General features: G+C 36.8%; 4 protein-coding genes and 1 long non-coding RNA gene across 6 annotated transcripts; 4 read left to right on the top strand and 1 right to left on the bottom strand.

Annotated features, from left to right (window-relative positions):
* The first annotated feature begins 13,043 nt into the window (after window positions 1–13,043).
* LOC107807927 (SEC1 family transport protein SLY1) lies at window positions 13,044–15,984 on the top strand. Of its 2 annotated transcripts, none has more exons than XM_016632383.2 (3): window positions 13,044–13,190; window positions 13,295–13,633; window positions 14,235–15,984. In XM_016632383.2, exons 1-3 carry the CDS (start codon window positions 13,160–13,162, stop codon window positions 15,725–15,727), a joined length of 1,863 nt encoding a protein of 620 aa, XP_016487869.1. In that variant the 5' UTR covers window positions 13,044–13,159; the 3' UTR covers window positions 15,728–15,984. The 2 variants fall into 2 exon arrangements, with proteins under 2 accessions (XP_016487869.1, XP_016487870.1); XM_016632384.2 differs by having other exon boundaries at window positions 13,088–13,190; window positions 14,097–15,984.
* Window positions 15,985–17,542: 1,558 nt separating this feature from the next.
* On the top strand, window positions 17,543–31,173 carry LOC107782843 (isocitrate dehydrogenase [NAD] regulatory subunit 1, mitochondrial). The gene is given in 4 exon segments (NM_001325345.1): window positions 17,543–18,133; window positions 29,436–29,675; window positions 30,336–30,414; window positions 30,636–31,173. Coding segments are annotated over 4 exon segments (1,116 nt in total). The 5' UTR covers window positions 17,543–17,611; the 3' UTR covers window positions 30,911–31,173.
* A 7,823-nt stretch (window positions 31,174–38,996) lies between these two features.
* Window positions 38,997–43,471, top strand: LOC107782839 (O-fucosyltransferase 6-like). The gene is made up of 10 exons (XM_016603778.2): window positions 38,997–39,452; window positions 39,571–39,630; window positions 39,729–39,819; window positions 40,002–40,078; window positions 40,920–41,008; window positions 41,111–41,294; window positions 41,624–41,805; window positions 41,930–42,032; window positions 42,126–42,457; window positions 42,544–43,471. The coding sequence occupies exons 1-10, from the start codon at window positions 39,246–39,248 to the stop codon at window positions 43,025–43,027; spliced, it is 1,809 nt and encodes a 602-aa protein (XP_016459264.2). The 5' UTR covers window positions 38,997–39,245; the 3' UTR covers window positions 43,028–43,471.
* A 16,770-nt stretch (window positions 43,472–60,241) lies between these two features.
* LOC107782842 (uncharacterized) lies at window positions 60,242–60,955 on the top strand. The gene is made up of 2 exons (XR_001647332.2): window positions 60,242–60,575; window positions 60,693–60,955. It is a non-coding gene; the product is annotated as an uncharacterized LOC107782842 (long non-coding RNA).
* Window positions 60,956–64,352: 3,397 nt separating this feature from the next.
* Window positions 64,353–64,844, bottom strand: LOC142178240 (secreted RxLR effector protein 78-like). The gene has a single exon (XM_075247565.1). The coding sequence runs from the start codon at window positions 64,842–64,844 to the stop codon at window positions 64,353–64,355; it is 492 nt and encodes a 163-aa protein (XP_075103666.1).
* Window positions 64,845–72,089: the final 7,245 nt, after the last annotated feature.

The raw sequence follows: 72,089 nt of genomic DNA, 5'->3' as shown, positions 1-72,089 counted from the left end.
CTTTGACGACGGTCGCATCTCCTTATAAATACTTCATCCCATTTGATTTCTTGAAACCTTCTTCCCTCTTCTATGTATCCATCATCTTAACCTTCCTTCGTAGTTCTGTACCTTTCCTCTGTATTTTCTTTGTTAAACATGTCTTCCTCAACCGTGGCTGGTACACCCGTTTTGTTGATGCCCCCACTAGTGGATTAGTGGGTGAAGAAAATATGTCTTTTCCAGAAAAATGGAACTTTGCATGTAAGTTTTTTTTCTTTTTCTTTCTTTGATGTCTTGAGTTCATTTATGTTATTAGATATTCATTTTTTCAGCAACCATGGAAGTTTTCGAAGAAATTCCTGACTTCCGTACTTGGGTAGAAAAAATATTGAATGCTGCTCCCATGGACAAACGATCTTGAAAATTTCTTTCACAGAAATTTGGTTGGAAAGTGAAAACTCACGGTACTCTATATCCTCGCAGTTTCTTTCCTTATTTACTTGTTCATATATAAATATTTATCATCCCTTTTTTTATTAGGGTTTGCTATTCGTGGCATCAGTCCCGCATCTGTTCCATCAACCAGGCTTTCTGTAAGTCTTGCTCAAGAACGGATTTTGAGTGCTTCTTCCTCCAAGAGAAAAATTGTTGAAGCCCGCAGATCTGATGATGAAGAGGATGCAGAAGAAGGTTCTTTGGTGAGAAAACCGCATGGTTTCAGATGACTAAACCCATGTCTCTCATGATCCCCCATCAAGTTCGATTCCCTTCAGACTCATCGATGAGCCAGAGAATGCTCCTTTAGAAATTTCTGATGAAGATGCTAATAACTCATCCAAGATTGAAGAAGCACATGGCTTTGAGGGTGAAGAAGGCCTCATGCCTATTTCTAAAGAATTGCCACTTACTTCCCTCCCATATTTACCTACTGTTAACCCTCATTTGTTTGTACATGGTGTTACCCCAATGGTTGCTACCGCTACTGCTCCTCATGTAGAAGCTGAGCCTTCTAGCAGCATGCGGGATATGAAAAAAGTTATTATTGAAGTCCTCGAGGGTGGGAATTTGTTGAGAAAATCTAGACAAGCTGAAGTATGGTTAAAACCGATGTTAGGACCCGTGGAACAGAAGAAGTTGGAGGGTTATGGTTCCTTGACTTTAATGAATGAAATTATTCATTCTTCTCTTAAGGTATAACTTTACTTATATCTCCTTCCTTCCTTTTCCTCATTTGTAACTCGTCTTTTTTGCCTCTTTTTTTTGTAGATTAATTTGATAGGCACTGAGCTTATGAAAAGGATCTCTTGGACTAACCAACAACTAATTCAGTTGTGCACCAAGGTTGATAACTGGAGAGAATAATTTGAAGGTCTTCAGTTGGAGAAAGACGTTCTTGAAGAGGAAAAAGGAGCTTTGGAGCAGCAAATGAGAATGGTATCCGCCGAGTTAGCGGTTCTAAAAGCTTCTTCTAGTCAAGTTGATAAGGATAAGGATACACTGGAATCCTCTTTTGCTGAACAACTTTCTAAGGACACTTTAGAGATAAGGAGTTTGAAAGAGCTCCTTAATCAAAAATAGGTTTATGCGGGTGAACTAGTTCAGACGCTTACCCAAGCTCGATAATATCTCCGCGCCTCTAAAGGTAAAATTCAGTTCCTAGAAAGTTCTCTTGCTCCTTTGAAGACAACTTATGAAGCCTCGGAGGCAGAAAAAGAAGAATTAAAAGCTGAAATTAAACATCGGGAGAAGGATTGTGAAGCCCTCGAGGATAAGTCATTACTAGATGTTAGTTGGGCTTTTTTGAACTCTCGCCTCGAGACTTTAACTGAAGCCAGCTAGGAAGGTTTTTACCTTAACGCTGAGACTGCTAAGGCTAAAGAAACAATTGAACAGACTCAGCAACGTCAAAGCTTTTCCACACCCGAAGACGAAGGCTCTAAGGGTGATGGAGATGGACTTGCTCCCGGTGAAGCTGATGTTTAACTCTCTTCTCCCCAAGTCGATCCTTCTTCTCCCGTTGATGATGTTCCTTAGCTTCTCCCATTTCTATACTTTTTCTATTGAAAATGTTTGTTTGTTGGTTTTTGTTTGGAACTCCCTTGTGTTTTTTGGACAACTTTTGGAAGGTTTTTCCGCCCCTATCTTTTTTGGGGTTATAATATAAATACTGCCCCTGTTCGTGGAGGTTATTTTTATTGCTTTTGTCGCATATTATGCTTTTTTCCCTTTTAATATTTGATCTTACACTTGCACTTAAAATGCTTTAACAGACCGTGACTTCAATATACACAGGTTTTTATAAAAGAGGGCCCTTTTATATTAATGACACTGATGAAGATGACTCTCATCTTCATATTGATGCAAATATATGAAACGTGAAGTAGATATGAAAAGAGAAATAATTTGAGGAAGTTTTATTTTTTGAACTCTCAAATGAATAAATTATGTACATCATTTTCATAACTGTTCATATAACAATTTCATAACTACTTTCATTGTAGCAGGTTTACAAATTAGGGTCTATTTTCTCGCGACTAAATTTATGGCCTTAACTTAGAATCTCGTGGGAATATCTTGCATTTTTTTGCGGGTTTGAACTCCTTTGAAAACTTTTCAAGGGTTTCTTCAAGGTTTTGATTCAGGCTGAACTATGCCCTTGGTATACATTTTTCTTCATTGTGTAACCTTCCGTATGCATAGTCCCCCAGTGTTGGAGCATTGATGTATGAAATCTCGAACACTAGATCAACTCCTTTCTTTGGGTCCTTTCCCTGAAAAGAAAAATACAAACGGGACTCGTAGATAATTTTTTAGATGATGACTGCATAACCTTTTTTCCATCAGAAAAGTTGTAACCTAGATCGGGAATAATTAAGTATTCCTCATGTCTTTCGAATCTAATATTATCATTTGGTACGGGTCAGCTTTTTGTTGTCATCTAAAATAGTTAGTAAAATTCAAAAGAACAAAACAAAATTGAACTCGCGTGATACTTGTCCGTGTGTATTATCCTCATTTAGAAGTAGTACTTCTTCAAATGGACTGCATTCCAGTTCGACGATAATACCTTGCCATCTATGGTTTCCAACTCGTATGCTCCTTTTCCAGCGATACCTCTAACCCAATATGGCCCTTCCCAATTTAGACTCAATTTTCCTGTATTTGCCACTTTTGTTGACCAGAACACCTTTTTGAGGATGAAGTCCCCAATCTTGAAATACCTAAAATTGGCTTTCCTATTATAATATCGTTCAATCATTTGCTTTTGAGCCGCCATTCGAATTAATGCTACTTCTCTCTTTTCTTCTAACAAATCCAAATTTACTTGTAACTCTTCCTCATTTGCCGCTTCAGTGGCATGCGTGTACCTCGTACTTGATTCACCTATCTCAACCGGAATCAAAGCTTCTGCTCTATATATAAGTGAAAATGGAGTCTCACCCGTACTAGTTATTGTTGTTGTTCGGTAAGCCCATAACACCCTTGGTAATACCTCTGGCCATTTGTCTTTTGATTCTTCCAATCTCTTCTTTAAGTTATTGATGATGACCTTATTTGTCGATTCATCTTGTCCGTTGGCCGTAGGGTGATAAGGTGCAGGAGTAATTTGTTTAATCTGCCAACTTTGGAAGAATTCTGTGACTTTCGCGCTTATGAATTGTGGACCATTGTCACATATAATCTCCTTTGGAACTCTAAATCAGAATATAATATTTCTCCAAATGAAATCCATAACTTATTTTTCTCGCACATGTTTCTACCCTATTTGAGAAATAATCTGTTAAAACTAACAGAAACCATACCTTTCCTATAGCTTGAGAAAACGGCCCTACGATGTCCATGCCCCATTTCATGAAAGGTCATGGTGAAATAACTGAATGCAACAGCTCTGCTGGTCGGTGCATGTTATTGCCATATCGTTTACATTTATCGCACCTGGCTACAAAGGTTTTTGCTTCTTCTTCCACTTTTCGCCAATAATATCCTGCCCTTATTAATGTTTTTACCAATGATCTTCCCCCGGCGTGATTACCGCAAAGTCCCTCATGTAATTCTCTCATTACATACTCCATTTGTGACGGTCCGAGGCACCGTGCTAAAGGTCCACCAAATATTTTACGATATAAATTTTCACGAATTAAGCAGTACCAGGCAGCTTTCAGCCGTAGAAATTGTGATTTCTTCTTATCTTCAGGCAAGACGCCATACTGCAAAAACTTCACAAATTCATTTCTCCAATCCCAAGTTAAATTATTGAAATACCTTACTCTTGGTTTGATCGAGTGCTGAATGAAACAAATGTATCATAATGGCATTTTCTGCATTTGTTGCATCTGCGACAGATGCGAGATTTGCCAACGCTCTGCTTCTGTATTTTTTTCCCTGGGTATTTGCACGGCTTTCCATGTTTGAAATTGTCTAAGAAATTCTCGTACCTTTTTAAGGTATTACTCCATTTGCATCTCTCTTGCCATGTAAGTCCCCTACATTTGAATAACCACCAACTGCGTGTCACTTTTGATAACAATTTGTTCGATACCAAGTTCTTGTGCCAGTTCCAAGCCTGCAATCACAGCTTCATACTCTGCCTCATAGTTGGTGATCGGATAATATTTTATTGCTTGTCTTATGACTTCACCTTGTGGTGGAATTAAAACAATTCCTAAACCTGCTCCTATAACATTTGCAGCACCGTCAGTAAATAGGGTCCAAGTCCCCGAAAAACACTTGTTGTTCCTTCTCTGCTTCAGAAACTAAATTCGTGATAAAATCCGCTACAAAATATGCTAACACCTGCGATTTTATTGCAGTTCTAGGCTGATATATGATATCATACTCACTGAGTTATATCGCCCATTTAACTAATCTACCTGATAATTCCTGTTTATGCAGTATGTTTCTTAGGGGGGAAAAGAGTTATAACAAAAATAGAATGACATTGAAAAGCTTTTCTAGGTGTGGATATTGTGTCTCAACATCTAGTAAAGACTTACTAACATAATAAATTGGGGATTGTTTATCTTTATCTTCTCGTACCAAAACCGCACTTACTGTTACTTCTGACACAACGAGGTAAATGAGTAATCTTTCACCGTCTTTAGATTTGGCTAACAGAGGCGGATTTGATAGATACGACTTTAGGTCCTTGAGAGCTTGTCGGCACTCGTCAGTCCATTCAAACTAATTTTGCTTTTTCAGCACTGAAAGGAATTTAAAACATTTTTCTGATGACTTTGATATAAATCTTCGCAGAGCTGCTATCCTGCCTGTTAATCTATGCACTTCTTTCTTGCTCGTGAGTATATTTGGTATTTCCTCAATAACTTTGTTCTGTGTGGGATTCACTTCAATACATCTGTTAGAAACAAGAAAATCTAAAAACTTACCTGAAGCCACGCCAAAAGCACATTTTTCGATTTAACTTCATATTGTACTTGCGGAGAATCTCAAAGGTGTCTGATAAGTGTTGAAAATGATCCCCTCCTGTGTTGACTTGCCAACATATTGTCTATATAGACTTTCATAGTTTTTCCCAGGTGTTCTTGAAATATTTTAGTCACCAATCTTTGATATGTGGCTCCAGCATTTTTCAAGCCAAATGGCATAACTTTGTAACAATAAATCCCCCCGTATGTGATAAACGAAGTTTTTTCTTCATCTAGAGGGTCCATTTTTATTTGGTTATATCCTGAATATGCATCTAAAAACTTAAAAGTTCATGACCTGCAGTAGAATCGATTAACTGATCTATATGCGGTAAAGGAAATGAATCTTTAGGACAAACCTTATTTAAATCAGTATAGTCTACGCAAACTTGCCATTTTCCATTCTTTTTTGGAACCACAACGGTATTAGCTAACCAGTCAGGGTACTTTACCTCTCGTATTGAACCAATTTTCAAAAGTTTTTGTACCTCATCTTAGATAACTTGATTTTTGAAGGACCCTTGCTTCCTTTTCTTCTGCTTGACAGGTGGGTGTAATGGATCCTCATTCAGCTTATAAGTCATTACCTCCGTTGGTATACCTGTCATATCTGAGTGCGACCAAGCAAAGAAATTTGCGTTAGCACGTAAAAATTTAATTAACTTATCTTTTATTTCTGGGCTCAAATTTGCTCCGATGTAAACTTTTCTGTCTAGCCAGTGGACAAATAATATTATAGCTTCAAGCTCCCCGATAGTCGTTTTAATGTTCTTACTTTCCTCTGGCTCTTAAATCATATCGGGTCTCGAGTCGACATCAATCTGACCTTGCATGTCTTCAATTGAGGTTTTAACAGAAATGTCCTCAACTAAATTCTGTAATTGTTATTTCGCATCTGCATCATTAGCTATTGTGCTTGCAATCACTACTGAGTTGATACTTCATGAAGCTTGTTGATCTCCGCGGATTCGACGAATTCCCCACTGTAAAGGAAATTTGATAACTTTATGCAATGTGGATGGGACAACGTCCATATCATGAATCCATGGTCTTCCCAGAATTATTTCATAGGCCATGTCCGCGTCTATCACCTAGAAATTCGTATCCTTGACGGCCCCTTCTGCAAATGTGGTAAGTACAACTTCCCCTTTCGTAACAACGCTTGAATTATCAAACCCATACAAGGACCGTGCTTTTGGTATGACCTTATCATTATCTTGCATTTCATTTACCACCCTTAGTAAAATGATATTCACCGAGTTACCTGGATCAATCAAAACTCATTTTACATTAGTATCATGTACAAGTAAAGATATTACTAGTGCATCATTGTGAGGAATCATCAAGTCGTCCACGTCTTCATCGTTGAATGTTATACTGTCGCCATCCAAGACTTGGCGAACTAGCTTTCCATGAGTGACAGTGACTTTTGATGTCTTTTTCGCGGCTAGGGGTGTTCATGGTTCGGTTTTTCCCTAAAAATAAACCAAACCAACTAAGTCGGTTCTTCAAATATTGAAACCAAACCAAACCAATTATTTTTTATCGATTCGGTTTTGGTCAGTTTTTCGGTTATTTATCGATTTTTTTCTTAAATATGAGACATACACTACCAAACACATATTTCGGAGACTACATTTTCAACATAACACTATCAAACCAATTGCTCTTTGAGAAATCTATCATTTACCAAAATATATTGATGATAATTGAATCAACTAGCGATGAATAATTTAAGTACTCAATTAAAAATCGATTATTTTTAACATGAAATAAATTCTTGTACTTAGCAAAAGAAAATTACAATCAAACTAGAATGTAAAGGCAAAGAATTAGATTATTATAATAGCAAAAAACTAGACTAAAAATATAAATGCAAACGATTAACATTCACCATAAAATTTTTGAAACTTTGTATAAAAATATACATATATATAGGTGTAATAATAAATTTTAAATACTCCTATAGTCGGTTTGGTTCGGGTTTTTTTCGGTTATTTTTTTATTAAAACCAAACCCAAACCAAATTTGATCGATTTTTAAAATTCAAAACCAAAACCAAAACCAAACCTAAAAAGTATCAGTTTTTTTGGTCGGTTTTCTATTTGGTTCGGTTTTTCGGGTTTTTATGAACACCCCTATTCGCGACTATATATGTTACTCCATTGACCTCATCTCGTCCAGTTACAACGCTGACTGTTCTTTTTGGTGATGGAAGTTTTGGAGGTTCCTGTCTATTCTTCATGTATGGTTGTCTCTCTTTTTTCACCGAACAGATCAGTAAGATAACCCTGCTTCAATAAATGTTTGACCTCTCCTTGCAAAAGCATACAATCTACTCTTCTATGGCCATGATCATTATGAAACTTGCACTAGAAATCTGGATTTCTTTTGATCGGATCTGATCTTATTTTTTTTTGCCATCGCACCTTATCCCTCGTACCTCTTAAAACAACCACTAATTCAGAGGTGCTGATGTTAAAGTAGTAATCCCCTATCCTTGATTGCGTACTGGAATCATTGCTTAGGGCATCCCACTCCTTTTTGAACCTGGATGAAGAACTCACATCTTTTTACCTTGATCTTGAATCAAATCATGCATTCTCCTGTTTAGATCGAGAGTCTCGCCCTGCTGGTCCCATGTATGGCTTGTACATATTTTTATCGGACCTCCTTTCTGATTCTTAAGGTCTCGAACCTGGTCTTTCATCGGCCCTTGGCTGTGCGACCGTATCTTCTTCTATCAGTAGCTTTCGTACTGTACCTATTGTACACATCATTCCAAGTTGTTGTAGGAAATTCTCTCAAACTTTCTTTCAACCTTCTCGTAGCTTCTGAACTTTTCTCGTTCAAGTTGCTCGCGAATTCCATAGGTGCCCAGTTATTAGGTACCCAAGACAACATCATCCCCCCCCGCTAGAATCTATCTACGAATTCCCTATGCAATTATGTACTCCCTTGTTTAACCTTAAAGATGTCTTTCATCCTTTTTTCAACATTTTGAGCTTCTGAATGTGCTTTTATAAATGAATCTGCAAGTTCAGCAAAAGAATCAATAGAATTTTCAAGTAAAAGAGAATACCATGTTAACACTCTTTTTGTGAGTGTTTCACTAAACTTTTTATTCAAAACTGATTCGATTTCCTGCTTGGTTAAATCATTGCCTTTCACGTCGGTAGTGAACGCAATTACCTGATCTCGAGGGTCAATTGTTCCATCATATTTGGGAATATCATACATTTTTAATTTTTTGGAAATTGGTAAAAGGTGCTGCACTTGGCTTCTAGGGTTGTTGTGAATACTTGTCAATATCCACACCTTTGATCACGGGACGCACGCCAGGTATTTGCTCTATACGATCGTTTTGCTCCTTTAATTGTTTCTGTAAAGTTAGCACTAAACTTTGTAAATTAGAATTATTTGGTGTACATGACCCTCCATCACGAAATTCATTAGGAATTTCTCCACTTTTAAAATTATCAAGCCCTGAACGCGGGTTCTCCAAAGTTGTTGTATTAACTGGTGGAGGAGTTTGTGCCACATTGGATAGTCCTGTGGTAAAAGCCTGTAATGCACTGTTCACATGTCCTGCTATCAATTGCTCTAGAGCGTCCTGATCCATGGTTTGGTCGTCTCCCTGTTGTTCATCAGCGCGCGAAGTAGGCATTTAGGTGAACTTCCACGGGATTGCTGAAGGGATCCCGTAGGTGTGTGGTGTGGTGGAGTTCCACCTTGTTGGTTCAATTGGTTGTTCTCGTTAACGGTTGACATACTTGGTTGTTAAAAAATGGAGTTTGGAAAATGAACAGATTATCATATTTCTGGTAACATAATCAATTTGTTTAACCCAATAATAGATTTTTCGGTCAAAGTCAATATCTAGAAGAAATCGGGTTACTGATAACCAATATTTACTTTACTTTTCCTACAATTTGAAGAATAAATCAATGAATGGAAATAATTGACAAAGAAAATATGAAATAGATTGGTAATCACTTCCAAAATTATGGGTTAAAACTTTGAGAATAAAGTAAAGAATGATTGCATAAATTTAAATAATTATCCGATAATGTTACAAATGAGGTCCAGTCCTTATATAGGATCATACAATTATAACGGTAACCTTATTTCATTCGGGCTCACTAATAGTATTAATTGCCTTGATTGCCCGTTACCATATACAATTATAACGGAAATATTTATGTCTAAAGATTTCTTGTAACCGTATCGGTTTCCCTTCCTTAGTTATGACAGGTTCGTGCATCTTTCTTTTTTAACAACCTTTATTTATTCCGTTCATGTTTTTCCTTTTACAGCTGTCAGATCCGGCTCTTTTCTCAGTATAATCCGTGAGTGTTTCTCCCGTGCCTTTTCCGCATTCTTTAACTCTTTTAATTAAGGACGCCACTTGTCGCTATATCGATCGTCCATGTACCATGCCCTGTCACCTTGTTGATAGTCTGTGTGTCATGCCTTTTTTCCACTAATACATAACCCAGATCATAATTTGATATTTGTCCATGCATCGCGCGGGTACTAATACTAGTTTCCTTATATTTGTTTGGAAATTAAGAAAGTCCACCCCAATATCTATAATACTAAAATTGTATGTAAGCAAAATTAATTACAACATTCTACTGCAATTTCATAATATTAAATTTAGCTTGCTTATTTATTGATGGCAGAATAGCCTCACACATACTTGTACTTATTTGGTTTTGACATCCCGGTCCTTTTACTTCACAAAGTTTTATCCAAACACTTGTAGTTGTTCAAAAGTGATGTTTTAAACCCTTTTGACCTCATGTGTTCTTCAAACGCTTGACATAGATGACACGTCAATGCCGACGTCAGATTTTCTATAACACATCATTAATAATTTATTTTTTTATATTATTTAAAAAATTAATATGTCTTTTTTCCATTTCACCATCCTCTCCACCTTCCCCCTCTATTATTCTCCACCATTCACCAGACCTTTACCACCACTTCAAAACAGCCTACAAGGAATAATGTTTTGATAATGAATTTATCAAATTCTTTGCACTTAGCCACATTATTATGTACCTGCAATTTAAGATTTTAATCAAATAATCTTCATGAAAATTCTACTATTCAGAATCCAAAATGGCAGCCTCAATAATATCAAAATGGTCCCCTCGATGACCACTCTTCCACTCCTTCTTTATTTTTAGAATGCAACTCTTAAAATTTGCCTTACCCCTGATGGGTGTAATCCCTCTACGACCACCCTTTATCTAAAAAGCTTTTTCACAATCGCATTCCATCATATCACTAACAATTACCCATAAAAATTATCAACTAGAAATGACTCGCCAAAAAAATCATCACCGCAAACTCCACCCAAAATTATTTAAGATTCCTCTAGCGAAAACTTACCATAAAAGAATTCTGCCGGTAATCTTCTTTCACTTTTTCTATTTCTTTTCCTTGCAAAAGATCGTCTTCGGTAGTGGGGGAAGAAACATGAGGGAGGTGGGAAGGAAATTTCTCATTAAAAGTTGCTCAATCTGGGGTGTCTTCAGATTTGGGGCGACCACGGTGCTACTGGTGGAGAATAGCTGTGTTGCAGTGGATTTTGGATTGGGGGAGGGGGGCAGGGAGGGAGTGGAGGAACTGAGGGGAGAGAGGAGAACGTGAAAGAGAAACCCTCTTTGACCTTTTTCTTAAATTTAATTTTTGTCTTTTCTTTTTCTTTTTATCTTTTCTTATTTTAATTATTTCTTGGTTTAAATATTTACTTTCACGCTCCTTCTACGCGTGAAATACATGCATTTTGTCCAACTCAGCTGTCAAGTTGCCACATAGACATGGTCAACGGTTAGAGAGGTTTAAAATATTACTTTCGAACAACTATAAGTGTTTGGATGAAACTTTGTGAAGTAGAAGAACCAGGATGTCAAAACCGAACAAGTACAAGTGTCTATGAGGCTATTCTGCCTTTATTGATTTTATAATAATAGTATCAAAGTATATATTTTTAGAGAATATTATCCGATATTAAACTTAAGAAAATATAAAGAAGAAATAACGTCTTTATTCAAAAAAAAAATAGAAAAAAATAAAGATTACCCCAAATTGAATACAGGGAGTACAATACCCTATGCATAGGGAACAAGCAACCGAAACTCTTTGTTCAAACTATGGGTGTTTAACGGGCGGGCTGGGATGGGCTGGACAAAAAAAACCAGCCCGTCCGTTTAACGTTGTGGCCTGTTAGCGGGCTGTACTTTTTCAATTTTTTTTTTGTCCGTTCGGGTTCAGGATTAGCGGGTTGGACCGGGCCGTGCAATTTTATTTTTTTAAAGTAAATTTTATTTTTCTTATTCAATGTTATTGATACTTAAGTGTTTGCAAACTTTTAAGGCTTAGAATTAAACTTTGAAGTTTAAAGTTTTAAATTTTAAATTTGAATTTTACAATTTTAAAATTAAAATTTGAAAGTAAGTAGCTACAAAAAATTATTTAATAAGACCAATAGGCAATATGTAAGGATCAAGCTCTGAAGACTTTCATTTGATATTTTTATTGAATAATATATAATACTTCAAATTAAGTTGCAAGTTCTTTTTTGATTTTGTTATTTTTGAACTTGCAAATTAAAAGTTTACAACAATTATAAAAAAAAAAGTACATCACATGCTTTGTATTATTTTTTTAAGTTCATCCATGTCAACATGAAGTTCTTGGTTTCCGGCATTGGTTGAATCAGAACCATAAACCAATATGTAAGGTTCTTTTTTTATGCGACTGTTGAAATCGGCACATTTAGCACGTCTCGAGCTATGGCCGAAAGAACATGAAATTGATTAAAGTTGCTCCTCCACCAACCCAGTGGTAGAAATTTCTTTGTGCGGGGCTCTGCTGACTTTTGCAAGTAGAATTGAAGTTCATCAATATTCCTGCTACTGGTTTGTTGATGCTCCCCTAGTGTAGACCAAATCAAATAATTTTCAACACCATCATTATCATCCAAAGCACTGGTCCCAGATGTTGAAACTGAACTTGAAGGAATATTTGTATCTACAGCAGAAGAAGCATCAACAATGTTAACATAATAATTATATAATATTTCTAAATATTTGTGTAGATCAGAAATACAAGTGTCAATATCAGGAGTTTCAGTTGGTCCAATATCCATATAAGAATATAAAATAGTGATTAATTGGCGACAAGTGATCATCTTGATACAAGGGTTTAAAATAACACCAATTAGGTAAATAGGGGGAATTGAGTAGAAATATTTTTTAAACTTATCTAGCATAGATTCAACAACATAAGTATATCCTTCTTTATTCTTCAAATTATGTACTAAAAGGAAAATTTCAGCAATATGAACTAAACCGTTTACAATAGTAGGATAATTTGCAATATTTGAATTTGACCGTTGGCAAAGGTCCAAAAAAAAAAAACCATTAAAAAACGGGCTGAACCGAGCTGTAGCGCGTTAAAAACCTGTTAACGGGTTAACGGACTTAGCGGGTTCCGATGAACCGGTATCAAAAAACTGTTTATTTGAAACCCGTTCCCGTCCAACCCGACCCACCACGCCCCACGCTACAGTATCGGACTGACCGGGTTCAAAGAGTTGTAAACGTCTCAGCCCGCCCGATCAACACTTATAGTTCAAACCCCCAAAACACCATCGTCCCACTCTCACTCAGAAAAAAGAGAAGAAAACTGCTTAGGAGTTCGGAGTTTGTAGTTACACACGGATCCAATAGAGATTAATGGCGCTCAATCTTCGTCAAAAACATACAGGTAACTGACCTAAATTTTTTCATCAATTTCAGAAATACGAAATGAACTTACTTGATTTTCAATTGATGTTTAATTGATCGATTAATTTCTGGAATTTTGTTCAGAATGCATTACACGGATGTTGAATCTGAACCAGCCGGTGAATGCCGGCGGCACAGCTAACGAGGAGGTTTACAAGATCCTCATTTACGATCGGTTTTGCCAGGACATACTATCGCCGCTGATTCACGTGAAGGATCTCCGTAAGCACGGCGTTACTCTCTATTTCCTCATTGACAAGGATCGGAAGCCTGTTCACGATGTTCCTGCTGTGTATTTCGTCCGACCTACTCACCTCAACGTCCAGCGTATCGTTTCCGACGCCTCTAATTCACTTTATGATTCGTTCCATTTGAATTTCTCCTCTTCCATTCCTAGACCCTTGCTCGAGGATCTCGCTTCAGGTTCCAATTCAATTTCGTCTCTATTTACTTTTTCTTAGCATTTATGTCACACACAACTCACAAGTGATATTGTCCATTTTGGATTAGACATGCACAATTTTAACACATAGTGTCTAAGACTTGCTTCCCTATATACCCATCATATCTCCATGTTTTGCCCATGTAGGATTTGGGTAGGTGTACAATTTACCATTCTACTTATAGCTTGTTTGGCCGAGCTTCATAAAAGCCAAAAATATTTATTTGGAAAAAATATTTAGTTTGGAGAGTTGAGGTGTTTGGTCAAGCTTTTAGGAGAAAAATAAGTGCTTTTGAGTAGTGGCAGAAACTATTTTTTAGAAGCTAAAAAAAAAGGAGAAGCACTTTTTGAAACCTTGGCCAAACACAAATTGTTGTTCTACATTGGCAAAGATGCTACTTTTTCGAAAAGCACTTCTGACAAAATGACTTTTTAAATAAACAGATTTGGGAAGCTTGCCCAAACAGACTGTAAAGCCCATGTTTTATCCGACGAATTTTTGGGATTTTTTTTGGAGAGACGTTGGGTGTAAGACTTTAAATCATGCAACTTGCTGAATAATGAGACATGTTTTTGGTTTAGGGATGATTAATTCAGAGTCGATTGAGAGGATTGTGAAAGTGCATGATCAGTACTTGGAGTTTATCACGCTTGATGATAATTTGTTCTCCCTTGCCAACAAGAACTGTTATGTTCAGTTAAATGATCCCTCAGCTGGGGATAACGAAATTGATGAGATCATTGAAAATATTGTGAGTGGGTTGTTTTGTGTGTTGGCTACTCTTGCTGTTGTCCCTGTCATCAGGTGTCCTCGTGGTGGGCCTGCTGAGATGGTGGCATCCCTGTTGGATCAGAGACTGCGGGACCATTTGCTGGCGAAGAACAATTTGTTTTCAGAGGGTGGGAATTTGACTAGCTCATTTCAGAGGCCAGTTTTGTGTTTATTTGATCGGAACTTTGAATTGGCAGTGGCGATACAGCATGATTTTAGGTATAGGCCACTTGTTCATGATGTGCTTGGGTTGAGATTGAACAGATTAAGCGTGCCGGGAGACAAGGGTGGGATGAAATCCTATGAGTTAGATAGGTCTGATCCATTTTGGATGGCCAACGGGTCATTGGAATTTCCAGAGGTTGCAGTGGAGATAGAGTCTCAATTGAATAAATACAAGAAGGATGTTGAGGAGGTAAATCAACGAACAGGTGGGAGTGGAGGGGCCGAGTTTGATGGAACAGATTTGGTAGGTAATACTAAACATTTGATGAATGCTGTAAATTCCCTACCTGAGTTGACTGAGCGAAAGCAAGTGATTGATAAGCACACAAATATTGCTACTTCATTATTGAGCGAGATCAAGGAGAGATCCCTCGATTCATATGCTAAAACAGAGAGGGATATGCTGGTGAGAGGTGGCATTGATCGTAATGAGCTCCTTGGAGTGCTGAAGGGAAAAGGGAGTAAGGCGGATAAGCTGCGATTCGCTATAATTTATCTTATCTCAACTGAAAGCATGCCTCAATCTGAAGTCGAAATGATTGAAGCAGCACTTAGGGAGTCCGAGGTTGATACCAGTGCTTTTCAGTATGTAAAGAAGATAAAATCATTGAATGTCTCTTTTGCATCAGCAAATTCTGCAAGTACGAGCAACATTGTTGATTGGGCTGAAAAACTCTACGGGCAGTCAATCAGTGCTGTAACTGCAGGTGTGAAGAATCTATTATCCAGTGATCATCAGTTGGCTTTGACGAGAGCAGTAGAATCGTTAATGGAGGGGAAACCAAATCCTGAAATTGAATCTTATCTTCTTCTTGATCCTCGTGCACCGAAGTCAAGCTCTGCATCTAGCAGCAGTCATCTAAAAGGACCATTTAAAGAAGCTATAGTCTTTATGATAGGTGGTGGAAATTACGTGGAGTATGGAAGCTTGCAAGAGCTTGCCAATCGCCAACAGCCGGTCAAGCATGTCATATACGGGGCAACAGAAATTCTTACAGGAGGTGAGTTCATTGAGCAGCTTGCAGTATTGGGGCAGAAGATGGGATTGGGAAGCAGTGGGGCTGCACCTCCCCATTGATGGGATGGATACAACTGATTAAGCAACTATTTGTTGTTCAGTATCACACTGCTCTTCACTTTGTTAAGCCACAGGTTCATGAGAAAAGCTTACATTGAGCCTAATAGTCTAGTTGAGCGAATGGAGAACTGAGCTGACTGTATTTTTGATAGCGCCAGACTTTGGCATTTGACTGTGGTGCATACTGGTCTTAAAAATATGATTTTTATTTCAATTTTTGAAGATGTGAGGGAGTTAAAGGAGTTTTTCTACATTCGATATACTTGGAACCAAAATCCGCATAACTTCCTATACCTTGTTTCTTTGTGTTTAACATGCTCTTCATTTCCTTTTTTGGGTGAGAGTTCAAGTATCCTTTGTCAGTCCAATTATTGAGATTATACTCATCATAAATAAATAACAAAACTTATTTTGAAAATGAGATAGATGCAATGCTATCTAAGATCAGTATACTTGGAAGAGCCGCATATGGCAAAATACGAACTTAAATGCAGTCTCTGGTTGTTATGCTCATTTGCTCCGCAACAACCTCAGCTGTGTTTATCCTTGATATAACATAATTCACAGATGCATACTTCTGTCATCTTTGGTTTACATTGATCCGAGTTGATAGACCTATAAAGTACAAACCAAGCTTGACCGTTAGGTTCAGGTTTGAGCTTGCTCAAGTAAGAGCTTTTCTATCATGGTTTGAACTTCAAATAGTCCTCATGCGACATTTATGTCTTTGGAAGAGATCATCTCAAAGTGCCATAAGATTTCATTGTTCTCTTTTCAAGTTTAATTTTTTCCCCCCCTCCTTTGTCTCATGTGTGCATACTTCTATTTTTTCACCTTGAAGGCATTGTAAGTTACCTTACTGTCAGAATTAATGTAAATGAAATAGCTGCGTGCCTCTGTATTGTTTCAGGGGGATGCTACGTATTTCCTTGCTATCAGTGACATGGTTTTAAAGGAATTTTTCATATGCTAATGCAAAGAATAATTAGGTAATGGACGAGTGAGTCTTTAACATATCACTTATGTGGTCTGGTTGCATATGATGTCCCTAGTTGTAATGTACCTAACTGAGAATTGAATAAGTCTTGTTGCATATGAGAACATCAAACAGCTCAACAAACGAATTTAGAGGACTGCTTCTGGAGATAGTGTTTGGCGCATTGTAGAAAATTCTTTATAGTTGATTTCTTCTTATCTACCTAAGCCTAGGCCGATAGAATAAACTCGACATCTGTGTTGGTGGGAGGTAATATCTGATGAAATATTCTATATATTCAAACACAGTATAAAAGAAAAGAAATCTATGTTGTTGTATTTATTATCCGAGAGCTAAACAAATTGAGTTGGCGAGGCTGAACAAAGGCTCACACCTTCAAGTAATTGGAAAGTGTGTAGGTTAAAATCAACTTGTATATTGGTATTCTTTGTACCCCGTGCATTAAAAGGTGTCAATATTTATCAAATTGTAGTAAATAAATAACTATAATACTATACTGCATTCAGTTCCTATTACTTATTTAACAATCTTAATCATTAAAATATTTGTCTAAACGACCTTTTGTCATTCTTTAAACGCCTCACTCAATTAATCCTCAATAATTAGAACAATAGATTTGAAAAAATTATAGTAATAAATAATTCTTACGTTACTTTTAAAAAAAAGAAAGTCAAATGGGTAGAATTTTTAAACGTTGGAAGGAGTAATAGAAATGAAATTGGACCCTTTTCCTCTTCCTTTCCTTTTTCCTCGCTCCCTTTTTCAATTTCATGACCTGTCTCTTCCTTTCCTGAAGAGCAGAGCATCATATAATTCGCACACCCTAATTTCCATGCCCCAAATTCAATAGTCAAACCACTCAACCCCATCGATCTATTTTCCGATCAATGGCCAAACGAACCCTACCTCTTCTCAGGCACCTCCTCAGCTCCCCATCCCATGGCTTTTCCCATTCATTAACGTCAACCCGATCCGTCACCTACATGCCCCGACCCGGTGATGGCACACCACGCGCCGTCACTCTCATCCCTGGTGACGGGATCGGGCCGCTCGTCACCGGCGCTGTCGAACAAGTCATGGACGCGATGCACGCTCCTGTGTACTTCGAGCGATACGACGTTCACGGCGACATGAAGAGTGTGCCTCCAGAGGTTATGGAATCGATCCGGAAGAATAAGGTCTGTTTAAAAGGAGGATTGAAGACTCCTGTGGGTGGTGGTGTTAGTTCCCTTAACGTTCAGCTTAGGAAGGAGCTTGATCTATATGCTTCCCTTGTTCACTGCTTCAACTTGCAAGGATTACCTACGCGTCATGAGAACGTGGATATTGTTGTCATCAGGGAAAATACTGAGGGTGAATATTCCGGCTTGGAACATGAGGTTGTTCCTGGTGTCGTTGAAAGCCTTAAGGTACTCTTCCATTAATGTTTGTTTGACTTCATTCCAAATGTGCATTCTATGTGTAGGATTGTTATTTTTGGGATAATATGCATGCAATGTCAAGTGAATAAATCTTTTTTATGCAATCGAAAAGGTTTTGGTGCTATCTTAATCAAGCAGGATTAAAATGACATCTAGAGCAAATGAAAATGACATGAGAATGGAGCAAGTAGAGGCTTGGATTCATTTAAGACCAAAAATAACCTAAATTTTGAAGGTTTCAACTGGACTTTAAAGGAGATTAATGGAACCGAATGACAGGTTTATAAGATTGCCTATCTTTATTTCCTGTAATCTTGTACGGAGTAGTTATCTTATTTAACACAACAATTGCAAACAAGTTAGGGAGATTGAAGTACCCTTGACTTTTGACAAGATTTAGACTTATCTAGCCCAAAGCTTATCCTTGTTGTGTGATAGCCAGAATCATTCTGGATTTAGATCAATTCTGCTTCTACAGGATTTTAAGACACAAAATCCCATTCGTAGTAGGATGTCAAATTTTATACCAGCTGAGTTTAGCCCCATACTTTCTAAGGTTTGTCCCTTCTTGTCTATATTTTCATTAATGTGGTGCTACGCTTTCCTGAGCTGAGGGTTTATTGGAAACAACCTCTCTATCCTCACAAGGTAGAGGTAAGGTCTACGTACACACTACCCTCCCCAGACCCCATGGTGTGGGATAATATTGGGTATGTTGTTGTTGTTGTTATTGTTGTTTGTTTTTTTATCAAAGATTTTTATCATACTGTTTATTACCCTCTTAGGTATACTTAAATGGAGGTCCATGCTTGAATTTTACCAATCATCTTATCAAGATCGTCCTAAACACGTTGGTGGAAAAGCCTAAAGACACCTTAATGGAGTACTGTTAGCAACACTTAATCTCTTCTGTTTCCAAATTTGTTCCATAGTACTTCTTGAAGTATTGAATAAAATCATAGCTTACTTGACAGACCCATGTTTAACACCTCCATTTTTTCTTTCCTTTTAAATCCATTCAGCAACAACATGACGCTCCTCAATTTTTAGTCATATTTTTCCTTTAGTTGAGTCTAATTGTGAGTGACTCATTTGTTTGTATTTAATCTCATGTGCTAGATAAAATAGGATTAAAGGAAATAATCAGAATATAAGAAAACAATTAGAAAAACCGGGAGATAAAAAAGGATTATCAAGAGAGAAACAGTGAAAGCATAAGTCAATAATCTCAAATATCTCTATATTAGTGTTTTAAGAGCGAGAAGCGCAAAAAAGCGACAAGGGCTCGCCTCGGTTCAAAAGCGAAGCGCAAAGCGAAGCGCACGCTTTATTAAAGTGAAGCGCAATTCTTAAAAAACATAATGTAAACCTTGCATAAGACACAATATAAAATTGTAAATAATCAAAAAGTTCAATTTAAAAATTTAAAAGTAGGTACTAGGTACCACCAAATCCTCCACAAACCATAGGACAAGCAAAATCAAAGCTACTAAATTACTAGAATCAACATATTCTCTACTCTTCTTGTTCTTCAAGATTGTCAAACTCTTGAATTTCTCTATTATCTTCATATTGCTCGTCATCTTATTCTTCCCCCTCCTCTTCCTCTTCATGATCACTTTCATCTTCATCAATTAGGGATAAGGATCGACTTGTAGTAGCCACACTTTTTTCCTTCCTAATCGAGCTTGAACTTGAAGTATTCCTCCTTAAACCATAAGGATTCTCCCCAACTCCACTAGCAACCGCAACATCACCCCAAGTGAAATTAGAGTCGCCTTCAAATACTTCTTCATCTTCACAATTTTCGGGGTCTCCGGTTAGCCACTCATTAGCCTCATCAATATTGTCCAAAAGAATTGGATCAATTAGATTGCGGTGGTTGTAGCGACGCCTCAATGCTCTATTGTATTTTATGAACACTAGATTATGGAGGTACTTCAAGGTTAGTCGATTCCTCTTCTTTGTATGAATCTGCAAACAAGATATGTTAACTAATTAGTAGGAGTTGGGACAATTGAGATATAATTTACTTTATCTCAAAACACGAAATAATTCTTTTTATTTCTCACGTGTTCAAAAACGCTCCAGTTCCTTTCATATCCGGATGAGCTACAAGTTAAACTTAGAACTCTGATGGCGAAAGTCTGTAAATCCGGAGTCTCTACACCATATTGGTCCCACCACTCAACTATAGAAGTGAAAAAAAATATTCAAGAGTTAATAAGTACAAAAAATACATTAAAGTTAGAGCTATAAAATATAGAAGCACTTGGTCACCTGACGACTTCATCTTTCTTTGTTTAATAGCAAGTCGGAGCTTAAAAAGCCCCTCAGCTGCCTTGTAAATAGCAAGTTGATCTACTATCTTTTCTTGCAAGTCTTCATCTGGAGTTAACTTGATAACAACCTCATGGAATCCTGTCCACACTTCTCTAGCCAATGAATTATTCTCATGCTGATCATAAAAGAGTGACGGGTTCAGAATAAGTCCAGCTGCATGTAAAGGTCTATGAAGTTGCTCACTCCATCTTGCATCAATGATCTGAAAGACCTTTGCATATTTCTGCTCATCAGTGAATGATGCTTGAATAGCCTACTTGGCCCTATCCATAGCTTCATAGAGGTAGCCCATTGGTGGTTTTTGCTCCCCATCCACCAAACTGAGTACTTTAACCAAAGGGCCACCAATTTTAAGAGCATGAAGGACATTATTCCAAAAAGAATAAGAAAGAATAATGCGTGCAACCATCTTTCCCCGCACTTTCCTTTGCAAATTTACTCTTGCTCAATTCCTCTGAAGTGAACAACTTTCTCAAATTGAATTTTTGCAAGTGGATACTATGCAAAGTCAAGAAAGCAGTGGCGAACCTTGTCTTGCCCGGTTTCACCAAATTTTTTTTTCTCATCATATTCAATAACAAGGGCCGCTGAGAAATATAAGAATGTACCCTAACGCCCTGGCCAAAAACTGTAGAGAAGGGTTTTTCCTTGAAAATGTCCCCGAATATTAAGTTGATACAATGAGCCGCACATGGAGTCCAATAGACATTCTTGTACGCTCCTTCCACCATGCCACCCGCTTTCACATTTTCACTCGCATTATTAGTGACCACTTAAACAACTTTGCTTGGGCCAATCTTTTCAATGGTGTTCTGAAACAAGGTGAACATTTTGATGTGGTCAGTGGATGAGTCGCTAGCATCAATGGACTCAAGAAACAAACTTCCCTTGGGAGAATTCACCAACACATTAATAATCATTTTCCCGGTTCTTGCCGTCCACTTATCCATCATAATGGAGCAGCCATACTTCTTCCACACAACTTTATGTTCCTCCACAATTTTATTAGTCTCCTCCACTTCCTTATTTAGATAAGGACCTCTGATTTCATGATCAGTGGGAGGCTTTATTCCAGGTCCGTATTGACCAACGGCCTCAATAAAGTTTCCAAAAGTGTCGGTATAGCTGACACAATTGAAGGGGAGCCCAGCATCATAGACCCATCGTGCAAAAGCTCTAACTGCACGATCCCTCAAAATGTCCTTAGCAATTTTTTGTACATCTTTTCCACCGCTCTTTCCTTCCGGCTTCTTTGGAAAATAGCAATCTATAGGACCTTTAGTCCTACTCGTACCCGTCGATCCATGGCTCGAAGAGATTGCATCTCTTCCCCGTTTTGTTGGAAGTGACAATTTTTCAATATCACCATCATCATCATCATCATCAAGATTGGTCACCAATGGTTGATGACTCATTTGATTTTTTTGCTACTTCTTCTCAATAAAATTCTTTATTTCATCCCTCACCTCCGGTGGACATTTCGGACAACTTGTGACGTTTCTATCGCCACCAATAAGATGGAATTTAAAGCGATAAATTCCACCCGTTGTAATCTTGTTACAAAACCTGGATACAACATTTGTATTCTTCTCATTAACTCTATCGCCATATCGCCAAGCCGGGTCTTTATCTTTCGATCTTTGAGACATTTTGAAATCTCTACTAAGATATAAGAAAATACATAATCAAATAAACTAAAAATACATATAATATATATAATAATTAATTTTATAAACCGAAATACACATTAAAAAAATCAAATAAACTAAAATATAACATATATAATTTTCTAAAATGAAATACATATAAAATTAATCAAATAAACTGAAAATATAACATATACTCCCTCCGTTTCAATTTATGTGAACCCATTTGACTGGTCACGAAGTTTAAGAAAAGATAGATGACTTTTGAACTTGTGGTGTAAAATGAGGCACATATATTTTGTGTGGCTATAAATCATTGCATAAAGGTAAATTGTTTCTAAATAGGGAAATGGGTCATTCTTTTTGGCACGGACTAAAAAGGAAATAGGTTCACATAAATTGAAACGGAGGGAGTATATAATAATTAATTTTATATACTGAAATATACATTAAAAAAATCAAATAAACTGAAAAATATAACATATATAAATAATAATTAATTTTATATACTGAAATATACATTTAAAAAATCAAATAAACTAAAATATAACATATATATATAATAATTAATTTTCTAAAATGAAATACATATAAAATTAATCAAATAAACTGAAAATATAACATATATATAATAATTAATTTTATATACTGAAATATACATTAAAAAAATCAAATAAACTGAAAAATATAACATATATAAATAATAATTAATTTTATATACTGAAATATACATTAAAACTGAAAAATATAACATATATAAATAATAATTAATTTTATAAACTAAAATACATATTAAAATTAATAAATAAGAAGAATAAAAGGGGAAAAAAAAACAGAATCTGGATGGGTTAGAGATAAAAGGAAGAAGAAGAAGACGCTGAAGTCTGAACAGTGTGCAAACTGGACTGTCAGAGATAAACGAAGAAGAAGATGGAAGAAAGAAGGAAAAAGAAAGAAAGAAAAGCAGAATCTGGACGGGAACAAGAAGAAGAAAGAAAGAAGAAAGAAAAAAAAGAGAAGAAGAAAGGAGAACAAGAAAATTACCTGGACTGGTCAGCAATGTCGATGAAGTTGAACCCTAGGCTTTGGTCGACGTCGATCGAAGAAGAAAGAAGAAGAAATGGTCAGTTTTTGTCGATTTAGGGTCTGTTTTGTATAATAAAAAAACAGACCCAATTTTTTTTTTTAAAAAAAGGGCCCTCTGCGCTTTTTTAACAGAAGCGATCGCTTCATCGCTTTCCTCGCTTCGTCGATTCCTCCATTGAAGCGTGCGCTTCCCTCGGTCGAGTCGCCTCAGGCAGCTAGAAGCGGCACTGGGTCGCGTCGCGTCAAGCGATCGCTTTTCTAAACACTGCTCTATATATATTCATAAGCTTTTCACCTAATTTAAAAAGAAACTCTTTTGGCGCCACAAGAATGAACTAGAATTTTTTTTTGGTTCCACAAGAATTGAAGAAATTTCACATAGACTTTTTCTAACAAATCTGAGATGCAGAGAAATCCTTTCAAAAATCTTGGTCTTCAAAAACTGGACCTTCGTTCTTGGAGTAGACAGTAGACTCTGAGAGTTGAAAGAAGACCTCTTTTTTCCAAATTGAATTAAAGGGGCTTACGGTGAATTTTTGTTGACGTGGGGAAAGGCTTGATAAAGCATGAATAATGATATTGGAAACAAGGAGCAAATATAGGACTTTGAGAATAAAGTTGATAGAACCAGGGGAAGTTAAGGGGAAATTGACACCACATGTCAATGTGGCAGAGAATATGGGAAATGTGGGTCACTTTTGACTTTGTATTTTCTTTGTCATGATTTTCATTAAAAAGCTAGCCCACAGGACCTTAAGGGTAAGATTTTCCACTTTAGGTGATTTGGCAAGAGTCTTCTCCCATTTATTGAACTCTGTGCCTAGTCAAGCCGTGTCATATAAATTGAAACGGAGGGAGTATTTTTTTTCCTGTTTTTTTTTGTTTATTCTAATGACACATCTTTGTATCCACTTTACACCTGTAAAAGTTGTTGAAAAAAATTTAAAACTTAAGTCACTCTACGTGCTCTAAAGAAGTGGAGAACACGTGTTGTTCCATGTCAACTTTACGTATTCAATGAACACATTTGACAACTTTAGTGTTCAATAGGTATGACCTAATGAAGAGTTGCCAAAATGAAGTAGCATGCCAAGTTGAGGGGCAGTCGATATATTTAGTGGAAGAAAACTATTGAAGTAATGATTGAAAAGTTAGGATGAAGGAGAAAATAACATGCCAATTCTAGTTGGAGTAGCTTAATCGATTTGAATTCTTAATAGTTGAAAGTTGTATAAAAAATGGATTGGCGTCAAACATTTTGAATCATCCAAAATTAAAAAGTAATATATATTGAAAAAGTGGGAGTATATTTTTTTCTTATTTAACCCTTTTTACTATTGATAAGTAGCAACCTGCCTCTCCGGTTAAATTCTGTTTGAAAGTGGATGGAAAGTTTGTCATGTGCTTATTTGAATGAGTAAATTTTGCAAGTTTGGTAGGCAGCTCTAGCCTCTAAGTATTAAAGAGAGAACAAAGAAAGTTACAGCTTCTCATATTTTCTTTCTTCCCCTTTCTTGCTTCCTCCTCCTCCTCCTCCTCCTCTTCTGCTGGTCGATCAAAAAGCTTGTAAATTAACACTGAACAACTTATATCAGCAAAGCCAATGGGTGTGTCGCAAGAGAATGGAAAAATTTTATTCACGCGAATGTGCTTTTTGTTTTAAGGTGATAAGAAAAGAGTCAAACAGTAGCATTAATTCTTTCTTTGGGGGAGGGGGTTGGGAGGAAGGAGGAGACCTAGAGAGCTGATCTTAAGGAGGGGGAGGGGTGTTCCTGGTATGGTGGACCTTCAGCCATTGCCAGAAAGAGGTAAAAGTGAGAATGTCTATACCCACAAACTATATAGTTGCTGAGTGAAACTAACAAAAGGTAAACTTATTATCTTTTAAAGAGGTAGTTGAAAAACATTTATAGGGTTAAAGGAATACAACAAGTTAAATAATTGAAGGGGCTCTGTTGCACACTTGCACTTGGTCCTATTGAAAACTGAAAAGATTCTATGGGAAAATGCTAGTGTTTCATCTTTCTTAATAATGAGCCAAGCTTAGATAAGTATCTTACATATAATATTTGTTCGTTACCAGATATCCAATTTGTTGTTAAGAAGTGTATAGCTCTGTCATATTTCTTTCTTGGTTTATTGTGGCCTAATGCATGAACAACCTCAGCCTTCTGGGTTTCTCTGTTATTTTTGGGGATTTTCTTTTGTCAGTCTATCTTCTGGACGTACTCTCCTTTCACCCTTTTTTGTCAAAATCTCTATGTTAAGGCCCAACACATTACATATTTTTTGTTGTTAACCAGCATCTAATATATTCTGCGCAGCACAGCCAGAGAAGTGCTATGAAATTAGTCTGTGTTATAATGAAAAGACCTAGTTCAAGTACATCATATGCTAAGATTTTCTGAATGATTATCTAAACCAGATTACATATCCATCTTTTAAAGTAGTTTGCAAGACAGCTTAATTACACATCTGAATTTAATATTGATGTACAAATCAACCGCTACAATCTTTTTACCTAAGATCTGCTGTGAGCTTTCTTCTTTGCTCTCACTTTTATTTTTCTTCTAAGTAGAATGTGTCACTTCCTGTAACGACTACATTTTCATTATATCAGGACCTAGCTCGTGCTTAGGATTTAGAGGATATACGAATTGTCAACTCCATCATCTGTTTGTCGCAACATTTGAACTTTGTTTGTCTCACTATTGCAATTTCCAAGCTGGGACATTTTGTACATTTTTTTTTTTGCATTTTCCAATCACAAGTTACATTGTGGACCTAGCTTGTGCTTAGCTTTAGAGGATGTACGGATTGTCAACTCTATCATCTTTTTGGTGCAATATTTTCATAGAAACCTTGTCTCGATATCGCAATTTCCAAGCTGGGGCGTTTTGTTACATTCTATTTTTGCATTTTCCACTCACTATTACATTGTTGCGGAGTACTTATTTGGTGGTCCCTTGTGCTTTTGTATTTCTCTCTCTCTCTCTATATATATATACACACACACACACACACAACAACAACAACAAAAAACCCAGTATGATCCCAACAGGTGGGGTTTGGGGAGGATAGTCTGTACGCAGACCTTACCCCTACCTAATGCAGGTAGAGAGGCTGTTTCCAATAGACCCTCGGCTCAAGAAGGGCAAGAAGAAGTAGAGGAAAGCAAGGAAGGAAGAAAGAAGGAAGAGAAGAAAAAAGGAGAGATAAAAGATAAGTAGTGCCAAATAATAGCAATAGGGAATACAATACCTGAGACGGACAAAATCACATAACGTAATAAAAATCTAAGAATATGAATGGACATGCATGCTACTAAGACTATCGGTGAACAACTAAAAACTACCCACTAACCTTCTACCTTAATCCTCGACCTCCACACCCTCCTATCAAGGGTCATGTCCTCAGTGAGCTGAAGCAGCGCCATGTCCTGTCTAATCACCTCTCCCCCGTACTTCTTAGGCCTACCTCGACCTCTTCTCAAACTCTTCATGGCCAACTTCTCACACCTCCTAACAGGAGCATCAATGCTTCTTCTCTTAACATGTCCAAACCATCTCAGTCTCGACTCCCGCATCTTGTCCTCCACGGAGGCTACTCCCATTCTGTCCCGGATAGCTTCATTCTTAATCCTATCTCTCATGGTACACCCACACATCCATCTCAACATCCTCATCTCTGCTACTTTCATCTTCTGCACATGTGAGTTCTTGACTGGCCAACACTCAGTCCCATACAACATAGCTGGTCGAACCACCACTCGATAAAACTTACCTTTAAGTCTTGGCGGCACATTCTTATTACATAAAACACCGGAAGCGAGCCTCCACTTCACCCATCCCGCTCCGATGCGATGTGCGACATCTTCGTCAATCTCCCCGTTACCCTGGATAATAGACCCGAGATACTTAAAACTCACTCTCTTGGGGATAACTTGAGCATCGAGCTTAACCTCTACGTCTGCATCATGGGTCCCGTCACTGAATTTGCACTCCAAGTATTCTGTCTTGGTTCTACTCAGTTTGAAACCTTTAGACTCCAAGGTCTGTCTCCAAATCTCCAACCTCGCGTTAACTCCACTTCGCGTCTCGTCAATCAACACTATATCATCGGCAAATAGCATGCACCAAGGCACCTCCCCTTGGATGTGTCGTGACAGTACATCCATCGCCAAGGCAAATAAAAAAAGGCTAAGAGTCGATCCCTGGTGCAACCCCATCACCACAGGGAAATGCTCCGAGTCACCACCCACAGTCCTCACCCGAGTCTTAGCATCATTATACATAACCTTAATCACCCTAATGTACGCTATTGGAACGCCGCTAACCTCCAAACACCTCCACAGTACCTCCCTCGGGACTTTATCATACGCTTTCTCAAGGTCAATAAACACCATATGCAAATCCTTCTTCCTCTCCCTGTACTGCTCCACTAATCTCCTTACCAGATGAATCCCTTCCGTAGTCGAACGCCCCGGCATGAATCCAAACTGATTCTCGGAAATAGACACGCACCTCCTCACCCTGGCCTCAACCACCCTCTACCCCTATAATTGTTACAATTTTGGATATCACCCTTGTTCTTGTAAAGCGGAACCATCGTACTCCACCTCCATTCTTCGGGCATCTTTTTCGTCTTAAAAATAACATTAAACAGCCCAGTGAGCCACTCCGAACCTGCCCGCCCCGCGCTCTTCCAGAATTCCACCGGGATTTCGTCTGGCCCCGTCGCTCTGCCCTTGCACATCTTACGGATCGCCCCTTCCACCTCTACAGTAATCCACCTATAGTACCCAAAATCCCACCGACTCTTAGAGTGCTCCAACTCACCCAGCACAATGCTTCTATCCCCCTCCTCGTTCAACAGTTTATGGAAGTATGTCTGCTATCTTCTCCTAATAAGTGCCTCGTCCATCAACACTTTGCCATCCTCGTCCTTGATGCACTTGACTTGGTCTAAGTTGCGGGTTTTCCTCTCCCTCACCTTGGCCAACCGGTACAACTTCTTGTCCCCGCCTCTGCCCCCGAGCTCATCATACAAACGAGCAAACGCCGCGTTCTTAGCCTTGGTGCATGCTATATATATATATATATAAAGGTTTTGCTAACCTACTACATGGTTGTAGTAGGTTAGCATTGTATACATATTTGCTTTCTCATAAATACCCCTAACATCATATCAGCAACATATGAACAAATGGGGGTTTTCCGTCCTTTCCCAATTTCACTCGTCCATTTCTCTTCGTCTCCTTTCCACCCAACACCAAAATTTCTTCAGAAAAAAAATATCAAATCTTGCTTCCCTTATAATTTAATCTCGATTTTTAACTCCTTCACAGGAAACTCCATTAACATTAATCTAAAAACTAAAGTATATCATTTTTGACTCCTCCTCCCTCAGAAGAAGCTCCAAACATTAAACTCAAACAACACCCTCTCTTAAGTCTGTAAACCCAGCAATCAAAAGCTTAACCTAATCTAACCAATTTTATTAGTATAATCGGAAATATAAACCCAACAATTAAAGATTAAACTAAATCTAACCATTTTCCTTTTTTAACGTACTGAAAAGTCCATCTCCAAATGAAAGATTGAGTAAAAAGAATTTCCAAAAGAAAGGTAGGTGCAAATTTTACACCCGCAAAATCCCACGGCCAAATTGTTTTGCAGAATGTTTACTAGAACTATTATTCAGTTCGACATTTGATTTGATATTGCTCTATCAGTGCAACTTTTTTGCTTTGGTTTAAGCATAGTCGATGGAAAGGAGGAGGAAAACAGAGGGGGAGGAGTTTTTACTTTTTGGAGAAAAGACAACAAAGTCCCTGTCAATGTTCTTATTTAAAGTGTTGTTATGGGTAATTATGAGAAAGCAAATATATATACAATGCTAACCTACTACAACCATGTAGTAGGTTAGCAAAACCCATATATATATATATATATATATATATATATATATATATACATATATATATGTATATATATTTTTTTTTAATTCCCCCGGGCTTCTAGCCCTAGGACATTGTGGGCCAGTTTCCTCTTTGCTTCTCTCCTTTTTTAGGATATCCCGTGCGGCAGGATGATTTCTTCTCAAGTTCTTTTATACTATAATTCCGCGCCTCCTTTTCAACTTTAAGAGTTCTCCAATATCTTCTTTCTTGCAGATTCTTAATTGTTTGCATCTTTGCTATATGAATTTTCTAGGTGATGACAAAGTTTTGCTCGGAACGAATTGCAAAATATGCCTTTGAATATGCATACCTCAACAATCGCAAGGTAGTGACTGCTGTGCACAAAGCAAACATTATGAAACTTGCAGATGGTTTATTTTTGGAGTCTTGTCGCGAGGTTGCAAGCAAATATCCTGGGATCAAGTACAATGAGATCATTGTGGACAACTGTTGCATGCAACTTGTATCAAGGCCTGAGCAATTTGATGTTATGGTACAAGTTTTGCCCAAATACTCTTTTCTATTTTTTGGTTCTTGATTGTTTTCTTCTTTTTCTTGTATGGTTTTTGTTTGCTGACATGGTGAGTTTTGCTGTATGATGTTAAAGCTGTACTCCATTTTCTACTCTATATGGACCATTTATCTTAATCCTGACAAAAAGGTTTTTCTGTTTTGGAGGTGGGGTGGGGTGGGGATGAATGGGGAGTGGGGCAGGGGGAGAGAGCTAAAAGCTTCTCATACAAGTCTGAGTATATGACCCCGGTGGTACTGGTTACTAGCTTAAGCATCAAATGTTAGACTAGTAAAACTACGTTGCTCGGTTGTCCTTTTAGCAAATTTATCCTTTTCTTTTTCTCTCTCTTGATAGAATGGGTAAGGTGTGATATGAGGATGAAGAGTTTCAGAGAATAAAAAGATGAAGTTCGTACTTTAGGTTGCTGAAATGGGAAATAGTAGCGGCACTTTCGTCTTTGCTGAATTAACAAGTATGGAAGTTTACAAAATGGATTTTGTAATCCTTACCCGAATTGTCGTACAACAGGAACCTACTTTTGTATTCTTCTGTTCAAGTTCAACGTTTGCTTTTTCCTTGTCATTTGCATTGTCACTAAATATTCCAGTCTGGATATGAACTTGAAGTTGTATATTACAGGTCACTCCAAATCTCTACGGAAATCTGGTGGCAAATACAGCAGCTGGTATTGCTGGAGGCACTGGTGTTATGCCTGGAGGTACATATAAGTATCAGTCAGAATTTGTTCTCTCTAAATTAATGTGGATATGTTTCAATGTTTTTCCTGCATTATTCACCCCTCTGCTATGAAGGAGTATCTGGTCGATTTTGATATGAAAATGATCATTCATCATTTGAGCTGCTTTAAAGCTTGAAAAAGGTCTGAACGGCTTAATATGTTGATTATATGACTGAAGAGATTGGCTATTTGTGCTTCAGGCAATGTGGGGGCTGACCATGCTGTGTTTGAGCAAGGTGCTTCAGCAGGAAATGTAGGAAATGAGAAGATACTAGAGCAAAAGAAGGCGAATCCAGTTGCCTTGTTTCTTTCATCAGCCATGATGTTGAGACATCTGCAGTTTCCTTCATTTGCAGATAGACTAGAGACTTCGGTGAAGCGTGTAATTGCTGAGGGTAAATACATGACCAAAGATCTTGGTGGAAATTGCACCACCCAAGAAATCACGGATGCTGTCATTGCAAATCTGGACTAATTTCAAAACCACTTCTATCTCTTTTATTCTCGAGATGATTCATGCTACATGTCTTTAATTCATCATTCTTGTGATGACTTTAATTGTTCTCTACTTCCGTTGGTGCGGCGTGCCTTTCAAGGTGGCATATTCCACAAAATAATGTGAATCTCCTAAGTGGAAATATTGAAGATACAGGATCCAAGTTTATAGCCATTTCTTTCTTATAGCATGTTTTTGTAACGAAGGTTAATAAATTCAAGGTATACCAACTTTTGACTTGGAAACAGGCTTTTTGACGAACAGTTGGTTTGTTTTGCCTTGAAGCATCAGATAGATTTTTCTTTTTTATCGTGGGGCTAGCATAAATTTGTCCGAGGAACCACAACCACTTACGTGAATCCATCAAATTTGGCTGTCTTTGGGCTATCTACGCAAGATTAGGCACTAAACTTGATCTTGAAGGACCGTTTGAAGAAGGTACTGTATACCAGTAGTTACTAAAGCAAGCACAACCGTTGTGAAGGTACCTCTTTAGGACATCAAATATTGCTCGTAATTCTTACTGAGTTTAATTTCATCGACAATATTGTAAAAGATTTAGACAATGAGGCCATTTATAATCTAATTGTAGTTGAATTTCTATGATGAGTATTACTTATTGGTCATTGTTCCCGTTTAAGGAATTTGTGCAAAAACAAACTCCACTGTACACATCCGCAAGAATGAAAAGTTATGCTTTTAAATGTTATGCTGTGAGGGGCATAGTTTTGGTACGTTTCATTTTACAAGTTTTGCCGGATTGACAAATCTTGCATTATTTACAAGTTATAATAGACGAGCATAATTTTGGCAATCTTCATTCTATCTATTTTGTTAAGTTGTTCATACATCTTGTCTATATTGTTCAATTATCACAAGTGATGTGATGAGTCCTTATCAGTTTTGCAAAGTAGACAAGTCAGACTCGCGTCACGTTATAATGCTCTTGTCTCAGATTTCATAAGTGGTTCTTTGTTCATTATTAATTAACTAACCAAAAACTTTAACAAAACAAACAAACAAATCTGGAACATGTGACGGTGAAGGCGGCAAACTGTATCATTTCTTAAGCTTGAAATGAGGCATCAAGATAAGAGATAAACGAGTGCAGCTAATAATTAGATTAGTGTTTCCTACAATAATCACTAGTAATATTTTGCTCCTTATCCTAATATTTCAGCTTTGACTTATTTTGTTTTAGATTTTGTAGTATATGGAATAACCACCCAGTATTACTTCCTTTTCATCTAGCAATAAAGTAATTAAAATGTGGTGACATATCAAATTTCTTCACTTATGTTCACATTGTGTTGTTTGACTTATCACTCGTTGAAGTAGAGGGTTCAAATTTTATCAATAGCGTGGCATCTCCCTTCACTGTTGTAATAAAAAAAATATAGATAAAGAAAATGTTTCTGAAAGTGGAAGATCAGCTTTCAACCTTTTTTTTTTTTGTTGGTAAAACTGTGATGTATTACCATAGACAAACCAAACTTTACACCTATCGAGCACTTAGGAGAAGCAGCAGTATGTCTACCCTCCTAAGCCTCAGAACAGAAAAAAATAACTAGTTACAAAACTGTTGGATCAGATATTTACATTTGCTTGCTTTCCTAGAGTTTTTTCTACATTCTATTCTCTCCACTATTTCTTTCTTTATCTGTTCTGTTGCTATATCTGTAGTAATATATGTCCCTCTGAATTGCTTCCAGTTCCTCGCCTGCCAAGTATGATAAATTCTTGCTCCCAGTAATGCAACTGCTATTTCCTTCTTGAATTGTTTCCAGTGCCTCCCCTTGATCCATTTTAAGCATTGTATAGGATCTTGCTTTTGTGTTCTCATGCCCGACCATCTTTCCAGTGATTCTTTTACTTCCAGTGTCCAGCTACATTCATGAAATAGATGCTTATGTGTTTCCCTCTTACTATCAGTGCATAGACAGCATGTCACATCCTCCACTTGGATACACAGCCTTTCCATCCTTTCCTTTGTAAGCAATTTGTCTTGACTAGCCAACCACACTATAAACCTATGTCTTGGCAGCATAATTGAGTTCTATATCATATCGGCTTCTTGAAGCCTGTCCATCTCTCCCAGTAGTGCAATGTAGCTCTTGCTAACAGAATAGCACCCATTCGAGGTCAGATTGTAGACGTCACTTGTGTATCAGCTAGTCATCACGTCTTTGAGAGAATTAAGTTTCCTCCAATACCAGCTACTATCCACAGGAGGTACATGAGTCCAAATATCTTGGTTGCCTCTCATATATAGTCCATGGATCCATTTAATCTACAATGTGTTTTTTTTTGCATGTTATTTGTCATATTAGCTTTCCTACATAAGTAATGTTCCATAGTTTGCAACTTTTCACATTGAGACTTCCATACTTCTTTGGTCTACAGATTTTGTCCCATGATACCAATGTAACTTTCCTATTTCCTTCAGTACTTCCCCATAGATATTTTCTACACTTTCTGTCTACTTCTTTTAGTATACTCTGAGGCAAAACAAAGACTGCACCCCAAAAGTTATAAACTGAAAACAAAACTGCATTAATAATTTGCATTATCCCTGCATATGACAATGTTTTTGCATAGGCACTTATAATCCTGCTTGTTATCTTGTCTACAAGCTGGTGGCAATCAATCTTACTCCACTTCTTAGAGGAAAGAGGCAATCCCAAATATCTTATTGGCAAAGTGCCTATTGAGAACCCTGTTAGCTGTACCAATTGATTCTTGATGTCATCCTCCATACCTGCCATAAAGATGCTTGACTTTTTCATGTTCACCACTAAACCTGTTACTTCACTAAAATGAGTAAGGGCCTCCATTAGTCTAGAAACAGATTTCATGTCTCCTTTACAGAAGAGCATTAAGTCAACAGCAAATATTAGACGGGTGAGTTTAGTCTGCTTGCACATTGGGTGATATTTAAAGTCAGGCAACTCTCCTATCTTTTTCAAAGTTCTTGAAAAATACTCCATAACTAGCACAAAGAGTAAGGGTGACATGGGATCACCTTGTCTCAGACCTCTTCTTCCTTCAAAATATCCATGCCCTTCTCCATTAACCTTAATTGGGAACTTTGTAGATGCAACACATTTCATGACTATTGCTATGAATGCTCTTGGAAAACTATAGCCTTCTAATGATTCCGCAATAAATTCCCAACTAACCATATCATATGCCTTCTTTAAATCTATTTTCAGCATACATCGTGGAGTGGTCTTCCTGCTATAGTGTCTCAAGATATCATGACAAACCAACATATTATGCACTAAAGATCTCCCCTTGACAAAAACAGCTTGGTTCCCTGCCACAATACTTCCCATTGCTTCTCTTAGTCTGACACAAATCATTTTAGAAATGATCTTATATAGAACATTACAGCATGAAATTGGTCGAAAGTGACCTGCTTCCATTGGTACTTCTATCTTGGGAATCAGGGAGATCATTGTAGCATTTAACTGCTTTAAGAGATTCCTAGTACTAAAGAACTCAAGTATAGCTTGAGTTATATCTTCTCCTATAATCTGCCAGGCAGCCTTAAAAGATTCACTGTTGTAACCATCAGGCCCAGGGCTCTAGTTCCTGTCAATATTACCCAGTGTTTTCTTTACATCCATCTCATGATATGGTTGTACTAATCTCAGTTGTTGCTCTAATGTCAACCTTTTCCCATTGTGCAAGATACTCTTAAATGCTTTGACTCTGTGATTTGATTTCCTACCTAGCATATCCTGATAGAAATCCACCAAGATCTGAGCTATAGAGTCAAGCTCAGTTTGCAACTGCCCATCTTTATTCTTCAGCTGTATAATAGCTTGGTGAAGCTTCCTGTGTTTGATCACAGGAAATAAATATCTAGTATTATCATCACCCAACTTGATCCACTTAGCTTTATTTCTTTGCTATAAAAACATCTCAACTAGGTAAGAACTCCTTCTGAACTTTTGGTAATTTTTCTTCTCTTGTGCCTGCAGCCGTGCCTCTCCTGGATTCAATTGCAACTCTTTCTGAATTTTCTCCAAGGCTTCTCTATCTTCATTTGCTTCAGTCAGTATATTCCTGAAGTGTTGTCTATTTAATTCCTGTAAGCTCTTCTTTAACTGTTTTAGCTTATACACAATTTGATACATCTTGTATCCCTCAACTGGTTTGCTCCATATTTGATCAATTCTGGATAAGAACTCTGGGTGCTGAGCCCATGTGTTGCAAAATTTGAATGCTTTCTTCCTGCAACTATTAGCATTCACCATTGAGATTCTAATTGGGCTATGATCACTGATACCTTCTGGTAGAAAATTGGCTATGTATGCTGGCATGTTGTCCAACCACTGTCTAGTGACAAATGCCCAATCAATTTTTGAGTCCACCCTCGTTTCCCCCTGTCTATCATTCCAAGTGTATCTGCTCCCATGCTGGGGTAGTTCTATGAATTCACACTCATCTATCCCATTCACTAAAGTCAGTTATCTCACTCATAGTTATTGGATTGCCCCCAATTCTATCATCTATTCTCAAAACAGAGTTGAAGTCACCAACTATTATCCATGGAATGTGCCAACCTCTACTCAAGCTACTCAAATAGCTCCACAGCTCTTTCCTCTCATTCTTGGTGTTAAAAGCATACACCATGGTCAATAGAAAGGTGTGTTGCCCCAGAATGTACAATACCTTGCAAGTAATGGCTTGTGCTGTCATACTAATTGCCTCTACCTGAAAGTAGTCTGGCCTCCATGAGATCCATATCCTTCCATTGTAGTGATTTTCCAGATTTGTTATATACTGCCAACCTCTAAATATGCTGTTTGCAATCTGTGCTATTTTTGTGCTTTTTACCTTAGTTTCCAACAAACTAACCAAACCTGCAGCTTGGTTGTTGCATAGGAGTTTAACCTCCTTCGGCTTATTAGGGCTATTCAGCCCCCTTACATTCCAACAGAGCAGACTATCCATTCCCAGTATTGGGAATGATTATGCCTCCCCCTTTTCTCACATTGCCTCCTTGGACCTGTATGCTTGGCCCAGACTCCTCTAATACTTGGAATGCATTTGCTTGTTTCTCTTGTTGATTAGGCTGTTTCTGTTGTGGTCTCCTAGAATTAATCGGTGTCACCCATCCATTCTGTATCCTTTCCTTCTGCTTGCCATGAGCAGTTATGTTTGTCTTCATGTTTGCCTCTGTCATTAATGTTGCCATGAGCATTAATGTTCACTTCATGTACTTCCTTCTTTTTTTTTTTGACTTCCTAGTATCTCATTTTCAACCTGACTAGTACTTTTCTTCTTCCTGCATTCACCTTCATCATGACCATATTTCTTACAATGCTTACACAATGTAGGCTTCCAATCATATAATACTCGTTGCTCAATCAACATTCCTTTTTCATTTTTGAACCATATTCTATCAGGTAGTACTGCATCCATCTCCACTTCTATCCACATCCTTGCAAAATTTAATCCAATCTTCTTTTCAGTGTTCTTATCCACCATAAGGGGTTTACCTACCAGACATCCAATCTTACTGAGTCCTTTAGGGCTCCACTATTTGAAATCTTCCAAGAAGTATCACCCAAATTGGGACAGTGTATAACTCATCCCTAGTAAATTCCATATCCGGACTCCATGATTTCACAATAAAAGGCTTGTTATCAAAGTGGTAGATCCCACCTTGAAGTACTTCATTCTTCCCCAATTCTGTATCAAAGCGTACCAAAACTATCCCATTCTTCAACATTGAAATCTTATTTATTCCATGCTTTGCCCATTGCCTCTGGATGAATCCATTCATAACAGTGAATGGAGGATGAGCTCCTAACACATAGCATACAGCTGCATTCCTCCAATATTCTATTTCTGAACTTATATCCTCCAATTCAATTTCACATACAGCTGCCTCCCCCTTCGGCATAGGCGATATATATATTCAAGCTTGAATCATGCATTTGTGACCTTTGCAATATCAAAGTTATCCCACACAGACATCTTCGTTGTTACATCCTCCATTAGGTCAGCTTCATCTGCCCACGATAGTTTTATAGAGCTGGATTCACCTCTTGCTATTTCACTCCATGATGTACGCCTAGGCATAGGTGGTTTGTCTCGTCGATCTGCTCCATCCGTAGTCCCCTGAAATTCATTATCTGTAACTACTGTTCCATTGATTTCCTGTTCATTGTTTTATTTTTCACTTCGATTCGGGATTTTTTCCTTCTCCACAGCTATTTTCTTTTGACTTGTTTCCTTCCTCTGTTGATTATTGACTTTCGTCATTGCTTCCTGAGCCATTAGAGCCTTCTGGGATGGTACACGAGCTCGCTTTCCCATGGATGGCGCACGTTTGCTAACATGTGCCGAGAGAGAAATTCATGCCCTAGTCCCGAAAGAAAGCCCACCTGATTTTAAATGTTGTGCTCTTCAAAATCAGCAGCTTTCAACCTTATCAATGAATGGTAGTGTCAACAGTTGACCAAACCCTTTCTCCGGGAAAAAAAATTGTTTTAAGTTTTAGAGGGCGATAATAAACGCGTTATATTATTGTGTTGTAGGAATGAGACATGATATCCAATTTCCAACAAACAGCTCAAGCTTACGTTGCAGTAAGACAATTCAATGAATATCCCACGTCTTGACATATGAAAGACTCGTACAAATTAAGGATAACAAATGCCACAACTGCAGTCCCAATTAGGATGTTTAATTGTCGCTATCTAAATCTAACACCAAATAATTTGACAGCTTTTCCGTCAATCACCCACCTCTAATGATTAATTAATCTTCCCCGTATGTTTCTAATTTAATTCTGTTCAACAGACACACCATATATAACTTCTCATATACCTTTCAATACTTTCCAAGGTCATCTATTTGATTATAAAGGATTCAAATACTCATGTTAATAAAATTACACCGACAACAAACCTACGCCTCAGTCCCAAATAAACTTAGGATCGACGATATAAATCCTCACTATTTTCTTCTTTAATCACAACTCATATCATCATCATGCCAGAATAAAATAAGAGTAATAGTGAAAGTAATAAGTTTTATATATATGTATATGTATATATTAAAAGATAATTATGAAAGTAAATTATGGGAATTTAAATCGTGCCAAGCATGAATGTGAATTCGAGTTACGACTTTAATCGAAAGCAATCTCTTATCCGTTCTTGAACTACTACTCTCCCATGCAACTTGGCAATAAACAAATTAAATCAGTTCTGTGCGCAAATAGTGACTAATTAGCAAATAGTATTATACTCTCCTGCAGTAATCTCAGTAAGTTTGCTCTTTTTTCTTGCATTAATTATTTGTCTAGCCTAATCCGTCCAATTTCAAATGGTCTAGTCCAAACAATTATTCTAGAGCTAAAATTTAAACCTTATGAGTTTGACATTCTAATAATTTTAAATAACTTAGTTCTAAATTAACAATTTATACATATTCAATAAATTTTTTAAGATAAATGCAATATTGCCTAAAGTGTAACCTATACACTAGCTCCGTCCAGCAACCCATCTCTAACTGGTATTCCCAAATACAAAAAAGTGTTCACTCATCAAGTTCAAACTTGAAAATATATAAAAGTGGTTTAGATCCCTAATTTAATGATTATAGTACTCTCTCCGTCCATTTTTACCTTTTTTATGTTTGACTTGACACATTCCTTAATAAACAATTTTAGAATGATAATTTTATTATATCATCCCTAATTATAATATGTTAGAAAATGAACTGAAAATAATTATTATTAGTACTTAATAATAAGGGTAAAATATGTATAAAATGATAAATTATCTTTTGATTTTCCTAATTGAACAAGTAACATTTTTTTTTTAGTACGGCGGACAAGTAAAAATGATAGGAGGCCAATATTACACTACATCATTTTGGTGTAAAGTTTTGTTTTTACTTAAAAAAAAACAGAAATGAACTCCATGCAGATTTTGACCGTTTGTGTAGACATGCGTTATCCTCATCAGATCAGTTCAAAAGAGAGTGGCACGAGAAATGTGAGTTATTAAAATGTAGATTTCCTAACTAAGATTTTAGGTGCGATTTAGTCGAGGCGGCAGTTATTTTAGTATAGTAGTACAAATTTAATATTTCAGTAGTTTAATTAATAGATTAAACAAACAGATAAATACGTAGGCATATATAACATGCGTATAGTGAGAAATAACAGCGAATACGTTACCGGGAATATTACAATGTCGTTAATCGTTCGACGGAGATTCCAAACAGATTGTTAGCTGCCGGCGCCGGAGTTGCTGAATTACCGGCGATTATTCTTTCTTGTAACGAAATGAAAAACAGAAAGCAACGCCATGAGACGGCGGCGGTGTTTATCGGACTTCCGATCATTCTACTATTTCGTCGACGCCGTCGCATTTATGACCTCCTCCCTTTTCTCTCAGCTTTATCCGGCGCTCTTCTCCTTTTATTTACGTTTCTCTCTTATCTTTCACCTCCTATTAATAGCCGCCATAGTCACTTTATCAGCCGCAGCTCGGTGAGAATCACAAAATGTTATTTACGTTACAAAAAGCATTGTCTCTGTTTTCTTTAGATAGAAAAATTTCTCCACAGTATTTTGCTGTTTTTTAACTTGGTGCGTGTTATTATTTTAGTTTAATAACGGAATGGAGCTTCGAAAGAAGCTTCTAGAAGAACTGGTGTTTCGGGTTCCGGTGAGTGAGCGCTACAGCTTTAATTTCACATTTCATTCCTGCGGTTATATCATGAGTTTGTTTGTTTGATTTTTCGTGTGGGATTTGAATGTGTATAGACAGGTGAAGGGAGCTTAAGCCGAGACCTATGGAATTCGAAGAAATCGAATTTCTACCATGGTTGCAGTATTGCCACTGACAAGTTTCCAAGTGAGTGACCAGTTTCCTTTATATGTTTCCAATTGATTTCTCATTTTGTTCATTAATTGCTAATGGGAGGCAGAGTAGTTTTTCTTTGTTTAAACATTCTGTTTCTAGTTGTTTGTTAGTTTTTGTGTCTAAACATTTCTGTTTCTATTTGTTTGATATGGGACCTGTATAACATTTTGCAGCTGCTGAGATAAATACACTTCCTAATAGGTACTTGTTGATAGCAACAAGTGGAGGCTTGAATCAACAGAGAACAGGGGTATTTCTCTTGTCCCAGTAACTGTTACTGCATTTTTTTTGTTTTCCTAATTGAAGGTCAATAACATGGAGAGCGCCAGACAGATTATTTAATTTCATATTTATTTGTGGACCTGTTTCCCAGCCTAACCTTATTCTGGTTCACTACAATAGCAATTGAGGAAAATGGCTCTTTTGTTGATTTGTTACTTCCTCCTGGGTCCATTTTAGTTGTTGTAGTTGCTAAAAATAACTGATCCAAAATACTTATCACTTTAGACAATCAAGATATAATTAATTGGAGTCTCCATTTTGTCCTTTGCATTAATTGGACTTCAAAGTAAAAATCATTGATTGCATAGCATAGAAAATCTAAATGTGAAGAGTAAACAAGGGTACAGTAATCAGAAAGCTCATCTCATTAATAATTTCTTAAGGGACTTGTAAAAGTGAAACATGGTAACTAAAATGGACCGTAGGGAGTACTAATTTGCAAGAAATGCTATCTCTGTCATTTCGATGAGATCTTCCAGTATTTAAGTTCTTAGTTACAGGTGCATCATTGCCTTTTGAATAAACATGCTCCTAGTAACAATTTTTTAGCAAATTAGGACATGTTGAGCAAACTGAACCGTAACACCCCCCCCCCCCCAAATCTGATATTCTCATAGACCTTGTTCAAATAAGGTAATCACCACTTAATGACATGGAGCGTGTTATTATAAATTCTATGAGCTATGCATGTTAATGGATATTACACTATCAGCGGATCATTTTAGCCTGGAATTCTATTCTTTTTTCTGTTACATTTAAGTGACTGTTGAAATGATGCGAGTTTGAAGTTGTATTCTTTCTGAATGCAGATTATTGATGCTATTGTTGCAGCTCATATCTTGAATTCCATCCTTGTAATTCCAAAGCTGGACCAAGAATCTTATTGGAATGATTCAAGGTTTTACTCGATATGATTTTTACTGTGATGCATTTTTTGAGCAATCACTTTGTGTCATTTAGTGATTTCAAATCTTGGGAACTAATCATTCCTTTTGTGCAGTGATTTCTCCGAAATTTTTGATGTAAATTGGTTTATTTCATACCTCTCAAAAGATGTCAAAATTATTAAGGATCTCCCAAGAATGGGAAATAAACTCATAAAACCGCATACAACACGTGTTCCAAGGAAGTGCAACGCTAAGTGTTATCAGACTCGTATCCAGCCCATTTTAATTAAAAAACATGTAAGTCAGTCTACATTAATAAGAATTACTTCATTGTGTTTGGCCTGTGTCTTGTATCTTAACATGATGTCACTCCTTGACAAAGGAATTTTTGTAAGTTTACATGCAGACTCTCTAAGTTGGAAATGAATTAGCTACCCGTATAGCACAAGTTTAGCTTATTTCCTAGAAGTTTTAACTTTTATTACAGAGCCAAAGTCTGTTGATCACACTTGGAACTTAAATTTTGATGCTCAAATGTTCACCAACTGCACTGGAATCATAATGAAATTCTTTTTGGAGATAAGAGTTGGTATTCTGATTTTGAAGAGTTCTCGTTGCTGATGCAGGCTGTTCAGTTAACAAAATTTGATTACAGACTCTCCAATCGTTTGGATACAGAGCTACAGAAGCTGAGATGTAGAGTCAACTATCATGCACTGAAGTTTACTGATCCCATAATTGAAATGGGAAGAAAATTGGTTGAAAGGATTAGAAATAAAAGCAAACACTTCCTTGCGCTGCATCTAAGGTAATGGGAAGAAATTTTGATACTTCAACAAGATTTTTCTGGTTACTATTATTTTTTCTTACTTAACAATCAATAGAAGCGGATCCAAACTATCTGAACTCCTTTATTTCATCTCGTATGATAGGTTTGAATCAGATATGCTAGCATTCTCAGGATGCTATTATGGTGGAGGAGAAAAGGAAAGGCTAGAACTCGGTAAAATACGAAAGAGGTGGAAGACATTACATGTAAGTCACTTACTATTACAGTAACTGTCAGCATTTACGTTGCTCCTATTACTTACATTAAACATGTTGTTGCTTCTTTGGCATAAAATGTAGGCAAGAAATCCAGATAAAGAAAGAAGGAATGGAAAATGTCCTCTAACTCCTGAGGAAGTCGGTCTTATGCTTAGAGCACTTGGTTTTGGTAATGATGTTCATATTTATATTGCATCGGGGGAAATCTATGGCGGTGAGGAGACATTGGCTCCTCTTAAGGCTTTCTTTCCAAATTTTTACACCAAAGAGACACTTGCCAGCAAGGAGGAGCTGGCACCGTTCTCTTCCTTTTCTTCCAGAATGGCTGCTTTAGATTTCATTGTTTGCGATGAGAGTGATGTTTTTGTATCAAATAACAATGGCAATATGGCAAGAATGCTTGCTGGACGAAGGTACGCTCTTGCTGTTTTCAACTTGAAAGCATTGTCAAACCTTCAGTTAGAGATTTAAACTTACAGAAATCTTTTACATGTTGCAGGAGATATTTTGGTCACAAGCCAACTATCCGTCCAAATGCTAAGAAGCTATATAAGTTGTTTATGGATCGAAATAACATGACGTGGGAAGAGTTTGCCTCGCATGTTAAAAATTATCAAATAGGTTTCATGGGAGATCCAATGGAGGTAAAGCAAGGGAGGGGTGAGTTTCATGAAAATCCATCAGCATGCATTTGTGAAAATTCCAACGTCAAGGATAGAGAAGATATAACTATTCCTGGAAATCCTGCAATGAACTTTGAAAAGGGTACTAATTTTGCTGCTGATGGTGCTAGGACATCTTTTGGTGAAGTGACTAATGGTCACATTAGTGAAGATGAGCAAGATTGGTTTGATACAATAGATTATATGGGGAATGAAGTTGGAATTCAGGAAAAAGGATTTCCTAAAAAACCGGAGACAGATTCTAGCCAACTTTTCTTTAAAACAGAACAACCAGAATTGGAAGAGATTTTCTCGGATTAAAGAGTAGTTTGCAGCTTGTATTGAGAAGAAAGATTATGGCACAAACGAGTTCTATATTGTGACGAACTTTTAGAAATTTGCTCATTGTGACTGCTGGCTTCAATTGATTGACACAAACATAATATCTAGGGGTAGAAAATTTGTACATAAGGCCAGCTGATGATCATCGATAGCTTGTATCTATGTTTTTGCTAGTGTATTGAGGGCAAGAAGTTCACCTTACGCTGGTACAGCACAAGTTGGAGGACTAATACTATACGGATTTATTCTTGGATAGACTCAAGAGGGTGGATCATTGGATATGGAAACTGGAAAGAAATGCTTTGAGGTTCCTTCTGTTATAGATTCTTTTTTACTTCTGTTTTCTTTAAAATGGAGGGGAAGAAACAAATGAAATTGTATAGCGTAACTCCTGGAGAGTGTACTCTGATTCTAATGATAATGTTGAAGGAACTGTTGATTCTTATGTTGGGCTTTAGAAGAGTTAATAGGCTGCAATCAATTTCAGAAGAAAACATTGACAAAAACATGCTAACTCCATAAATGCATATTAAAAAGGGAAAAACAAGAAAACACACACACAAAACTCCTATAAATTGGCAATTAGAAGTACAATTCCCTTCATTATAATTGTAGTTTCACGAACCTATACCAAATTGAAAATTTTGAATATACTCCAGATATTGCTCGATTAGTATTTTGAGAATAGTAACTGAATGCTTCTCAATTTTGCCGGGCCTTGGGCACAGACAACCCAAGGACTCGAAGAAGTATTTCGGAAGAAATTTAAAAATAGCCAGATTTACAAGTGGTAATTGAAAAATAGCCGCAATTTTAAAAGTAATCGAAATTTAGCCACTTTTCATGCAAAGATAAATCTAAACGAAAATATTGTTCAAAATCCGGAAAATATTCCAGCACAATATACTGGAGTTCGAATTTTTTACATGTGAACGTCTAGCATAATATACTGGAGTTCCAGCATAATATGCTAGAAGTTCATATACAGGTGCTCCAATCTTCAATATATTATGCTGTAACTTTCCCTGTGTTGGAGTTCCAGCATATTATGCTGGAAGTTCATACATAGGTGCATCAATCTCCAGTATATTATGCTGGAACTTTCCGTGTTGCAGCAAAATAGTGATTATTTTTCAATGACTTTGCAAACACTGGCTATTTTTCAATTATCAGTTCGAAAACTGGTGAGCTCGTGCTATTTCTTCACGATATAAAGGATCATTTTCTTTGGTAATTTGGACATGTAGGTGCTCATTGTGTGGATAAAAGAGTCGTGTGACAACGGACGTATAAAAAGATGACTACGATATACTGGGAGAAAAAGTTTGAACATTCAACTCAAAATATTAAGGTAATTGGTTAAATAGAATAGCCCTTATCCTTATAGACCTTCTGAAGATTTGCATAGAAACAATGTGTCCCAGAGGCGGCATAATGGTGTTGGAGGCCTAAAGACAAATCGTGATAAGAGGCCTTAAATTATATTTAATAATTTTAGATATTTTTATTTAAAGTTTATTCCTTTTACTTTTTGAGATACAATTTAAAGTTGACGATGTAACCAACTTTTGATAAGATTTTATTAAGTTTAATTTTAATTTTTTTTCACATGACCATCAACATAATTCACTATACATCATTGCCTCCCAAAGTAACAATCATGTGGGAATTTGTATTTACAAATATGATAAACAAATCAATTATACCTTTTTACGATCTAATTAGCTTGAAGCTTATCTACGGAGACCTTGAAAGAAATATTTACAAAGTTAAAGTTGTAAATAAAATTTGTTCAAGTTAGAGTGAGAAGAACTAGCGCAGAAATTGCTTTTCACTTTCACTAGAATTTTCTCAACCAACTACCAAAAAAAAAGACCACATAATAAGTATAATAAATATTAAAATTACATATAAGAAGAGTAGTTTTTGGGGCCTCTAATTTTATGAGGCCTAAAGCGGCCGCTTTATAATCTCATTATTTATAATATTTTTAATCTCAAATACTAGTGTCTTGGCACGTGTATTGTCAAGACCCAATTTCACTTATAGGTCGCGATGGTGTCCAACACTATATCTAGGCAAGTCAACTAATACATTAAACATATATCGATAAAATTTAAATTCAAGAAATATAATAAGACACCAAATTGCACCAATATTTGTGCCAAGACCTGGGATCACAAGTGTATGAGCATCTATTAGATTATACAAAATTCCAAATACTGTCTGAAATGAAAATAGACAGAATTAAAAATACAAGAAGAGGCACTGGTAGCTGCAGGACGGCTCAGAAAGACAGCTCACCACTATGCCCCTCGATAACGAGGATGTGCGATGATAGGTCCTCCACTAGTATCTGTCTCAGATCCTGCACAAAGAATACAGCAAGTGTAACATGAGTACGTAAACAACGTGTACCCAGTAAGTATCAAGCCTAATCTCGAAGTGGTAGAGACGAGATGACCAACTTTGACACTCACTAAGGGTCAACAATAATAAATTGAATAAATTATAATTATTCAAATCAGCATGATTCACACAGTTAACAATAATTTATTCAATTAGCAGAAATAATAAAAATCATTCAAATGCAACAATTTCCAATCTATTAATTAAATCATTCAATTTCAATAAAACTTTCAATTTATCAAATAGCTTTACAAGCTGCAATTCAATTTCAATAAATTTCCAATTTATCAAATAGCTTTACAAGGTGCAATAAACTGTCTAAGTATCGTGTAATTATTATTATTATCAAGCACGATTTTTTGCCGAGGTCATACGGCCCGATCCAGAGTTTCGTGTACACTGCCGAGGGACGTGCGGCATGATCCATAGATGCATCTATCCTGCCGAGGCGTTCGGCCCGCTCCACAAGAAAGGAGGATATTTTCTTATATACCTCCGGAATAAAAGTATATTTGTTATAAGATAAATTCAGGAGGAAGAACAATTTTTCTTAACAATTAATTAATTTAAATAGAAAATTTAAGCATATGAGATTTTCATCCTTTAATATTTTTATCTAACAATTCACAACTTATATATAAATATATCAAATAATTTAATTAAGTAAAGACTACCATTTACATAAGTAATCCATACTTTTGAGTCCTAAACTACCCAGATTTTAGCATTAATAGTAGCTACGCACAGACTCTCATCACCTCGTACATACGTAGCCCCCACAATTAGCAATAATTATTTAATTTAATCACCTATGGGGTAATTTTTCCCTCACAAGATTAGACAAGAGACTTACTTCGTCTTGCTCCAATTTAATCCGCTAGTAGGACTTTTCCTCGATTATCCAACTTCAATTGGCTCGAATCTAACCAAAATAATTCGATATAATTACTAAATTTATAGGAATCAATTCTATAAAGAAATACTACATTTTCAATAAAAATTCCGAAATTAATTAAAAATTCGTCTGTGGGGCTCACGTCTCGGAATCTGACGAAAGTTATGAAATCCGACAACCCATTCAATTACGAGTCCAACCATATCAGTTTCACTCAAATCCGACTCCGAATCGATACTGAAATCTCAAAAATTCGTTTCTATGAGATTTCTAAAATTTCCCAAATTTCAATCTCAAAACACTAATTTATGGTGAAAACAATGATATACTTGTATATGTAGACCAAATCCGAGTTAGAATCACTTACCCCAATATTTTTCCCTTGAAAATCTGTCAAAAGTCGCCTCTACTCAAGCTCAAGTTCGTCAAAAATAGCAAATGAGACGAATGCCTTCTTTTATAAACTGCCCAGGCAGCCTTCAAAATTGGGCCTCGATCGTGGCCCTCGAGCCTGGGCTTCGGTCATGGCCTCGAGCATGGGAATCAGTCATGGCCTCGATCATGGCATCGAGCATGTGCCTTTGATCGTGACCCTCGATCTTGGGTCTTGATCCTGGCCCTCGAGCCTTGTCTTCGATCATGGCACTCGAGCTGGACCTTCGATCGTGGCTTCGATACACAAGCTCGAGCCTGAGCCTCGTCAACCTTGGGCTCGATACCTGGGCTCGATACCTGGGATCGATACTTGGGCTCGATATCTGGGATCGATACCTGGGTTCGATCACAGCCCAGAATGTCCAACAGAAGAGGAAAAATTGCAGCAGCTTTTTAAGTCCAACTTTTGATCCGTTAACCATCTGAAACTCACCGGAGGCCCTCGGGACCTCAACCAAATATACCAACAAGTCCTAAAACATCATACGAAATTATTTGAAACCTCAAATTACATAAGACGGAGCTAAAACCACGAATTATGCTCCAATTCAAGCGTAACGAAACTTAAAATTTCCAACTTCTACATTCGATGTCGAAACCTATCAAATCAAGTCCGATTGACATTAAATTTTGCACACAAGTCATAAATCATATAACAGAGCTATGAAAATTTTCAGAACTGGATTCCGACTCCGGTATCAAAAAGTTAGCATCCCGGTCAAACTTCCAAACTTAAATTCCTATTTTAGCCATTTCAAGTCTAATTTAACTACGGACTTTCAAATAAAATTCCGAACACGCTCTTAAGTCCAAAATCACCATACGGAGCTGTTGGAATCGTCAAAATTCTATTCCGGAGTCATTTTCTCAAAATGTTGACCGAAGTCAAACTTGGCCTTTTAAGGCCAACTTAAGGAACCAAGTGTTCCGATTTCAACCCAAACACTTCCAAATTCCGAACTAACCATCCCCGCAAATCATAAATCATTAAAAGAACATACGAGAAATTTTATTTTAAGGAACGAGATTCTAAAATTTAAAATGACCGATTGGGTCATTACATTCTTCACCTCTTAAACAAATGTCCGTCCTAGAACGGGTTTAGAATTGTACCTGCAGTGCCGAATAAGTGTGGATATCTGCTCTGCATGTTTTCCTCGGTCTCCCAAGTCGCTTCCTCAATTGGTTGGCCCCTCCACTGGACTTTTACTGTAGAAATCCTCTTGGACCTCAACTGGTGAACCTGTTTATCAACAATGGCAACTGGCTCCTCTTCATAAACCAAGCTATTATCTAACTGAACTATGCTGAAGTCTAACACATGTGATAGGTCAACATGATACATCTGGAGCATAGATACATGGAAAATCGTATGAACTTCCGATAGGCTGGGAGGCAATGCAAGCTCATAAGCAACCTCCCCAACTCATCTCAACACCTCAAATGGGCATATAAATCTTGGGCTCAACTTGCCCTTCTTCCCGAATCTCATGGTTCCCTTCATCGGCGAAACCTTCAAGAGAACTTTTTCACCCATCATAAATGATAAATCTCGCGCTTTCTTATCTGCGTAACTCTTCTGTCTCGACTGTATTGTACGAAGTCGCTCCTGAATCAACTTTACCTTTTTCAAGGCATCTTTCACCAAATCAGTACCATATAATTTAGCCTCACCAGGCTCAAACCATCTGATGGGCGAACGTCATCGCTGACCATATAAAGCCTCAAATGTAGCCATCTCGATGCTGGATTCGTAATTGTTATTATAAGCGAACTTAGCCAAAGGCAAGAAACGATCCCACTGACCTCCAAAGTCAATCACATATGCCCTGAGCATATCCTCCAAAATCTGAATTGTCCGCTCTGATTACCCATCGGTCTACAGATGAAAGGTTGTGCCGAGCTCTACACGGGTCCCCAATTCACTTGGTACTGCTCTCCAGAAATGTGAAGTAAACTGAGGGCCTCTATCTGATATGATAGAAATTGGCACACCGTGTAATCGAACTATCTCCTGAATATATATATCTGGGCCAACCTCTCTAAAGTATACGTAGTCACAACCGGAATAAAGTGTGCCGACTTGGTCAACCTGTCGACAATGACCCAAACTGCATCGAACTTCTGCAAGGTCCGCGGCAACCCAACTACAAAGTCCATAGTGATGTATTCCCATTTCCACTCTGGTATAGTCATCTGCTGAAGTAGGCCACCTGGCCTCTAGTGCTCATATTTAACTTGCTGACAATTTAGGCACCTAGCCACATACTCAACTATGTCCTTTTTCATTCGTCGCCACCAATAATGCTGCCTCAGGTCACGATACCTTTTCATAGCACATGGATGAATAGAATACTGAGAGTTGTGTGCTTCCTCTAGGATCTTTTTCCTCAGTCCATCCATATTAGTAACACATAGATGATCCTGGAGTCGCAGAACACCATCCGCTCTAATAGTAACTTCCTTGGCAACACCCCCGTAGTACCGTTTCTCGAAGAACCATTAAGTGTGGATCATCATATTGGCGAGCCTTGATCTGTTCAAATAGTAAAGACTGGGCTACAATACATGCAAGAACTCGGCTGGGCTCTGAAATATCCAATCTTACAAGTCGGTTAGCCAAGGATTGAATATCCAAAGCTAATGGTCTCTCCTCTGCTGCGATGAAATCCAAACTACCCATACTCTCCGCCTTTCTACTCAAGGCGTCTGCAACCACATTTGCTTTACCCGGATGATATAGGATAGTAATATCATAATCTTTCAGTAATTCCAGCCATCTGCGCTGCCTCAAATTTAGGTCCCTCTGTTTGAACAAATGCTGCAAACTGCGATGATCAGTGTAGACTTCACAAGACACCCCATAAAGATAATGCCTCAAAATCTTAAGAGCGTGAACAATCGCAGCTAAACTCCAAATCATGTACTAGATAATTCTTCTCGTGGGCCTTCAGTTGACGTGAAGCATATGCAATAGCTCGCCATTCTTGCATCAATACACAACCCAAGCCAACGCGTGAAGCGTCGCAATACACTGTATACATCCCTGAACCGGAAGGCAACACTAATACTGGTACTGTAGTCAGTGCTGCCTTGAGCTTCTGAAAGCTCACCTCACAATCATCGGACCATCGGAATGGAGCACCCTTCTGGGTTAATTTGGTTAAAGGTGCTGCAATAGATGAAAAACCCTCCACGAACTGACGATAATAACCTGCCAAACCCAGAAAACTCCCGATCTTAGTAGCCGAAGTGGGACGATGCCAATTCTGAATTGTCTCAATCTTTTTGGGATCAACCTTAATGCCCTTGCCCGATACAATATGCCCCAAAATGCTACAGACTCAAGCCAGAACTCATATTTAGAGAACTTAGCATATAGCTTTTGTTCCCGCAACGTCTGAAGCGCTACTCTCATATGCTGCTCATGCTCATCCTTACTACGCGAGTAGATCAAAATGTCATCAATGAAGACAATGACAAACAAATCAATATATGGCCTTAATACCATGTTTATCAAATCCATAAACGCTGTCGGGGCGTTAGTTAAATCGAAGGATATCACCAGAAACTCATAATGACTATATCTAGTCCAGAAAGCAGTCTTCAGAACATCCGAATCCCGAATATTCAACTGATGGTACCCCGACCTCAAGTCGATCTTAGGGAACACCCTAGCAGCCTGCAACTGGTCAAATAGATCATCAATACGTGACAATGGGTACTTGTTCTTAATAGTGACTTTGTTCAGTTGACGATAATCAATACACATCTGCATTGTTCCATCCTTCTTCTTCACAAATAATACTGGTGCACCCCAAGGCGATACACTTGGTCTGACGAACCCTTTGGCTAGTAACTCCTCAAGCTGTTCTTTCAATTTTTCGGAGCCATGCGATACAGTGGGATAGATATAGGCTGGGTATCTGGAGCCAAGTCAATACATAAATCAATATCACGATCAGGTGGCATACCTGGAAGATCTGAAGGAAATACATTGGAGAACTCCCGAACTACAGGCACTGAATCAATAGCCGGAGTCTCTACAGTAGTATCCCGAACATAGGCCAGATAATCCAAACAACCCTTCTCAACCATGTGTTGAGCCTTTATAAAAGAAATAACTCGATTAAATGAACTAATAGACGAACCCTTCCACTCCAGCTTAGGCAATGCTGGAATAGCCAAGGTAACAGTCTTGTCATGACAATCCAGAATAGCATGATATGGAGATAACCAGTCCATGCCCAGAATAACTTCAAAATCGGTCAATTCAAGCAATAGGAGATCTGCTCTAGTTTCATAACCACAGAATGTAATAATACAGGACCGGTAGATCTGATTCGCAACAACAGAATTACCCACAAGAGTGGATACATAAATAAGAGTACTCAAGGACTCACGAGAAACACACAGGAATGAAGTAAATAGAGATGACACATATGAATACGTAGATCCTGGATCAAATAATACTGAGGCATCTTTGCCGCAAATAGAAATAATACATGTAATCATGGCATCTGAGGCCTCTGCATCTGGTCTGGCCGAAAAAGCATAGAACTGAGCTGGAGCACCAACTGGCTGGCCTCCGCCTGGCTGACCTCCACCTCTAGGACGGCCCCTACCCACTTGTACTCCACCTCTTGGTGGTTGGACTACTGGTGGAGCAACGGGTGTGGTAATCATAGGTTGCTGACCCTGCTGCACTGGTCTACCCCGCAATTTGGGGCAGAATCTTCGCATGTGACTGGGGTCCCCGCACTCGTAACAACTATTCGGTGTGATGGGCTGCTGACTAAGTGTTTGGCCCTGGGGATCTGAATACCCACTGGAAGGACCCAAAATAGCTGGTGGGCGATAAGAACTCTCTGGTATAACACTAAGATAAGGTCACACTGGAGCACCTCGAGGAGGCTGTGGTGTTGGATGTGGGGGCCTGCTGGACCGCCCTCTCACGAACTGACCTCTGCCCCTAGACAGAGCACCTTTGAACTCTCCAGAATACCTAAACCGCTTATCTCTCGTAATCTACTCTCGGCTCTACTGACGTACACCCTAAATCATGCGGGCTATCTCCACGACTAGCTCATAAGAAGTACCCATCTCAACCTCTCGAGCCATAGTGGCCTGAATGCCAGTATGTAAACCTGTAACAAACCTCCGCACTCTCTCCGCCTCAGTAGGGAGTATCATAAGTGCATGGCGAGATAACTCAGAAAATCTCGCCTCATAATCGGTCACTGACATCTGACCCTACTGGAGCTGCTCAAACTGAAACCTCAACTCTTCCCTCTGGGAGGGTGGAATATACCTGTCCAGGAAGATACGGGTGAACCTGTCCCAAGTTATGGGAGGAGAATCCGCTGGTCTGCCAAGAACATAAGACTGACACCATCTACGGGCTCTGCCCTCTAGCTGAAAAGTAGCAAAGTCTACCCCATGAGACTCCAATATCCTCATGTTGTACAGTCTATCCTTGCACCGATCAATGAAATCCTGGGGATCCTCATGTCGCTCACCCCTAAAGACAGGAGGATGTAGTCTAGTCTATCTGTCCAATAGTTTCTGCGGATCAACGGCTACAGCTGGCCTGGGCTCAGGTGTAACTGTTGCCACTGGCTAGGCTCCACCCACGGGTAGTGCACCCTGGTTCTCATATACAGCAGCTTCTTGTCCATGAGCCTGTGCGGTAGGGGTCTGTGCTCCCCCGCCCGCCTGAGATGTGGCTGGGTCTGCCAGATATAAACCGGCCTGAGTCATATTGTCCATGAACCGCAACATACGACCCATGACATCCTGAAATCCCGGTGCAGATATGAAATCAACCGGAGCTGGCTCTGCCACAGGCACCTCACCCTGCTCCTCAATAATGGGATTCTCTGCTGGACCCACTGGCGGCATAACTGGAACAGTCCTGGGACGTCCTCGCCCTCTACCACGGGCTGGAGCCCTCCCTCGGCCTCAGCCTCAGCCTCTAGCAACTGGGGAGTAGCTCTTCCCTGATCTGGAACCTCATTCGAGCGCGTTCTCACCATCTGAGAGAGAATAAGAGAAGGATATTTAGAACTACATCAATTGCACGATGGAATATGAAGAAAGGTAATTTCCTAACACCTTATAGCCTCTCGAAGATAAGTACAGACGTCTCCGTACCGATCCGCAAGACTCTATTAGGTCTGCTCATAACTTGTGAGACCTACGTGAACCTAGTGCTCTGATACCATGTTGTCAAGACCCAATTTCACCTATAGGTCGTGATGGCGCCCAACACTATAGCTAGGCAAGCCAACTAATACATTAAACATATATCGATATAATTTAAATCCAAAAAATAATAATAAGACACCAAATTCTACCAATGTGTGTGCTAAGACCTAGTATCACAAGTGTATGAGCATCTATTAGATTATACAAAACTCCAAATACTGTCTGAAATGAAAATACACAGAATTAAAAATACAAGAAGAGGCACTGGTAGCTGCAGGACGGCTCAGAAAGGCAGCTCACCACTACGCCCCTGGATAACGAGGATGTGCGATGATAGGTCCTCCACTAGTATCTGTCTCAGATCCTGCACAAAGAGTACAGAAAGTGTAGCATGAGTACGTAAACAATGTGTACCCATTAAGTATCAAGCTTAATCTCGAAGTGGTGGAGACGAGATAATCGACTTTGACACTCACTAAGGGTCAACAATAATAAATGGAATAAATTATAATTATTCAAATCAGCATGATTCGTACAGTTAACAATAATTTATTCAATTAGCAGAAATAATAAAAATCCTTCAAATGCAACAATTTCCAATCTATTAATTAAATCCTTTAATTTCAATAAAACTTTCAATTTATCAAATAGCTTTACAAGTTGCAATTCAATTTCAATAAATTTCCAATATATCAAATAGCGTTACAAGATGCAATTCAATTTCAATAAATTTTCAATTTATCAAATAACTTTACAAGCTGCAATAAACTGTCTAAGTATTGTGTAATTATTATTATTATCAAGCATGATTTCTGCTAAGGTCGTACGGCCCGATCCAGAGTTTCGTGTACACTATCGAGGGACGTGCGACACGATCCATAGATGCATCTATCCTGCCGAGGCGTTCGGCCCGCTCCACAAGAAAGGAGGATATTTTCTTATGTACCTCCGGAATGAAAATATTTGTTATAAGATAAATTCATGAGGAAGAATAATTTCTCTTAACAATTAATTAATTTAAACAGAAAATTTAAGCATATGAGATTTTCATCCTTTAATATTTTTATCTAACAATTCACAACTTATATATAAATATATCAAATAATTTAATTAAGTAAAGACTACCATTTACATAAGTAATCCATACTTTTGAGTCCTAAACTACCCAGATTTTAGCATTAATAGTAGCTACGCACAGACTCTCGTCACCTCGTACGTACGTAGGCCCCACAATTAGCAATAATTATTTAATTTAATCACCTATGGGGTAATTTTCCCCTCACAAGATTAGACAAGAGACGTACTTCGTCTTGCTCCAATTTAATCCGCTAGTAGGCCTTTTCCTCGATTATCCAACTTCAGTTGGCTCGAATCTAACCAAAATAATTCGATACAATCACTAAATTTATATGAATCAATTCTATAAGGAAATATTACATTTTCAATAAAAATTCCGAAATTAATTAAAAATTCGTCTGTGGGGCTCGCGTCTCGGAATCCGACGAAAATTATGAAATACGACAATCCATTCAATTACGAGTCCAACCATACCAGTTTCACTCAAATCCGACTCCGAATCGATACTGAAATCTCAAAAATTCGTTTCTATGAGATTTCTAAAATTTCCCAAATTTCATTCTCAAAACACTAATTTATGGTGAAAATAATGATATACTTGTATATGTAGACTAAATCCAAGTTAGAATCACTTACCCTAATGTTTTTCCCTTGAAAATCTGTCAAAAGTCGCCTCTACTCAAGCTCAAGTACGTCAAAAATAGCAAATAGGACGAATGCCCTCTTTTATAAACTGCCCAGGCAGCCTTCAAAATTGGGCCTCGATCGTGGCCCTCGAGCCTGGGCTTCAGTCATGGCCTCGAGCATGGGAATCAGTCATGGCATCGAGCATGTGCCTTCGATCGTGACCCTCGATCTTGGGTCTTGATCCTGGCACTCGAGCTGGACCTTCAATCGTGGCTTCGATACACAAGCTCGAGCCTGAGCCTCGTCAACCTTGGGCTCGATACCTGGGATCGATACCTAGGCTCGATATCTGGGATCGATACCTGGGCTCGATCACAGCCCAGAATGTCCAACAGAAGAGGAAAAATTGCAGCAGCTTTTTAAGTCCAACTTTTGATCCGTTAACCATCTGAAACTCACCCCGAGGCCCTCGGGACCTCAACCAAATATACCAACAAGTCCTAAAATATCATACGAAATTATTTGAAACCTCAAATTACATAAGACGGCGCTAAAACCACGAATTATGCTCCAATTCAAGCGTAACGAAACTTAAAATTTCCAACTTCTACATTCGATGTCGAAACCTATCAAATCAAGTCCGATTGATATCAAATTTTGCACACAAGTCATAAATGACATAACGGAGCTATAAAAATTTTCAGAACTGGATTCCGACTCCGCTATCAAAAAGTTAGCTCCCCGGTCAAACTTCCAAACTTAAATTCCTACTTTAGCCATTTCAAGCCTAATTTAACTACGGGCTTCCAAATGAAATTCTGAACACGCTCCTAAGTCCAAAATCACCATACGGAGCTGTTGGAATCGTCAAAATTCTATTCCGGGGTCATTTTCTCAAAATGTTGACCGAAGTCAAACTTGGCCTTTTAAGGCCAACTTAAGGAACCAAGTGTTCCGATTTCAACCCAAACACTTCCAAATTCCGAACTAACCATCTCCGCAAGTCATAAATCATTAAAAGCACATACGAAAAATTTTATTTTAAGGAACGGGGTTCTAAAAGTTAAAATGACCGGTTGGATCATTACATATATCCTACGTTACTTGTTGTCAAATTATATATAAAATAACAAATTCTAATTCCATAGATAATATTACCAAAAATAGCATGAAAATTAAAAAGTTTAAAAATTAGGCCCCTAACAGTAAACGTTGTGTCTTTGCTCCTTTCTCACTACTCTTACCACTAAGTTTAGAGGACAAAAGAGATCGTAATTCACCATATATAGCTGTCCTTCAGTATCGTAAAGACCAAATGACTCTTAAAATCTTAATACATTTAATGAATGAATAGAAAATAAAACTGGACTGGATTTTTGTGTATGTTTGAGGAAGCTATTTGTTTTTCAAGTAGAGTTGGGAACTGAAACCACCATTTACATGTCCCATTTAGGAGATGCCCTTTGCTGGAAAACCGAACTAAAACAGTATTTCGTAAATGCGACTAATAAATCGTAATTCCTAAATGCGACTTATACATCACAATCCACAAATACGACTTATAAATCGCATTTGCTACTTATAAATCGCATTCAGTCTGAATTGCAAATCGAATTCTATAAATGGGATATAATCACATTCGACAAAAAGACTTATAAATCGATTCAACAAATGCGCCATATAAATCGCATTCGACAAATACGCCTTATAATCGTATTTGACAAATGCGACTCTTCGTCAAACGTAAGTTATAAATCATATTTGTCGTTATAAATCAATAAATAGCATTTTACTAATGCGATTCAACAGGAGCGTTTTTCTTATTATTCCAACAAAGGGGATTTTGCTCCAATAGGTTTAATTCATAAATAAATAAAAATAAAGCGGGAGAGATTGCTCTATTGTCCAACACCACACCCACTATTTCACAGATTTCAAGGCAAAACAAAATAGGAGTAACATAAAATTTACGAACAAAACAATTGAAACTTGAAAAAATATGCACAAAGATAAAGTACCACATATAGTGACATTCATAACTAGCAAAACCCACAAAAACTTTTTCAAAATAATTACACCAATTTTCAAGGCTAAACAGATAAATAATATAAAATTTAAGCAAAAAAGAATTGGGACTTGAAAGGAAAAAACTAAAGAATAGAAAAGGGCATACCGTCTACTTCAAAAGAAACAGAAAGAGGATTTGAACATGACCCTTTCTAATTCCACTGATTTAATATAAATAATGAGATTATAATAGTATTTTTTATTTACTCTCAAGTTTAAACTTTAGATAACTGACTTTCAAAATAGAAGTGCCCAAAAGACAATCTTTCACTTTAGGATTAAGAGCTTCACTTGTAATATATATGCTAGTTTCTCTACACGTGCGTTGCACGTGTATTATGTTAATTTTTTATCGAATATATATATCAAATACTAAAAATAACTAATGCATATATATTTGAAAAATATTTGATTTAATTATAAATTACAAAGTTAAATGCAAAAGCTAGCATAATGTAACCTTTGTTATTATACTGTATTTGTAAAATAATTCGGAGAAGAAAATAACGTATAGACAGAAATGTAGAAGAAGTAGAAATTAATCTGAGCCCACTGAATTCACAGTGGATCCTTAAGGAACTTAATCTCCTCCTAGTACCCGGGGTTGTGGATTATTTCCTCCCAAGATAGAACGGATTACACACTGGTATAGCGGTACTTCAAACCCCAGTGTTTCAACGAACACAAATGGCAGCAACAAATCACACTTACTGTTGCATTGTTGTAGTTAAAACAATGCAGAAAGGAAGAGGAGAATTTATTTTCGTATGGAGAATCTGAGGGAATAGTGTGTTATTTATAGCCAACATGTTGAGTTTAAACGAAGAGGTGCAACTCTTCAAAAGGTCTGTCATGACTGTTCACGTAAAACGACCATAACATAAATGGCTATTTACGCAAAATAAAACGGGAATTCAAAACGCGGAGAAAAATTAATTTTTCGTTACAAAAATGGATAATTTGGATTAAATAATATTACATTAATCTTTGATATTGACAAATAAATTTGGTCCAAAAAATTAATCAATCAATCGTTTGACCAAAGCCGAAGACGGCGCGAGGCTTGTTTTCTTCTTAACTCTTTAAGAGCTAGAAGAAGAGCAATTATATATATACCCATCAAAAGTCTTTTTCTCCTCCAATATGGGACAATATCCCTTTGTCAAGGAGGAAAAATCAAATTTTTATTTTTCCCATTCACCCTCTTTTATGCTAAAATAAGCTTAAAAACCCAACAACCTTAAGATCTTTTATATTTAAAGTTAAAATTATTCTCCTCGATCAACTCTATCTCTAACTTCTATTCTTCTAGATATCATGGTATCACTTATACTTCGATATATCTCGCTTTTTAAAATCGATTGCTCCCATAGACAATGTCGAAAGAGATATAGTTTGATTAGCTTTATGATCTTCTCCATATTCTTCAGCAATAACAATATCAATTGTGTCTTAGTATCATTATCTTCTCAAGGTTAATTGCTCTTTTCTACAATATTTAAGCATCGATTTTTATATTTTACGGTACATGTCAGGCGCAATATCTTCAATTTCATCATATATACATATAAGTAATATTTATTTATACATTGTAGAATTCAAATCTCATCGGTGGATATGAAAGGTTGAATTGTATAACAATAATTATTTTTAGTAATTCTTATCTACTGAATAAAATTAGATAATCATAACATAAAATTAAGGGCAAAGATTCACAAACCTCTGGTACTATTCAAAATTATTCGATTTCTGATTCTCCAATAAACTCTTAGAGCTTGATATCTTCCTCGGGTGACTAAACTTGCAAGGATATTTCCTTCTCTTTTCATTTAATCAAATGAGACTTAGATAATTAAAGGCAATGCAAATTCAACAATGAAATATTTATAAGTTTTGAAATTAAAAAAAAAATGGTACTTAGATAAGATGAAAGTATTAAAATAATTGATACATCTATTAACAAAGTTTTTTCGATTCTTCATTAGAGTTATTTTATAAACTTGTTTCACATAAAGAAGCTTAGGATACATTAGAAGGATAGCTAAAAACAATAGTCAAACGCCAATGAGAAGAAAGGATGGATAGTTAAAGTTACTACTCAAAACGTACAATTTTGTTTTTATAAGGAGTTGTTTCCGTCTTGAATTTTTGTTTTGGTCAAGCCATATTCAATATGAAAATAATGACAAAAATCCAACCGCGTTGCAGATGTCTAAATACCTAACTTCTCCACTTTGGAAAATAACATAGCATTTGAAATAAAGGTTTTAAATACATAGTTTTTGGGTTCAATATATTTAAAATTACATAAAGATGTAATTTTGTTCTATTTAATTTTTTGGATAAACTGTTGTCAAGGAAAATGATTATTTAACTCAAAAAAGTAAAGCAGAACCCTATTGACACGATTTCTTTGCTATATGTCGATCGGACTAAAGATTTTAAAAAGAAAAATTAAAGTCACATAAACTAAAATATAAATAAAGTATAAATTGAAATGATTCGATAAATTCTTTTGGAGAGGTCTATTGACAAAGAAAATGATTGTGACTCCTAAAATGTAAAATAAAACTTTTTTTTGGTTGGGTCTTATCCACCCGTTGTTCGTACCTGTATTGAAGTTCGATTATATTCAGATTCTCATCGGGTAAGGCCCATTGAAGGGGGAAGCGCTTCCTAACGGAATTTTTTTCATATTCAAGGCTCAAACTCGAAACCTTTGGTTAAGGGTGAAGGGATCTTATCCATCTTATCAGATGTGATATAAAATAAAACTCTATGTACACAATTTTTTTTGGTGAATGTCTATTATTGATATAGTACTCCTACACTATCATCTTTTCATACTCCCAACCCTACATCCTATGCAAAGAGCAACTTGAAGAATTGTTTGTACGCTTTTAACTTCAGGTTCTAAATCGAGAATATAGAGCACAAATCATAGAGAACTTGAAAAGCAAAATAATCAAAAGAAAGTCGCATAAAAGTGAGTAAAGGACGGAAAACAATGCATCATTTCAGGAATGGTAATAGTGAGGAAAGGAATAGCTTGTGGTAGAATCTAGCAATGAAACTAATTCTTGCAGATTTACCATAATATTCTTATAAACTCCATCTTGTTGTTTTCCGCTTCATCCTCATTTTACTATGTCAGTTTAATAAGGAAAGACTTTTCTGCAATTCAAAAGGCACTTATGCAATTTCAATGACCCTTTATAATGTCATCAACCCTTGCAACTTTAATAATCCATTATAATGTCATCAATCGTTACAACCTTACATTTTAATGGTTGCGTTAGGTTTTTCTACTTAATTAGCATAATTAGGTATTTAAGAGGGGTAAAATGGTAATTTAAATTTAACAAATAGTAATTGATGCTTTTATATATATATATATATATATATATATATATATATATATATATATATATATATATATATATATATAAAATGTGAAGGGGTGTACGAACACAGCAGTACAAAGCTGTACAAAAAGCAGTATATATTATGATAACTGCTCGAATTGTTTCTTCAGTCCAATTCAGATTTTCTTCCTCTTTTTTTAAAGTTTCTCTATTTCTGCCTCCCAAAAACGATTTTCGTTCTCTTTTGTTTCTTTATCTGTGTCTCTCTGTATTTGCTTGATTTGCGTGTTTTCCCGTTTCGTTTTATGTGTTAATGCTTGATTTGATTATGTGTCTATGTATTTGTTTCTGTAAAATTTAGCTTTGCGTTTTGGGTGTCCTCAAAATCCGACAATGCAGATCGAATGGTTCAAATAGAGATTCCGACATTGATTTTCATCCTAGGGTAAGCATAATATTTTCCTGTTCATAGAACCTCCAGCTTATATTCTTTAACTGTGCTTCATTTTTTCATTATTTTAATTCTGAAGTTAAATTGTTTAATTTTACTTTCACTTCGTAGGCCGATGAGCAATTCTTTTTTAATACTGGAGGATCTTGTGCTCCTTTTTGGGAAATAGGGGAATATTTCAGGTATTTGCTAAACTTGCTAAGTGCTAACAAAACTGGTACATGAATCATGATATAGAGGATTATCCAGTTTTAATTCCCTCGGTTACTTATAATGGGACTTTGGTCGGTATATGTTAGTTTTTCTATTCTATTGGATAATTCATGTCAGTAGTTATCGCTAATTTATAAATGCATGCTTGGAAATTAAACCTACATTCATGATTTTGGATATTTGGTTGATACAAATATGAATTGTTTTGGGGTAACCAAACTTAATTTCTTTTTCCTTCCTCCTTTGTTATGAAGTATGTTCCCATTTCTTGGTATTGCAATCAAAAGGTAAAGCACTTGGGAAAAGAACCTACACATTATCAAGAAATTAATGTGCTTAGGTTCCATTAAAAATAAGTTTTATAAAATAGTTGTGGAAGCAACTAGCACATGGTGCTAGATCTTGTTTGGAGTGTGACTGTGAATATTTGAGTTTGATGGGCCATTTCAGATTGAAAAGTATGAAGCAACATATGTTGCGTGCACCCTGTTTGATGATATCCCTAAAATGACCGAATAGTTTTTATTTATTTATCAGTTTTTCTATAACATGTCATCTATTATTCAGGAATGCAAAACATACATTATAGGAGTATACTTCTACTTGACAGAATTGGGGAATAATATTTGTTATATTTGTATTGTGTATAAGAAACATGTTGAAATGTACCCTATTTGCTTGCATGTGTTTTCTATTGCACTATTGCTACTTTTGTCTAATTTTGTGTTAACAAGAAAAATGAAGTAGTGCTCACCCGAAGGGCAGAGGTTGTAGCGGCTGCGGGTTTCCCTTCTTACCCAAAAAAAAAAAGAAAAATGAAGTATGACTTTTAGTTATTCAATATATCTCGATTTGTTTCCATGTATATTTGAACTGCTGGCTGACTAAGGTTAGAAAGCCTAGAAAGTGGAATAAAAATGGTACAAAAATCCTTAGGATTACTGCCATTAGACTCCCTTATGGATTGTGAGGTTGACCATAATCTTCAAGGAATATAAGAAATGTTAACAGAACGCTGACATACATAAATTATAAGGTATCTGGCTTGGTTTTAAGATTGAGTCCTGTTGTGGGAGGAGGCTTGCAAAATATTGGGACTTCTATTACAGCAACTCTATCTGATATTAATTGGCACAACAGTTAGATCGCCAACCTTAACATATTGGGAAGTGGTAAGGATTTGTAACTAATTGTTAGTTGATAAGAGATTCTACCATATGTACTGTTAATCATGTTGCAAGAATATTGAGAAAAGGCAACCATTGAGACTAAATGCAGACCTGCATAAGAGATTCTATAGAAAATTGGCATGGATAGAAGTGTTTGGATCACAATTATAACCTACACTGCTTGGTGCAACTTGTGCATATCATAGATGTTGATTGCAGGAGAGGAATATGAAGAAGAATGGGGAGCACATCATTGAAAGATAAAAATAAAATGAGCGGCATCAAGGTTTTTCTGCTACATTGTAGCATTACAAAGCTTATGAAGTTGTTGAACATGTATGTAACGAATGTGGAACTTTGCATTATGAGTCTGGAAAAGACATTGCTATTTCGCTGCTATATCGTAGCATTAGAAAGGTCATGAAGTTACTAAACATGTATATAATGAATATACAACTAAATTCACTCTTCTCCATAGCCGAGGAAGCATTGGCCATATTGGTGCCCTTAAATACAGAGGCGGAGCCAGGATTTGAAGCCTATGGGTTCGGGATTTTAATCATGTTTAAGTTACTAGGTTCTAAATTAATAATTTGTACATGTTTAATGAATTTCATCAAACAAATACAGAGTTTGAACCAAAGCTACTGGGTTCGGCTGAACCCGTAACTCGCTCTCTAGCTCCGCTCCTGCATAGATACCTTGTTATGCTGTCCTAGCCATCTCGTTCTTGTTTTGCATGTGTTCATACAGATAAAGGTTACTTTACCCTAAAAAGAAATTAATGATAGCCATTTTTGGTACTTCTTTGTTATTCTTACCGGTGAGAATCTGAATTAAGTGTTCTGTCTTTCCATCCTTTGTAGCCATAGGAATGCAATAGCAATTTTGTCGTATGAGTTTGGTTCAAATGGATACCTATTATCCCTTTACAGGTAAAGCTGTAAATATTTAACACCTCTTATCAAATGCAAAGATCTTGTAACCTTTCTTACTCTGTATAAGGTAAATACTTAGCTTTTGGGTGGCATCCTTTTGAAAAGACATGTTCTAGCTATTTTTACACGTGGTCTTTGAGTCCTCCAACAATAATCAGTTGCACAATCTATTATAAAGATCTAGCAGTGTACAACATGATGTCCTCTTCTAATAAATTCTCTTTTGTGATTTAGAAGGACTTATGACATTCTAAACTAACACCATAAATAATATTTAAATATTTATTCCGCTAGCGTATTACGGAAAATCATACTGTTAGAATAATTGCAAAGATACTGCTAAATGGGAGAGTCGATAGAAACTACAACAACATACCCAGTAGCTTTCCACAAGTGGGGTCTGGGGAGGGTAAGATGTACGCATCCTTACTCCTACCCCTGGAAGGGCAGAGAGGTTGTTTTCGATAAGACTCTCGGCTAGAGAACGACTGAAAAAGAAAAGGTAATTTTAACAAGTAGGAATAACAGTAAGATGAAATAAGATCGAATCCAAGAATTCAGTCAAACTCTAGGTAGTAATAGACATTTATAAATAAAAGATATCATACTAACACTAATGCTAGCGAACTGAGCAAGACAAAGAGAAACGCTCGACTACCTACGAACCTTCTACCCTAATCTTTGACCTCCACATCCTCTTGTCTAGGGCCATGTCTTCAGTTAGCTCCAGCTCTGCCATGTCTCGCCTAATAACCTCTCCCCAAGACTTCTTAGGCCTACCTCTACCCCTCCTGCTGCCCACCGAGGCTAACCGCTCGCACCTTCTAACTGGGGCTTCTATACTTCTCCTCTTTATATGCCCGAACCATCTCAACCTTGCCTCCCGCATCTTATCCTCCACAGGAGTCACTCTCACTTTTTTCCGAATAACTTCATTCCTACTCGTATCTAACCGGGTGTGCCCACACATCCACCTCAACATACTCATCTCTGCTACTTTTAGCTTCTGGGTAAGAGAGTTCTTGACTGGCCAACACTCTACTCCATACAATATAGTTGGTCTAACTACAACCTTGTAGAACTTACCTTTAAGTCTCAGCGGCATATTCTTATCACACAAGACATCGGAAGCGAGCCTCTACTTCATCCATCCTGCTCCCATACGATGCGTGACATCTTCATCAATCTCCTTGTTACCTTATATTATAGATCCAAGATACTTGAAACTACCTCTTGGGGATGACTTGCATATCAAGCCTCACCTCCATATCCCCTTCCTGGGTACCGTTGCTGAACTTGCACTCCATGTATTCCGTCTTGGTCCTACTCAACTTGAAATCCTTAGATTCTAGGGTCTGCCTCCAAACCTACAACCTCTCGTTAACACCACCCTGTGTCTCGTCAATTAAAATTATGTCATCAGCAAATAACATACACCATGGCACCTCACCTTAAATGTGTCTCGTCAATGCGTCCATCGCCAAGAAAAATAGGAATGGACTAAGAGTTGATCCCTTGTACAACCCCATCATAATCGGAAAGTGTTCCGAGTCTCCTCCAGCTGTCCTAACCCGAGATTTAACTTCATCATACATGTCCTTAATCACCCTAATATAGGCTACTGGGACCCCTTTAGCCTCAAAGCATCGCGAGATCACCTCTCTCATAACTTTGTCATATGTTTTCTCTAGATCAATGAACACCATGTGCAAGTCCTTCTTCATCTCCCTATACCGCTCCACCAATCTTCTCACAATGTGAATGGCCTCCATAATTGAACGCCCCTGCATGAAACCGAACTGATTCTCAAAAATGGACCCACTGGTCCTTACCCTCACTTCAACCACCATCTCCCAAACTTTCATAGTATGGCTTAGCAGCTTAATCCCCCTATAATTATTGCAATTTTGGATATCTTCATTGTTTTTATACAGAGGAATCATTGTACTTCACCTCCATTCATCGGGCATCTTCTTCGTCCTAAAAATGACGTTGAACAGCCTGGTGAGCCACTCCAAACCTGCCCTACCCGCATTCTTCCAAAATTCCACAGGTATTTCATCTGGCCCGGTAGTTCTACCGCTTGTGCATCTTATGCATAGCCCCCTGACCTCCTCTACTCTTATGCGCCTACAATACCCGAAATCCCGACGCATCTCGGAGTGCTCCAAGTCGCCCAGCACAATGTCCCTATCACCCTCTTCGTTCAGGAGTTTATGGAAATATGTCTGCCATCTTCGTCTAATTTGAGCCTCTTCCATCAAAACTCTACCTTCCTCATCTTTGATACACTTAACTTGATCCAGGTCACGGGCCTTCCTCTCTCTCACCTAGGGCTGGGCATATATCGGGTAAAACCGATAACCTGAACCGTTAATTGTTTATTGAGTTATCGGTATCGTGTTATTGGGTTAACGGTTCGGTAACGGTTTAGAATTTTTTCACTATTGAGTTATCGCTTCGGGCCTCGGTTTGACAATTTTGTTAATGGGTTAACCGATAACCCAATAAGAATTAATAAAATTATGACTTTACCCTTAAGTATATACATATGCTAGGGCTTCAGTTCATTCTCTTATTCTTTCTCAGCCACACTCTTCAGTTGCTTCATCTTCATTCTTTGTAGACTTTACTAGTTACTCCTAGCATAACTCTTTAGTCTTATACATTAGGCTTTTAATTTCTATAACAAAATTCATCTTTATATAGGGATTGCTTTATGGTTTCTTTTTTCAGGTTAGACATTTGACAAACAACATTCAATTTATCTTGGACTGTTTGAGGGCTTCAACGCTTGTGGAAGTGCAGGTATTGTGTGAAATAAAAATTCTAAATCAAAAGCCCAAACGTCGCAGTCTTAGCCGCAGTAACCGCTAAATAATTATAGGCAATCAAGAATTAGGCTTAAACTAACGCAAACTAATTGGATACTAACAAGGGAGACAGAGATATTAAACAAAGAACAAGAGGTACCAACTCCCGATTAGTGCGAAACCTGGGTGAATCGTCGTAAATGACAAGGCCGCGCTTTTGTAGTAACCTTAGTCAATTTCCTACTGCCTCCAACCGATTTTGACGTCCGCCACACGCTCTAATCCAGTAGTGAATGCCTGCAAAAATAGAAGGGGGGTTCAAAGGGAAAAAAGGGGAGGAAGAACAAAGGTATGCAAAGAAAAACCCAAATAGCAATTCACTAAAAAGATTGTAACTTTAAATTCAGTTGGAAAAATAGTGGAAAACAAAGTGATTGATTTCAGAAAAGGATCAGATTTTATGGGAAATCTTGGAAAACGTTTCAAGAAATGAATATTTGGAAAAAAGAAGAATAGAGTGAAAAAGAAGATGAATGAATCAAAACTAAGGCGTCAGCTAAAAGAAACAACACAGTAAGAAACAAAAATAACCGTATTAACAAAATTAAAAAAGAGATTGTATTAGTCTCGTTCTCTGTTTGTTTCTGTAACAGAGTCGTAGCTGCAAAACCCTAGGCCAAGAAGAAAATGGAGAATCGAAGCAAAGTAAAGCCATTTGTAAAAATCGAATAAATTTGCTATTTTAGTTATGTGTTTCCGGTCGATAGAATCTACGACTTAAAATTTTAATTTTGAGCACTCAAAACTGCAGAACATAGCAATGCTTGCAAATTTTCACTTTGCATATATTCTTGCAGATAGTGAAAAAGGTCATACTGTATGTTTTAACTTTTTGGTTCTTGTGTTTCTCTTATCTTTGAGAAGTTGGATAGGTCACTCATCCAAGTTAGTTTGTGCAGCTTTTTACCTGCTTTTGACTTAACACTGTATTTTAATTTTCTACAAAATACTTACTCGACAGTAATTTATTGTACAGCACGTTACGCTTCTCTATTTGCAGTAGTCATATTTTAATGATCAAACGGTTGGCTACATCATGTAATTGACAGGTTCTGATATATTCGTCAAAGAGTTAAAACGAAAAAAAAGCTCATCACAAGAGAACTTAAGCGGGTAAAGTGATCAATCTTCAGAGCTAATCCATCACCTCATGTCGAGTGTGCAATAAATTTCTTTCAGGGAAGATAAAGAATGTACCTTTTTGCAAACACTAGGTGGGCGTTTGGACATAAGAATTGTAAAATTCCAAAATAGGGGGAAAAAAATTTTCAAGTGAAAATGGTATTTGAAATTTAGAGTTGTGTTTGGACATTGAATATAATTTTGGGTTATTTTTGAAGTTTTGTGAGTGATTTGAATGAAAATTTTGAAAAATAGCTTTTTGGAGTTTTTCAAATTTTTTAAAATTTTCAAAATACATAAATTGGAAATTTTATGAACAAACGATGATTTCCAAAAAAAATAAATTTTTTTTGGAAAAAAGGAAAAATTTTCTTATGTCCAAACGGGCTCTCAGATGTCCTTAATATAGATATTGTATGATAATGATCAAGAAAATAGGAGACAATATTATCAAGTTGATCCGTTTATTGAGGAACAAAGCTTCACAAGAAAGGGTGAGAGAGTTTTTTGGCCTTGGGCCTTTCCGGTAGTCTTTAAAGTTTATTTTCTAGCTTGGTTGATGCATGTCTTATTGTATCAAGTAAATTGTGGTTGAGATTAGAAGTTCTTACTTTGTTACCAATACTTTCCTAGGCTTTATAGTTTCTATATACTCCTTGTGATCAAGAAAGAGGACGAGAAATGAGAATTGCTTTTTGTCTATGCAAAATCCTACATAATGAATACGATTTGTGTCCTCGTATCTAACTAAAATATGACGTGCATTATTTACATTAGAACAAACAAAAGGATACCATAACACATTGTTGGTCCGTGCTTTAGCACGGGCTTGACTACATCTAGTATATATATATATGTGTGTGTGTGTTTTTAGCTTACTGTAAGTAACAAGCTCTGCCTAGTAAGAATTATAGAATAAGACCACCATTGTATAACCATGACTCTGATACTATGAGAAAAAATTTGAACATTCAACTTAAAGTATTAATGTAATTGGTTAAATAACAAAGCTCTTACCCTTATAGATCTTTAATCTTTTGAAATTCGCACGAAACTAACGCGTTTGTATTAGAAATATATACATACAAGTTTAACTTACTTTCTGCCAAACTATAAAATAACGTTAAATAGAATGGCCAATTAGAATAAAAGTGGATAACATAACATTGAAGATAATGTAGAATTTCCCATGTTGAACTCCGGCAAATAAATGTGCATTTAAAATGATTTTGTTATGAGAAACTAAAACTCTAGAAGGTAATGTAAGTGGAAATGATATCGATTTTAGTCTTATTTTTTTTATTTCTCACCCGGTGTTTGATATTCATAATAGGGCTCGATTAAACTCGGATTCGCGCCGGAAAATCCTATATTGGAGAGTAAAGCACTTTCTAACAAAGGCGACTCTATACCCAATGTTTGAACCCGAGCTTCTAATTAAGGACCCAATGTTTGAACCCGAACTTCTAATTAAGGATGAATGAGTACTTACCCATATTAAGACTCGACTAAACTCAGATTCGCGTCAGAAAATCTCATATTGGAGGATAAAATATTTCCTAACAAAGATAACTCATACCCAGCTGGGTTCGAACTCGAAATTTTTAATTAAGAATAATGAGTATTACCATTTCACCATAATTTCTACATACGTTTTTTTGCCTCTAATACTATATAGTTGTGGTTAATTCTTTTGATGGAAATGAGGTGGACCATCTTTGTCTCTTCAAAGTCAGAATTAAAAGGGATTTTTTCTGTGATGGGACAGTGATGTCAAAAGATTTGAGCAATCAAAGCTCTCGTCTCATTCCAATACTCTCATTTGATTTTGACAAAAAAGATAACTTTATCTTTATGGATAAATTCGTTACTCCCATTTCGTTATAGGCTATAATTATTATCCTGAGTTCCAGCTTGTATTAGTACTGTCCAGAATTTTAGGGGTAGTTTGGTAGGATGTATTGGCTAAAATAACGCATGCATTAGCTTTGTGTATTAGTAATAGTTTGTTTGGTATACATTTTGAACATATGCATTAGTTATGTAAGCATTAGTTACAGATACGAAGCCAAGATTTGAACCTTATGGGTTCAGGATTGTAATATTTTTAAGTTACTGAGTTCTAAATTAATAAGTTGTACATATTCAATAGATTTTTTAAGACAAATACATAGTTTGAACAAAAGCTACTGGGTTCGGTCGAACCCGCCTTCCGCACTCCGCCTCCGCCTCTGATTAGTTATACACCCTATTTGGTATTATCCTATGCATAACTAATGCATAAGAAAATATGGTATTAACAATGCAATGAGTTTTAATGCATGCATTAACTTAGTTAAAGATAAAATTGTCCTTCAAAATTTATGCTTGATTAAAATATGTTATTATATTAATGCAAGTTTGAAATAATCCAAGAAAGTGAGAAAAATTATATCCCTAGTAAGTAAATAAATAAATACTTAGCGTATTTTCTTTTTTATAAATAAATATTAAGTTCTATACTACAATATAAGGAGACAAGTCAAATAAATTTTTAAAACCTTTTCCATATAAAAACATTCCACAACATATGTTTCTTTTAAAAAGATAAAGTGATGGACTAGTTATGAGGGTATTTTTGTAAACAAACAATTCTTTTAGAAATTATGTAATGCTTTAATACATCAAACCAAACAATAGATAAGAAATATGTAAGTATAACTAATGTCAGCATAACTAATACAAGTATAACTAATACCAGCATTACTAATACACCTTATTTAGCTTTATTTTTATATACTCTATAAAACGACCCCGCAGCTTACAGTACTTCCTTATCGGTGATTGTACAATTAAGAATATTTAAGGCCGATGGTTAACTTCTGTCCCCGTTTAATAAAGTTGTTCACAGACCGTTTGGCGATAAGAAATTTTTTATTTTTTTTCAAAAAAAAAATACTTTTTTCGGAATCGGTGTTTGTTCATGAAAATTTTAAATTTCACTTGACGTTGAGTTTCGAAATTTTTCAAAAATTTAAAAAAACTCCAAAAAACTATTTTTTCATGTCCAAACACAACTCTAATTTTCAAATCTTATTTTCACTCAATTGTTTTTCTATATTTTTTCGAAATTTTATACGTCCAAATGCCCATTTAAAATTAGCCTCGGTATTATACGCCTGAAAAATGGAAGTCATGACTTTAGTAAAATATACATTCTACTTACCTTTAAATTAGTTACAATCTTGTTGGATTGATAAAATTTATCTTGTTCACAATTCATATCTTTAGTATAAATTTTATTTTATCTATCTTTAAAATTTAAACTATTCACAAGTTTTGTCTGGTGTTGTTGAATCTTACACAAGCTTTTTGGACTTGGAAGATTTGATACTATTTTCCATTTTGTTAAACTGTTCACAAGTTTTGACGGATTAACAAGACTTGCATATGTTTTTCTAGTTGGACTAGCAAGACTTTATACTATCTTTAGTTTATTCATCTTGTTAAATTATTTACAAATTTTGATGTATTGACAAGCCTTGTCTATGTTGTTCAATTGTTATTCTGTTCTTTCGACGTTTAGTTGTTTGTCAAAAATATTTTCTTAAAACTTTCAAGTATTGTACATAGGTATCATTTCCATCTGATATGCAGCTGCAATAATGAACAACATAGGCAACTTTTCATTATTTTTACTGTTTTTTCCTTCCTAATATACGTGACACTATTTTCTTTTTAATCAGTTATAAAGAAAATGATACTTTTCTATATTTAGTAACAATTCAACTATAAATTTTTTTTTTTACCCTTAACTGAATAATTTCTAACCAGATAAATTTTTCATAGTTCATTTCAGATCAAAAGTTTCAAAAGTCATCATTTATTTCTTATAATTCGTACCAAATCAAACATCTTCACATAAATTAATATCAATGGGGTATATCTTATTGTCATGTGTTTTTGTCGGATCAATTTTATTCTAAAATATGTTCTATTAGTTTAATTTAAATTTCTTATTTATTATAATATATTTAATATCATAAATTTCAAAATAATATACGTACACTACTTTTACTAATGAACAAAAAAGTCACGTCACTTTCAGTTATATTTCTTTGTTCTCCTCGGAGTCAAGTCATGCCATCATTTGTTTTCTTTCATAACGTACATTTTACAAAATCATTATGATTACGACAATTCTTACCACTCCTTCGATAGATTGAATTTATACGGCTAGTTAATATCTTTTTCCTTTGTTTGGTTAAATTATTTGAAAATGAAATATGAGTGACAACTATATTACGATTCTTTCTCGTTCACTCCGAGCTTGCGGACATACCTGCGCGAATTACAGGTGACAGTTACAAAAATAACGGGAAAGTTAATCGTTCCCGACGATGTTTAGGGATGGATATAGACGCATCGTGCAGGAATAATCCTTTCGGTTCTAGGAGAAGTGACGACTATTCTTAAGAATCAAAAAGACTAAGTTAAGGAAAATCCTATGAGTTGCCCCTTTTGTTTTATCAATAAAGGGAGAAAAAACGGGAATTTCTATCATGATTTCTGATTAAAATTTACTAGATCTTCATCATAAAGCCCGTAAAAAAAGAGTTAACAAAATTAAAAGAAAATAACTCAAATATTGAACTATATATTTATAGCACAGAATTTAATACAAAAAAAAAAAATGTGACCGGCTTTTCAGTTTTTTCAACAAAGTGGATCTCAATTTTAATGTCTTCATCATCAGTAATAAGACAAACTCGACAACGATTGAGCACTAAAATAGGGTACGCTAACTCCAAAATTATTCAACGGCCACTTTCTGAAAATTGGAAATTAGTAAAGGCATGGTTTTTGGCAGATTTCTAACTTTTTTAAAAAGGAAAAAGGGAGGATATTTTAAGGTGATGTGATTTAATTATTATTACTTTTCCCTTTTTATTTTTGATAGTTTAGGGATAGTTTGGTAGGAGGTATTAGAAAAAATAATACAAGCATTATTTGATGACCCGCCATGTCACCATGCCACATAGGCACAATTTGGCATATATTAATACCATGTGGAAGCTTACATAGAAGGAAAGCTAGTATTTGTGTAAAGATTCTAGAGAAGTATGGACATTTCCTTTGGAAGATCCTAGATGCTTATGGATTTTGCTAGGAAAGTCCTTGAAATCTTCTAGACTTGTAGAGAATTCTAGAGAA

Source organism: Nicotiana tabacum, chromosome 24, assembly GCF_000715075.1.
Source record: "Nicotiana tabacum cultivar K326 chromosome 24, ASM71507v2, whole genome shotgun sequence".
NCBI classification, from domain to species: domain Eukaryota; kingdom Viridiplantae; phylum Streptophyta; class Magnoliopsida; order Solanales; family Solanaceae; genus Nicotiana; species Nicotiana tabacum.
Note: the sequence above shows the minus strand (reverse complement) of the source record. Positions and strands in the feature narration are given on the sequence as shown.

Coding starts and splice junctions, on each gene's coding strand:
- LOC107807927 (XM_016632383.2), top strand. CDS start 13,160: ATGGCGCTCAATCTTCGTCAAAAACATACAG. Junction 13,191..13,294: donor TCTTCGTCAAAAACATACAG/GTAACTGACCTA, acceptor AATTTTGTTCAG/AATGCATTACACGGATGTTG. Junction 13,634..14,234: donor GCTCGAGGATCTCGCTTCAG/GTTCCAATTCAA, acceptor TTTTTGGTTTAG/GGATGATTAATTCAGAGTCG.
- LOC107782839 (XM_016603778.2), top strand. CDS start 39,246: ATGAAAAACAGAAAGCAACGCCATGAGACGGCGGCGGTGTTTATCGGA. Junction 39,631..39,728: donor AACTGGTGTTTCGGGTTCCG/GTGAGTGAGCGC, acceptor GAATGTGTATAG/ACAGGTGAAGGGAGCTTAAG. Junction 42,033..42,125: donor AGAGGTGGAAGACATTACAT/GTAAGTCACTTA, acceptor CATAAAATGTAG/GCAAGAAATCCAGATAAAGA.
- LOC142178240 (XM_075247565.1), bottom strand. CDS start 64,844: ATGATTCCTCTGTATAAAAACAATGAAGATATCCAAAATTGCAATAAT.